This window comes from Nyctereutes procyonoides, unplaced genomic scaffold (genome assembly GCF_905146905.1).
Source record: "Nyctereutes procyonoides isolate TBG_1078 unplaced genomic scaffold, NYPRO_anot_genome, whole genome shotgun sequence".
Taxonomy (NCBI): Eukaryota; Metazoa; Chordata; class Mammalia; order Carnivora; family Canidae; genus Nyctereutes; species Nyctereutes procyonoides.
The window spans coordinates 434,568-495,515 of record NW_026575131.1 but is presented as its reverse complement, the minus strand read 5'-3'; the positions used below and the strand labels follow the sequence as shown (position 1 = coordinate 495,515).

At 43.1% G+C, this 60,948-nt stretch overlaps 1 long non-coding RNA gene across 1 annotated transcript; it reads right to left on the bottom strand.

Annotated features, from left to right (window-relative positions):
- Positions 1 to 2,146: 2,146 nt before the first annotated feature.
- Positions 2,147 to 27,580, bottom strand: LOC129521304 (uncharacterized). The gene is made up of 3 exons (XR_008666794.1): positions 27,443 to 27,580; positions 17,506 to 17,679; positions 2,147 to 2,429 (listed from the first exon to the last, which is right to left on the bottom strand). It is a non-coding gene; the product is annotated as an uncharacterized LOC129521304 (long non-coding RNA).
- Positions 27,581 to 60,948: the final 33,368 nt, after the last annotated feature.

Below are 60,948 nucleotides of genomic sequence, written 5' to 3'. Positions count from 1 at the left end.
GTTAATTAGATCTCAGAGCACAGGGCAGCCCCAGATGACATCTGGTCTACTCACCGTGATATTCATGGCTTATGGTACGTATTGCTTTTGGTGTTTGACTCAATGGTGGCCACACAGTGAAGGTGGTCAGGAGAATGGATGGAACCTAGAGGACCTCCTAGTACTTCCACATCCTATGGTGAAATTTAGTGGAAGACCCTAGGGACTTGGGTTACCCAGGGGTGAGGTCAAGAACCTTCCTCCAAGCTGGCTGAGAGTGCAGGGACTGCAGCAGGGAAGGGAAAGTGGGAATCACAGGCAGCAGCTATGGCTTCATGGTCAGTTGCTGGAATGAGGATAAGGTTGTATTTGCATGTCTTTCCTTGGTTAGGTCACATAAATATTTGTATAGATTTACTCTTCTTTACTTTTGTCTTTTAAAAAAGATTTTGTTTATTTACTCATGAGAGACACACACACAGAGGCAGAGACACAGGCAGGGAGAGAAGTAGGCTCGATCCCAGGACCCTGGGATCGCGATCTGAGCCAAAGGCAGACACTCAACCACTGAGCCATTCAGGGGCCCTAACTTTTCTTTCCTCTTACTTTCTCCAATTGATGTGATTGGGATGATTCATGAGCTTTTGAGATGCTAACTCGTAAACTTTACAATTTCATTATAAGTTCTGTATGTTGAGATGGGACCATAACAAGCAGAAGGGACATGGTCATCACTCAGGAGTTTGAGTTTGGAAATGAGGTCACCAATCAAGTGTGTTGGTCAGTCAAAGGGGTGGACTGTGCTGGGCAACCTGTCTTGGCTGCCCAGCATTGTCCTTCCTTACACAGGTGGAGGACTCAGATTCTGTATGATACTTGCTTACTTTGATCATGGGCAGGTTACAGGCCTATGACATATGCTTGGCCAGGCAGATGCTTCTGCCTTGAGTCTTGGATTTGGAGCCAGTCACAAAAAGAAGAGAGGGCATCTCATGATTCACCATGGTGGCTTTAATGACTTGGCATGTGATGCCTGGGGCAGAGCTCACAGCAGTGCCAGGTTGGTGTCCAGCGCGCAGCAGTGCCAGCCAAGACCAACAAGTGTCTCCCTGTGGTATGATCTTGAAGGCAGTTCTGCCCATGGTTCTTGCCCATTGATCTGATCTTCATTCTCTGATAGATGTGGTGAGCTACTCTGGGGTTTTCTATCAAGTCCCTTTTCTACTTATTTAAGTTAAAGTCAGTTTATCATTTCCAAAAAGGAATCCTGAGCAATGTAGTCTATTTGCCAGTGTGTCCTTCAGGTAGCTTGTTGGTCCCTCTGGGCTCCCCCCAGGTCCTACTCCTTCCTCGGCAGTGGGAGCCAGCATGTGGACCAACCCTGGAGAGGCTTGGTCTGTATGGGGGTGGGCCAGCTAGCCATGAAGGGGACTGTTCAGTTTTGACTGTTCGCCTCCACCACCACCCCCAGGAGCATTTCTACATGCCCCCTCGTCTCTCCCCACCTCTGCCCATGGACCTATTCTTAGACAGCCTTGGCTCTCTGAAGCTCCCAATACCTTTCACCCCTCCATCTGGTCTCCCTGACCTGAATCCTCCTTCAGCTCTGAGCCCAGAGAAACCTCCTACACATTTGGGTGACAACAGGTAATTTCACTGGCTGGGAAGAAATCCAAAGGGAGGAGATAGAGATGTAGGAGAAAGAAACTAATCTACGTGCCAATATTTCCATGAAGGAGGGTGAAGGACACGAGGAGGATTTATTTGCCAACAGTGGGACCTGCCTTAGTCCCAGAGAGCAGAGCAAGAAGGAGGGCACAGGCTATTGTTCACAAGTGGTGGCAGTAGGGAACTGTGTCCTTCCCCTGCTGTGACCTGCTTCCCCTTTCTACCTCAGAATAAAGCCTCAGCTCTTGGGCATTGTATGATAGGGCCCTTCCCAATGACACCCTTGCCACTCAACAGCCTGTGATCTGGTCCAGCCCGGCTGGCTCGCTCCTCTTTCCTCATGCCCACATGCACATGGCCATTCCCACATTCGTGATTCTATTCTGTTTTATCTATTCAGAATGCCTTACACATATTCTTTAGCCTGGGTTTCCTCCAAAGCTGGCCAGAAGACAAGGATTTGGGTAGAAGTCATTTAGTCAGTAATAGATCTGGAGAACATTGGTAGGGGTGGGAAGTGTAGGGTGGGTTAACTCTAGCCCCCCTCCTTTGATGGTGGGGGTCACTGTGGAGGCGTTCAACCAGTGGCACCTCCGCTGGTCCTGCCCGCCTGACAATGTGTGCTGCGTGGCCTCTGACCGCCCCCAGGCCGGGAGGTGCAGGGAGCCGCTGGCAGGCGGGGGCCGGTCTGCAGGTGGCCTCCAGGTCACACAAGACCTCCTGTTCCCCTCTCAAGGTCTAATTTGAGGACAAGAGTATACTGTGCTGGAATCTGATTTTTCCTGTAAAGAGGAAGATAACAAATATTTTAGACTTTGTGAGCCACAGCCACACATGGTCTTTGCTGAAATTCTTTTTCTTTAAAAAAAACCCAATCCTTTAAAAATACAAAAATCATTTTTAGCCTGCACAAACACAGGTACCAGCCAGATTTGGCCCTCAAGGACAGTTTGCCAACCCCTGTTCTAGAATTTCAAAAACCTCTCTCTCTCTTCTGTAGAGTGAGGGGTATCGTGGGTGTGGGGGGCATAGAGGACATGGGAGGATGCTCAAGCTGAGGTGTGTTGGACCCGTAGGTGAAATAAATGGCTTGGGGCCCTGCTAGTGTCACTTTGGGAAATGTACACTTCAGCTCTCAGGTGGCTAGTAGCAGGAGCCTGGGGCTCAGAGGTGCAGGGAGGCAGGAGCACCTATTGAATGGGAGGAAGTAGGGGACAAGTCTGGAGGCGTTGAGCTCTAAGAATGCCACACTGGCTGAAGTGAAGGTCCTGCTGTATGATATTCCACTCCCTCCACCCAGGCAGGAAAGCTCTGTGAAGGACCCTGGGCTGGACGTAACTGAGCTGGGGTGTTCAGGGGAAGACATCTGTGTGATTTTTGTGATTAATGATAGTGGCGTTTCCTTTCACCCTTGGTATGTGGCCTTGGTGAGTGACTGCAGAGTCTCCCACCATGGAATCCTTTCCCCACTCCCAGAATATGGCTGCCATGGGACTGACTTGTGATTTCTGAGCCCGAGCCCACTGCCCTTGGACCTGGCTGACCTTTCCAGAGGTTCATGAAGGTCGAGAAAAAAAGGTTGGAGCCCTGAGGGAGAGAGGCACCAGGGTATAGAGGGTTCTTTCGCTCTACAGGGGAGCCGATGAACGAGTTGTGGTTCCAGAGGAAGACTGAGAAGCACGCATTGTCCAGGTGCATGACTTAGGGCAGGAGAGGGCTTCCCTGTGCCAGCTCAAGGCCAAGGCCCTTTCCTGACCTCTGAATTGTGCTAAGGAGACAGGATAGAGGCCTCAGGAGGGATGTCCAGATTCTACAAGGTGGAGGACACACGTGGGAACATTGGACTGGCTGAGCCCAGGACCCAGATGTAAACATCATCAGCCCCTTCCTAGGGTCTAATGTGAATCTGCTTACCTATCTACTAGGGGAAGACTGGGAGCTTGACTTGGGAAGAGAGTGGAAGAGGAAGAAACACACCAGGAATTCTCTTCCCCCAAAGGCTCTTTGGACTGAGCTCAAACTTCTGGAGTCTGAGGGAAAGGCCCACTTCTGGTTGGGAGGGTGAGACTCTGGAGTAGCTGTGACAATCAGAAGGGATGGACATGCATAGCAGGAGGATTGCAGATGTGGGCGGCAAGCTGCTGGGGGACCCTGTGACGTGGGGTGGCATGGAGACTGGGGGAGACTATCCCCTGCCTCAGCCTCGGACCCGGCACTCCCCTGGTGCCCTGATGTGGATGCACTGGCAGAAACAGGCCTCCTGCAGTGGGCAAAGGTGGCAGTGGGCAGGGAGATCCCTAGGAGGTGCATCAGAGCAGCCCTCACCCCCTGAGGGGCTGCTGGGTGTGTGGAAGCCCCCAGCCTCTGCCTTTTCCTCAATTCCTATGTGGCAGTCCTAATACCCCACACCTCAGATGTAACTGTATTTAGAGACAAGGTCTTTAAAGAGGTAATTGATTTAAAATGAAGTCATTGGGTGAGGGGTGATCCAATATAACTAGTGTTCTTACAGAAGAGTAAATTAGAGCATAGACATTCACAGAGGGGTGACTATGTGAGGGCACGGGAATAGATGGCCATCTACATGCCAAGGACAGGGGCCCCAGGAGAAACCAACCCCACCAACACCTTTATCTTTGAATTCCAGCCTCGAGAACTGTGAGAGAGTAACTATCTGTTGTCTAAGCCACCCCATCTATGGGACTTTGTAGGGCACCTGAGCTACTACACCTCCCTTGAGGACTCCTGGAGCTCAGCAGGAGCTCTCAGGAAGGGCTGTAGTACTGGCACTGCATGCATGGGGCCTCCCAAGCTAGCCTATGTTGTGTTACACTTGTTCAGGAGACAGTGTGAACAGGGTACAGACTGCAGGTCAGGCATGAGGCAACAGAGTTATCTGGAACACGAGTCCCCAGGACTCATGTGTGCATATTTTATATTTTGGGTTATAATATAATACATTACTTGTTCTTCGGCTCCAGTTGTTCTAGCTTTGGCCAGTGGGTGCTCCTTCAGTGGGCCCTTGAAGCCCTCAGTGTTGTGGTTTTGTTTTTTAAGCACATCCTTCCTTTCCTCACTGCAAGATGATCCAGGGTCATCCTGCGTATTCCCTGCCCCAAACCTGGAATCAGCCATCACCCCAGGGAGCCCTGTTCCTTCTTCTGGAGAGTGATATCAGATACCAACATCTCGGTATGGGTTGTCGTTGGGGAGTACCATTTCTTCTAGGCCCATCCAGCAGAGCAAAGAGATTATCTGTGTGTGCACATATCCATGTCCATAAATATTTCCACATGTGGCCATCAGTAACTGAATTAAGCTAATTAAGTTCATATTCATGTCTCCAACTCCAGCTGGGCTCATATTCATGTCTCCAACTCCAGTTCATTAGGCATGGATCATCCCAGCCTTCTGCCCTGGTTTGCCTGTAATGTCCCACTCCAACAGTGAGAAACCTGGCTCTGCCATCTGCCGTCCAGTTCCTTCATCAATTGTACAATTCCAGGATACACGTAGGGACACATTAGAATCGCTAATCCATAGGAAACAACTTTGCCAGGTGGACTGGGTGCTTATGGGCTCTCCTGACACTGTTCTTAGAGACTCTACTCATTTCCAGACTTACTTGAGCCAGCACCATTTCCCCTAGGCCCTTTAGGGAGGGTCTTTCATACATATTCTTTTTTACAAGTTATTGCTTACTTCATGAATTTCTGGTGTCACTATTTACTCATGCATAGTCTGTTAGGTGAGTCAATGGCAATATCTACCCTGTCACTTTGGCTTTTCTGATTTCTGCCCCCACACATCTAAGCATCTTTTCCACTCCAAAGTCAGAGCCCAAGGTTGCCAAGAGACCACAGATCCAGAGGAGCTCACACAGGTCTTTGGACTCCAACAGGGTGTGGAGTAAGATTCAACCAGTCAACATCTGGGTTACACACTTACTTTCATAGAGTAAATATTTTGGGGGTGGGGAGAGAGCTGCCATGATGTGTTTTTTTTTCCCTTAATGTGACTTCTAAGTAACATTCTCCAGGACTTCTACCTGTAAATCCAAGAGGCTTCCAAGAAGGTAAGGATTCCAGAACTGTGGCTATCCCTGAGTAGGGAAGGCAGAGAGAACACCTCTGAGGCTTTGATGCCCAAAATAATCAGCATTCCAGGCCTCTTGACTTCCAAAATACAAACCTGAGAAGAAAGCTTCTAGAGCTGAATCCCTCAGATGCCATGGGCTTGACAGTTTTTTGTTTTTGTTTTTTTTTTTAATCTATGATAGTCACACACACACACACACACACACACAGAGAGAGAGAGAGAGAGAGAGAGAGAGAGAGAGGCAGAGACACAGGCAGAGGGAGAAGCAGGCTCCATGCACCGGAAGCCCGACGTGGGACTCGATCCTGGGTCTCCAGGATCGTGCCCTGGGCCAAAGGCAGGCGCCAAACCGCTGCGCCACCCAGGGTTCCCGGGCTTGACAGTTTAATGAAGAAGGACAAATAGAGCTGCATCTTACGTGGTGGTTAGCATCCAAGTTGGTGATTGTAAAAATTAAAGCATATAGAGTTAGATTTTCTGTTAAAATCTCTTTAGCCACTCATGAAATAAAATACATAAAATATGCCTTGATTTCGCCACATACTTCTGGTCAATAAATTCCATGTACACTAAAGTTTGAGAATCCCAAAGATAGCTTATGAAAGACATTCTCCTTATTTTCTCCTCTCTTCTCTCCTCCTCACAAAAATATGTCTATGTTCAGATGTCTGGGCTTTCAAAACTTTTTGCTTTTAGAATATCTGTAATCTCTATTGTGTGGGGCAGACAATGTTGGGTTACTCAACCCAATAGCTATGCCCAAACACTTTTCCCCCTGCTCACCCCCCAAAACAGAGGCTAGAAAAGCAGACAGTAGGGAACCTGGGTGGCTCAGTTGGTTAAATGTCTGCCTTTGGCTCAGGTCATGATCTCGGGTCCTGGGATTGAGTCCTGCACTGGGCTTCCTGCTCCAAGGGGAGTCTGCTTCCTCCTCTGTCTGTCTGTCTGTCTCTCTCTCTCTATCATGAATAAATAAATAAAATCTTAAAAAAAGAAAGAAAATAAAAGCAGACAGTAACTTTCCTGTCTCCCAAGCAATAGGAGTGGCCACGTAGTCAAGTCTTGAGTAATGAAGTGTGGAAGGAACTTTTGGGGAGGCTTTTTTTTCTTTCTTGATGAAAGAGACAGATGCTAGATGAGAATGGTGAATGGTGGGAGCTGTTCTTTCCCTTTCTTTTTGCTTATACACAAATATGATGCTGGATCTCTGGCAGCCATCTTGCAACCTTGAGGCTCCAAGTATGAGAAGAAAAAGCCAATATGCTAAAGAAGGCAGAGTGTAATCATGGGAAGTGCTGGGTTCTTGATAGCACCTCTGTATCATCGACTAACTCTGAGATTCATCTGTCTCTATAAACTCTTGGTTTTGCTATTTTTTAGAATTAGGTTCAGAGGTGAATGACAGGAAGCTGAAATCAATCATGTTAAATATAATTCATTTTATTTTTATTAAAATAAAAAATATGTATTTATCAAAGTAAGAATACATTGCTCCACAAATTTCAGGGACCAGGTTCAACCTGTGGCTTCCATCTGGTGGCCTAAGCTGGCCGTTCCACCTCCAGCCATCACACCTGGCTCCAGGCAGCAGAGAAAAGGAGAGGAGATGAGCAAGTCTCTCTGCAACAACACTTCCTGGAAGCTGCAAGTGCTACTTTCATTTACAGTAAATTTGCAAGAACTTTACCACATGACCACGCCCAGTGCCTGGGGGACTGAGAAATGTAAATTCTACATGAGGGGACCATGTGCCCGACTAACATTTGAGAATTCTATATGGAGGAGAGAGGGGGAGAACTGGATATTGGGGAAAGACTAGCAGAGGTTACTACATGGGTAAACAGTTTAGGCAGAATCATGTTTTTAGTTACTTGCAGTCAACAGTATTCCAAGCTCACGCTCAATGAGTGGAAAGGCAGCAATTCCAGAAGCATTTCTCAGACTTCCATTTCCAACCAAGATGGGATAACAGGGACCTAACTTATCCTCCTGCATGAAACAATTGCAAACCTAGACTAGAGATAAGAAACAATGATAGTTAAGTTGTGAAGGACAATGATCTCTGAAAGATGAGAAAACAAATGTTTTCAAGCTCAGCTTACTGCCTTGAGAACGTTCTCCTGCACAGGTGCTAGGAGGGGAACTCAAATGGAAGAGGATTTGCATACAGAAGAGGTCTCCAGGGTACTCAGCAGTAGACTGGTCAGTGCGTGCATCTGAGGAAACAACTAAGGCTGAGGGAAGACCATTATGTTACGCGATTTTTTTCTCCGTTGGTGCCCACTGTTCTTGGTCACGCCGCTCTGAAGAATGGAGAGGTGGATCCCACAGAGTGGTGGGCAGCAAAGCAGGGTTTACTGAACCATAGCAAAGGGATAGTACAAGGCTCCCGAGGAGGGAGGGGACCTGGGAGGGTTGCCACCTGAGTTTCTAAGTCTAGGGATTTGTAAGGGCTTGTCAGCCAGCTATTTTAATCTAGTTAACCACACCTGTCATCCAATCAGGTTTTTGTCATATGAGAAACAGTTGAGGGCTGCTTCCAAGGGGGTGTAAAATCCTTTTAAGAGTGGTTTTCCTCTTAGGGCGGGAGTCCCTTGTCCCTGCCTGCCTGCTTTTCAATTATCCTTCATCAATTAGAAAAAATTAGATGAACAGTGCCTGGGTATTCATAAAGGTCTGGGATTCGTAGCTGCTCTCACTAGCCAGACCAGAAAACCTACTAGTTCATGGAGTATTAGATGCCATGCTCAGAATGGTCTTGCTTCACTAGGTTGAATGCTGTTCTGGTTCCACTTAACAAATCTGAAAGGCAATACCTGATATGATCACACTGTTTCCAGAAACTTGACTAAGTACCAGAACAAAGTTCAAGAATATTTATAGGATACAAAGACATCAGTGAACCTAACAGAACATAATATAAATAAATACATATTTATTTATATATATATAAATATAACCTCATTTCTGAAAAATCACTTACACCCTCACTGAGATGGGTGTTTGGCTGGATAGTCAAGAGGTATGTGTATGCCATAAAATGACCACTATCATCTCATCTGTCCTTGCCAGAGAATATCTCTTACAGCCTACCCGAACTGAAAACATACTAGGAAAGGAATTCTAGGGAATATAGTTTAGCCTAGCCAAGTTGGCATATCGAAAGCCAAGCAAGTGGTTTTTATCTCAGGAATGTGAGGTTAGTTTAACACTTGAGAAACATCAATCAGTGCAGTGCACTACATTAATAAATTAAAAAAAAAAAACTACCGTCTTAATAGAAACAGAAAAACCATTTGGAAAAAAACTCCAACATCCATTCTTTTTTTTTTTTCCAACATCCATTCTGTTTGAAAAAAAGTCTTAGAAAACCAGGAAAGAGGGAAGTTCCTCAACCTGACAAAGTATGTATGTGAAAAAGCCTGGAGCTAACATTCACGTAATGGTAGAAGACTGAATGCTTTCTCCTTAAGAACAGCAATGAGCCAGCATGCCCACTCTCATTACATCTATTCCACATTATACTACAGATTCTTTCTAGCGCAATGAAGGGAGAATAAGAAACAAAATGTATTTATATCGGAAAATAAGTGAACCATGTTTACTCGCAGATGACATGATTGCCTATGTGGAAAATCTGATGGAATCAACTAGTAAATAAATGAGTTTAGCAAAATTGCAGGATATAAGCTCTTATGCAGAAATCAATTTCTCTATCCTATAAACAGTCAGAAATTGAAATTTAAAAAATCAACATCATTTATAGTAGAACAAAAATCCACAACCTAGGGATAGGTCTATGAAACCTGTAGGCTGAACACCACAGAACATTTCTGGAAAAAATCAAAGGGGACCTAAATAAATAGAGATGTTCTTTGTTGATTGATTGGAAGATGAAACATTGCCATGATATCAATTGTCCCCAAACTGATCCCTAGATCTGATGCAACCTCAATCAAATTCCCAGTGGGTTTTTTGTAGAACTTGACATCGTGGTCCTAATGTTCATGGAGAAATGCAGAAGAACTAGTACAGTCAAAACAACTCTGAGAAAAAAAAAAAAAACAACAACAGCAACTCCGAGAACCATAGCTACTTCATTTCAAGCATTTTCATGTATTCATTTGCCATCTTTTATCTTCTTTGGTGAAATGTCTGTTCAAATATTTGTTCATTTTTTTTTTTTTTTAGAGATGTTTGGTTTCTTACTAATGAGTTTTGTGCAGTGGACCAGTGGATAGTTGAGGACAACTATCCAAGCCTGCCGTGTGACTGGTGGGAAATATTGAAAGCTCTGGGAATGCCCTGGGGGCACATAGGAGGGCACCAGCCAAGGGGACAGGCCCATCCCTACTGTGAGATGGTGAAGTGTGAGGGCAGAGGCCAGTCCTGCTGAGGGACTGGCCAGAGCTTTGCTGTGGTCAGGTCCAGCTATTAGAGAACTGCAAGCAAGCAAAGGGCAGAGTCCAGGAAAGGGACGGGCCTGGGTGCCAAATGGACTCATTTTTTTCTGTCTACCACAGCTTATTGCTCCTGAAAGTGGAGCCATCCTGCTCTAATCTCTCCCTAGTTGGAGGAGAGAGCATCCCACCTCACTGTGGCTGGGTCCTTGGGTCCCCAGAGGTCTTCTGTCTGATACACGTCAAGATGTCTAGCTCTTCATCAGGCCCCTGGTGCCTCCCGGCAGGACAGCTGGCTTCTGAGACCCCGTGCTACACCAGTGGGTCATCAGAACCAGGGTCCCCCCAAATCATGCCCCCCTCTATTTGTCTGATCAAGTATCACAACAAAGTTCTACACACTGGACTGTTTAGGCAACCCAGATTTATTGTCTCACAGTTCTAGAGGCTGGAAGCCCATGATCAAGGTGTTGGCAGGGCTGGTTCCTTCTGGGGTCCCTGTCCTTGGCTTGCGGATGGCCATCTTCTCCTTGTGCCCTCACATGGTTGTCGCTTTGTATGTGTCTGTGTCCTCTTCTTCTAAGGACACCATACAGGGCACCCCTGTGGCCCTATTTTAACGTAATCATCCCTAGAGAGACCATATCTCCAAACACAGTCACATTCTGAGGTGGTGGGGGTTAGTGCTTCAACATGTGACTTTTGAGGGATACAATTCAGTCTGTAATCCACTCCAAATGCAGTCCCTACAACCCTTTTGGGCACTGACTGGTATTGGCTCATCCCGCTTGATCCTCTCAACAACGTCCCAGGAAATGAAAATGGGGGTTCTCACCCACCTTGCATATCAGGAAAGTGGTGTGGAATGTTTGCTGGGTCCGCAGAGATCACAGGTATTGGCTGCACAGAGGTAGCTCTCCCAGCACTGCTCCTCGACCGGACTCTGGGTGCGAGTGCACACCTGCCACCTCACCACCCCATGGATGGTCCCACAGTAATGAGGTGAGACTTGCCCAGCCAGAAATCATAATATAAAGCCACCTACATCTTTAGTAGATGAGCAAATGGATTGCAAACCCTTGAAAGGATTATAATGTCTGGGAAACTTATCATGTGATGGAAAGTAATCTTTTAAAATGGTGAGGTGAGAATAAATTAATTAGAAAGTGCTGTTAGGTCATCAGACTTATTGTTTGTAAGAGAATTAAAGTTGGATACCTTACATCAAAGTGAATTCCAGGTTCATTATTTAAATGTAAAAATAAATAAGGCTATTAAAATACTGTACTAGGAGAAAAGGTTAGGCAATGTTTAACAAAGATAAAACAGGGCAGGCCTTTGTAAGCATAACACTATAGTCAGAAACTATAAAAGAAAACATCACTACATTTGACTAATCAAATTTTAGAAATGAAGTTCAGGATTAAACACCACAAAGAAAGCAAATAAAAACAAACACCAGAATTAAATGTTTGTATCACAAAGATAAATGCCCTAAGAATGTGAAGAGCTTTTACAAGCAGTAAAAGATGAACATAAAGGGCAGTAATAGCAGCCAGCTCACTATTTGAAGATGCTAGCCTGCCCAATGGATTGGTTTGTGCCTACAGAGTGAGCTTTTGATGTAGGTACTGTGTTTTCTATACGTGGAGATAAGGAATGGGGTGTGGAGCCAGCCCCCCTAGGTCACCCTGAGGACTGGTGGAACCAGGGTATCAGCCATCTGTCGGCAAGGCCTTCATGCAAAGGCAAGAGTGGCTGTCTCTCTTGGGGCACCTGAGGGGCTCAGTTGGTTAAGTGTCTGACTGTTGATTTCTGCTCAAGCCATGATCTCAGGGTCCTGGGATGGAGCCCTGCATTGGGCTCCATGCTCAGTGGGCAGTCTGCTTCTCCCTCTACCCCTCTCCCTACTTGCATGCATACTCCATCTAAAATGAATAAATATATCTTTAAAAAAGGGCAGCTGCCTCAATTGCTGAGAAATATAAGACTTTGATATTCAATGAAAATCAAGTGCAAATTTATACAAGTTTAACACACATTAAAACAACACTGCAATTTTTAAAGTCCCATCAAGCCGACAAACATGAGACATGAATGCACTTGCTGTGCAAACTGGCATCCTCAGTTATCATGGGTCAAGGCATGAAGTGGACCCCCTTTCTGGATGGAGGGAGAGGGTCGGGGGGAAGGAGGCAGGCACTGACTTAGTGTGGGCACTGGAGACACAGAGGCGGACAAGTCCAGGGTTAATCAGCACACAGGGATGGGTTGAGTAGACAGGCTTTGAGTCCATGGGCCCTGACTGGGCACCTACTGTGGTCACTCAATGAGTGCCTGACCTTGGGTGTTGCAGCCCTACAACCTTTGAAAGGTGAATACTAAGAGTAGTGGCCCTTCAAGTCGGATGCAAGTAAGGGCTAACTGGGCTATCCAAAAGCCTAACCTATTATTATTATGTTTTATTGCTTGATTTTTAAAAAACAATGATCTGAGATGTGTAATCAAAACATACAGGTATGTATGTGTGTGCATTGCATGTGTGGGCATGTTTATGTGTGGATATGCATGCATGTGTACACGTGCGTGCACACGTGTGTGCATACATCATGCATGTGTGCATGTGTATCACATGCACATTGTACTGCATGTGTGTGCATATCCGTGTGTGCATATGTATATCCCTGTGTGTTGTGTGTGTGTGTGTGTGCATAGGCCGCTGACAAAATTCTTGGCTGTAAGAGAAAAAGGCTCTGAGAGGATGAAAGAAGGAAGCAGGTCCTGCCCCATGGAGAGGCCCCACTGAAACACAGGCAAGGTCGATGCAGGGGCTGCTGATAACTCAGCAACAGAGACCTGGCACAGCCAGGAAGGGGGATGAGGGTGGGAGAAAGCAGCGAAGGGTCAGACCATGAGCAGAGAGAAGCGCTCAGTTAAAAAGTGACTCGGGCTACCCTTTGTCCTTGCAAGCTCTGCTCTTCCTCCAGTTTCTGGCTCTGTTGTCAGAATCTGGCTTAATTATTGATGTCTACAGTGCATTAACTTCTTCCTTACAGAAAAAATCCCATTAATAAATGTAGATGAACCAGGAGGAAATGAAGATACCACTAGAATACCCCAGCAATACTTGCTGCAGGCAGGACCTGTTGGCGGATATTAAAATTAGTGGGTGAAAGCTGACGCAGACTCAGGGTTTTGCCCCTAAAATATTTAGTGAGTATGAAGAGGACAGTAGTAAGCTTACAGTGGAGAATCTGGACCAGCACCAATAGTCACACGAGCAAGGTTAACATCACAGTTGGAAGACACAGTGACATGAAACACTCTCCAAGAGGATACACCTGAAGGACATCTCGCTTCTGTGCTCTTGACACTGAATTGCTGAAAATACATTACGTCAGTCCCATCATGGCAGAGTGGGACAGACTCACACACAGGGACATTCCAGAGTCAAGGACCAGCCTTCTTCAAATGCATCAGGAAAGGCAAGGAAGGTTGAGGAACTGATACAGACTGCAGGAGACTAAGGAGTTGTGACAACCAAATGCAACCTGGGATCCAGACAGGATCCTGGAACAGGAGAGGGACCCCATAGGGGTGGTGGTCAAATCCAGATAAAGTCCACAGCCCACTCCCTAGGACTTAGGTAAACATGTCGTGACTGTGGGACATGGTCATATGAGGGGAGGCTGGGTGAAGGGTATATGGGAACTATCCACACTGGTTTTGAGACTCTTCTATAAATCTAGCATCATTTCAAAGTGCAACAGCCAGTGAATGTGGGTGTGAGATACCAAATGTGCTCAGTGGTCTTTGCTTGGGTCCCCCTGTGGGGCCCATACAGACTGTGCCAGGCCTTTGTGTTGCAGAGATCAGCATGGAGGTCAGTGCAGCATGTGGTCATGAGGTACGCTCTCTGTGTGATCTTCTGGGGGGCATGGAAGGGTCTTCATGGTCTCCGTAGGTCACCACAGCTCTGAATCAAGGGTGACATTTAAAGTCTGACAGCCAATGGTGCTGATTTAATATCCGGCTTCTCCCGGGATGTCCAGGCTCTGTGGTGGCCAGGTGTGGGGCTCACACAAGGAATGGTAATGCCTTACCCATACGACACACCTAGGCTGAGGAGGCATCTGGAGTGTGAGCAGCTGCCTTAGTCTGCCCGGGCTGCTTAGTCTGCTGGGGGTCTCAGCAGACATTGATTCCTCACAGTGCTGGAGGCTGAAAGTCTGACATGCAGGTGCTAAGAGATGTGGCTCCTGGTGAGGACCCTTATCATGCTTGCAGATGGCCGTCTTCTCAATGTGTCCTCATAGGGAGGACGGAGAGCACCCTAGTCCCTTCTTATAAAGACAACAATCCCATCATGAGGCCCCACACTCATGACCTCGTCTAACCCTGGTTACCTCCCAAAGACCCCGTCCCTAAATACCCTCTCACCGGGTCTTAAGGTTTCAACATGTGAACTTTGGGGGGTCAGTTCATCACAGTCCAAACAGATCTCTGAATCTCTCCCCTACCCCCAAGCCGTTCCTCTCCTGCTCTTCCCATTTCAGAAAGTGGCCCCAACTGAAAAGCTGTTTTTGGATCCCTGTTTGCTTTACTTTCCCCTGTTGGCTCTGCCTCCAGCATCTATCCTCAGTGCATCACTTTTCAACCTCTCCCCACTTGTCTACCTCTGTCCCCCCACGCTGCCCACTCTCCATCCAGCACTGGATTGAACCTATTACACCATGCAGCAGATTAGCCTATTCCTCATTTACAGCCCTCCAGCATCTGTGTGCCCCACTCCTCCTCCCCAGGGTCCACAGGGTCCTGCCAAACTCAACCCCTGTACTCCTCCCCACCATCTGCAAACCTGTCCCTGGGTATCTTCATACCCCTCGGCTGAGCCCTGGGCCCTCTGCACTAGCTGTACCTGCTTTGTCTCCCTGGTTTGTCTCTTCATCACTTAGGGATGAACTGCAGTAGCATCTGTCAGATGTGCCCTCCCCCATTGCCAGGTCAAAGGCACCACTGTCTACTCTTGCTCCCTATGTTTACTGAGCTTGCTTTTCCAGAACTTGGGCTCCATGTGCTCATCTCCTGAGTCTAGAATGGGCTTTACACACAATAGGTGCTCAATACACACCTACTAAATTAACTAGTCAATTAGCTGCTTCTTTTCCTTAATTACAGCCCTTCTGTGGAGAGGAGCAGGAGTCTGTCAGGGCAGGCAATCCCCAGAGGTTTTCTGGAGTGATATTTAGTAGGAATGCACTGCCCTTGTTTTTGATCTACAGGGGGGAACCTCATGCACCTTACATGGGGTGACTTAGGAGCCCACAACCCCTCAGCAGCTGCAGAACTCTTCCCAGCTACTAAGGAATGGCTCAGTGTGGGAGCAGAGACCCCAGCCCAGCATTCCCAGGAGCTGGGCATGGTGAACCATTAATTAACTTTGGACCTGGCTTGGCCATGGTCCTAGGAAATCTAAGGAAGGGGGAACTGACTAAACAGCTGGTGCAAAAGAGCCAGTGGGCAGAGGGCAGGGGCCTTCCCAGGGACAGGACTGGATGCTTCTCCTAGTTTATACTTTCCTGGTCATTTCCACGGTGTGGATAGTCAATTAGGGAAGACTTAGTTTTCTCCCCCAGAAAGCTGAGGGAAGGGGGTTTGCTGAGTGCCTAGTGGGAGACTCACAGACCGAAAAAAACATCAAGCCTCAGAAGGAGTAAGGAGGGGGCAACTCAGACACTCAGCTGGCCAACTGGCTTCAGGCTTTGAAACTTCATTTCTTGGTACTGCCAAGAGTCAGAGCTCTAGGCCCCTGTTCATTCCTAACTCTCCTGTAGAGAGCAGCTGATGGTTCTGCCAGACTAGGGGACTGCATCCCAGAAGTTCTAGGTGCAAACATTGCCCTGGGAAACAGCTGCAAGCCATGAGACAGGAGATGGACATAGGGCTCCATGGAGCATCTGGAGTCAAGAGATACAGCTTGCAGAGACGGTCTCTGGCACAGGCTTCCTTCCCTCCTGTAGGTATTATTTCTACTATAGTTGAGTAACATGCAGGATCCTGCATGTGCAGTTCACTTGTTACCAGCTTCTATCTTGACAATATTTGACAATCTAAAATAATACTTCTTATCTTAAATTCCTATTTCAGGTCGGTTTGATGCTGGAAAACTTCCTTCTGTTCTAGCCTTGGTTGTTCATTCTGTGTGGGCGCTTCTCCTTCCCCCTCACCTTTAATGTCTCTGTCTACTTTGTTCTGGATATTTCTCAAACATCTCTTCCTTTTAATTGACACTCTCTTTGGCAGTGTCAGTTCAATGTTTGCAGCTTCCAAGGATGATTTACACAAATCTTTTGCATGTTTCACATTTTTTGCCCTCATTTTAAGAAACTATGGCCTGGTCTTGTTTCAACACACATTTATTTTGTCAACAGTAAGCAATCTTGCAAAATCACTTTGTGTTCCTAATAGAAGAGCCACTGAAGTGCCTGAAGATATTGCTCCTTTCCTGTGGGAAAGCTTGGCCAGGGCCCAGAAGAAATACCTCTCTCTGGTTACCTAGAACCCTTGAAACTTAGCTGTGGACAAGAGTTTTTGGGTTGTGGAGATAATGTTCCAAACACAGCACTCTCTCATCCTCTCTGAAGTCAGTGGCTTCTGACAAGATGAAATTAGAGAAGGATAGAAGGAAAGTTCTCTTCTTGGTTAAAAAAAAAATTGTACTAGTACAGGATGGAGAATTGTGTGAACAGGGTGTTTAGACTAGGCCAATTTTATATAATAATGTTGAAGCAGTTCCCTCAAATGGCTACATTAAAATGTAAAAACTATTTTTAAATTTAAGTGTTACATGAAAGAGACATTGAGCCCTTCCAGCAGCTCCAGTGCCCCTTCCAGGACCTACCTGGGGAGGTGGGCAGGAAGGGCTGTTTTGAATGAATTTAGTGATTCCTTCTCCAAAGTGGAAAGTACTGTGGCTTTCGAGACACAAAGATACAATTTAGGTGGGTGTTTCCAAAACATTCCAGGTGGAATGAAGAAGCATTTCCTAAGCCTGGCAACAGGCAACATTAAGCAGGAGAAGTTTGATAGATTCAACAACATAAAATGGCAAATGATAAACTATAAAAAGAAATTTTGAAAGTCAGTAAAACATAAGCAAAAAACAAACAAACAAACAAAAAAACCAAAGAGCTGCACCCTACTAGATAAATGGGAACAGTACATACAGATTAGAAATTACATTAGTTTCAGGTGTACCACATAATGATTTGATATTTGCATATTATGATATTGTCAGATAACTAGAAATAGTTTTAAATGAAGAAGAAGACTCTGCTGGGCCAAGAAGTGGCAAACATACCTTCTTGAGTTCCAGAATGAAGGTGGGTGAGTTGGGGGTGAGGGTTCCAATCATGCAGGCCTTTGGGGCCAGGTTTGTCCTTCTGCATCAAAATGTGTTTTTTCTTGGCTTAGCCATCTCCCCCCTGGGAGTCTAGTGTAAGGATGTGATGTATGGAAGCTCATAGCATCAGAGCTAAAAAGAGTGAAATAGAAAATTTAAGTCACAGACGGAAAGAGAAAGTAACTTATACATCCAGAGAAATAAGGTATTAACACGCTATTGACCTGTATTTATTAATGTATACTTATGTTAGGTCAAAGAAAAAAAACAGGCTGTAAACCACAGGTAGCGTGAGGCCACAATGAAACAAATATGTGAGAACTAATGTCTTGTTTTAAATTCATTGTCTTGGTTATAAGTAGGGTTGAATTCCTCTTTTCCTTTTTCTTCTATGAATTACCTGTTTGATCCTTACCCACTTCCTAACTACATTTTCCCTATTGATTTGTAGGAGATGTTTATGTAATATAGGTATTAGCCATTTGCTTGTTGCATCTTTTGTAAATAGTTTTGTCTGGAATTAGTTTTCAAGTTGTTTAAGGCATGATTCATTTAGTTGTTACATACTCAGATATTCCAGTCATTTACTTTCTGTTGCTGGGTTTCATTTCTTGCTTACTAAAGCCTTCTTCACAAAACGATTTTTAAAGTGTTGTTTCCTACTTGGTTCTAAACATTTTGTAAACTTTTTATGTGTAGCTCTTTAAATACATCTGAAATTTATGTTTGCCAATGGTGTGAAAAAGAATCTAAAATTATTGGTTTCAAAAAGGATAGTAAGCTTCCCCAAAGCATGTCTTGACCCTTCATTCTCAGCTCTGGTTTGAAATGCCACCTCTATCACATAAGAAATTTCCACATGAACATAAATCTGTTCCTGGACTCAGCTGAAGTTCGGGGCGGGGGGGGGGGTTGGTGGTGGTGGCTTTTCAAAAACACCTTAAGTATTCATAAGTACTTTCTCATTTAGATGAGCTTTCATGTTAGCTTCTCAAGTTTTAATACCCTGCTGAGATTTTGGCTGAAATTGGATGGAATGCATAGATTTTTGTAGGGGGGGGGCAGAGGAGGAAGAAATCCCCCTAAACCTTATTTTAACTTTGGGGAAAAGAGTTTTAAGTGATTTGTTTCTAGGTGGTATCAAGATCTCCTCATGCCAAGCTGTCAGGCCTGTTGGCCTTGGGGTCAAGCAGAGGGAGTGTTAGCAGCATGAAGGGGCTACTGGCAGTCCAGCATTGACCATGTGTCCAGAATTATGAGTCAGACACTCTGCCCAGTGGTGGTCAAACCACACCCAGAATCGTGACTCCAACTCTCCCCCCAGAAAGAAGGATGTCAGTGATGAGTGGCAGTACGAGGGAAGGGCAGAGAGTGAGGCAGGGGAGGCTGGGTGGTGCTGGGGCTGCAGGCTGCTCAGAGGAAGAGCCACCACTTGGGGCCTCTGGATCCTGGGCATCACTTCCTCCCACCCAGGTTCACTGGTTGCCTTCCCCAGGTGAGGAGTGTGTACTCTTTGCTGGATCTGAGGAACAGGTGAATGCACTGAGATGCTAAGCAGTCAGCCTTGGCACCTGCCCACTGCCAGTACTTGACTTGAGTGGCTCTTCCTTGTCGCAGAGACATTTATTCACATCCACTATATGCATATATATAAAGTCAAACCCACCAACTTGATGGAGTTTGAATTTTTTTGAAGATCATTTGCTCCATGCCCCCTTTCTGCCATTTTCCATGTCTCTAATAGGTTGATTTCTTAATATTTAAGTTTAATCAATTCAGTTTTAGCCCTTCAAATATCCCTTTTAGCCTCATTTTAAGCTGTTGTACCTGTGACAGCATGGAGTTGATATGCTAGATGTATTTCAATGTACATTGAAATAAAACATAACTACTGAAATATGATGTATTTATCCATCTGCCACCTCAGACTACTTTTGCCCACCACTGGTGGTCTCTCTTGGCCAGACACTATTAAAGAGATAGCATGGTGCTGGGAACCATAGGCCTTGGCTTTTGCCTTGGCCTCTTGAATGATCTAGAGAAAGGAATTTCAGTGTTGAGGCCTCATTCTCCTCCTGTAGAATTAAGAAGCTGACTCAGTGCTGAGCTTGCTAGGGCAGTAACTCATTCCATTGTGGCCAGGAACTTACGTGTTTCTTTTGAGCAAATTCCCATGCAAAGATCCTCCTGGTGATGGAGTCCTAAGTGTGGAATCCAGGTTCTGGAGTAAGTTGGAGTTTGCTTTGGCCCTGGACCAATGAAGGTCCTTATTTCTGTAGTACCAGGTAGCCAACACAAAAAGGCTTACCAGGCTGGACGGAGGGTGAGGGGAAGAAAGCACACATAGTAGTTCAGTGGCAAGAACAGATATGTCCCACCAGAATGGGAATCCCTGACAGGTGATGGGAGGTAGTGGGTGTCCCAAGAACGATGAGTCTCTTCCACGCATTACCTCCTGGACCTCTGGGTAGCCTAGGAACTCCAGCACCCCTGCCTGTAGCCTGTGCTCAAAGGGACTCTGTCTTCCTAGGCTTGTCATGGACAGCAAGCCTCAAGATAAAGAAGTGAGTGGTCTGGGTGCTCATTCAGCAACCTTCCTTCAAAGTGAGAAGGAAAAAGAGGGCCTTGGCAAGGAAAGGGGACTGGCCAGCCTCACATAGCCAGAACGAGGCTCAGACCCTCTCAGTCCTCAGACTTCAGGCTTAGAATCCAAGATTCAGGCCACAGTCCTCTGCCACTAGTCCAGGACAACTCCAGGACTCCCAGAGTCACAGTGGTTACTACCATACAGGGAGGACAAAAGCTATTGGAAACATGCCATAGGTATCATGTAAAGTAGGCCAAAAATAAGTTCTTTTTAATGTGGGAAAATATGGTATAAAATGTTAAACTAATGTACTTAAAGATCGTAAAACAATGAATAATTTTCTAAGAAAATATCAAGTAGCAAAAGTAACTCAAGATGTAACCAAAATAGCAAGGAGAAGAAATCACACTTGGATGCAAGTCTCACATAAAATATTAAAAAAGCTTGTAGCATAATATGAAAAGGATCCATCATGACAAAAAAATTATCCAAGGAATGTAGGCATGGATCATCATTATAAACTTCATTAATGCAATTCACTAGACAATTAGGCAAAAATGAGAAATTATAACCTAAAAAATGCCCAAGAAGTATTTCATGTAATTTAATACCATATTTTGTATAAAAAGCTTTGCTGATTAGTAATAAACATGTGAGCATACATCCAACATTTTGGACAGATTTTTCAAGGGGCTTATTGGCTGCCTGGAAGAAATCAATGGGCCCGTTAGACATCCACAGACTCTGGCTTAAGGTCTCTGAGTTACAGGGAGGTGAGCCAAAGTAACACACATGAGTTATACATATAATTCTGGATTCAAATCCAGATTGGAAAGAAAGGAGTAAAACAATCCCTATCTGCAGATTACATGATGCTGTACACAAACATTCCTAAGGAATTCACTAAAAACTATTAGAGCTAATTCACAGTTCAGCAAGGGTTGCAAAATGCAAAAGAAATAATTTATATTATTTTTAATTATTAAAATAATAAACATTAAAATGATTTACAATTAATTTTATAAATCAATTGTATTTCTATATACTTGCAATGAATAATCTAAAATGAAATATGAAATTATGAAAATTCCATTTACAATAACATCAAAAAGGGATAGAATACTCAGGCACAAACTTGACAAAAGAAGTATATAACTTACACTCTGAAAACTGTAAAGGTCATTGAAAGAAATTAAAAACCTAAATAGGTAGGAAGATATCCCATGTTCATGGACTGGAAGACTTACTAGGTTATGACCCACATTGGTGTACAGATTTAACTCATCCTGGATTCTTCATAGGAATTGACAAACTAATCTTAAAATTAATGTGGAAACTCAAGTGATTCAGAATAGGCAAAACAATCTTGAAAAGGAACAAAAGTTAGAGGACTCAGACTTCCTGACTTCAAAATGTAATCAAACCTACAGTAATCAAGGCAGTGTGGTACTGGCATGAGGATAGACATATGATCAATTGTACAGAATCAAGAGTCCAGAAGTAAACCCATGTATCAATGGTCAACTAACTTTTAACAAGTGTTCAAAGTCCATTTAATGGGGGAAGAACAATCTCTTTAACAAATGGTGCTGTAACAACTGGAAAGCCTTATCCAAAAGAATGACACTGAACCCCTTACATTATGCCCTATTAACTAGGAATGAATCAAAGACCTAAATGAAAGCCCTGGGGTTATCAAACACTTAGAAAAAAACATAGGAGTAAATCTTTATGGCCAACGATTTGGCAGTGGGTTTTTAGATATGACACAAAGTATAAAAAGCAAAAGAAAAAAATAAATATGTTGGATTCCAAAATGAAAAACATTTGTGCTTCAACCTCTCAAGAAAGTGAAAAGACAACTTACAGAATGTGACAAAATATTTGCAAATCATATGTATCTGGAAAAAGACTAGAATATATAAAGAATTTAGAATCTATCTAGAATATATAGAAAACACTTATGGGGATCCCTGGGTGGCGCAGCGGTTTGGCGCCTGCCTTTGGCCCAGGGCACGATCCTGGAGACCCGGGATCGAGTCCCACGTCGGGCTCCCGGTGCATGGAGCCTGCTTCTCCCTCTGCCTGTGTCTCTGCCTCTCTCTCTCTCTCTCTGTGACTATCATAAATAAATAAAAATTAAAAAAAAATAAAAAAAGAAAACACTTATGACTCAATAATAAAGGACAAATGACCCAACATGAAAATGGGCAAAGGATATGAATTTCCCCAAGAAAAGATGTACAAATGGCTAAAAAGCCTATGCAAATATGATCAACATCACTAGTCATCAGGGAAATGAATATCAGGACCTCAGTGAGATACCACTTCACAACCACTAGAATAGTTACAATCAAAAACTCAGAAAATAAAAAGTGTTAGCAAGGATATGGAGAAACTGGAACCCTCACACACTGATGGTGAGAATGTGAAATGCTGTAGTCACTTTGGAAAACAGTCTAGCAGTTTCTCAATAAGTTAAATATAAAGTTACCATTTGACTCAGTGATTCCATTTCCAAGAGAATTGAAATATGTCCACATAAAAACCTGTACACAAATATTCATGGCAGCCTTATTCACAGCTGCCAAAAGGTGAAAATGACCCAAACATCCATCAAGTGAAAAATGAGTAAACGAGATGTAGTCTATCCACAGAACGGAATATTATTTGGCCGTGAAAAGGAAAGCAGTACTGACACATGCTACAACATGACCGAAACTTTAAAACTTTAGTTTTATGCTAAGCTAAAGAAGCTAATTACAAAACACTGTGAAATATATGATTCCATTTACATGAAATGCCTAGAATCAGTAAAGACATAAAGTAGATTAGTCACTGTCCAGGGCTGGGATCGGAGCAGTAGATTGGGGGGCTACATGAAGGGTACAGGGTTCTTACTGAGGAGATGAAGATATTCTATAATTAAATGTGGTGTAAATTGCACAACTGTCACAATTTGTGAATACAGTAAAAACCACTGAATTATACCTTACAAATGGCTAAATTGTATGTATATACATGAACTGTATCTCAGTAAATCTCCTACTACACGAAAAATGTAAGAAAGCAAATAGTCATGTGATGAAAATAATACCAATAAAAGTCAACTAAGGACATTAAAAAAAACCCAAAATAAGAAGTGATTTTCCTGATTTCTGGAAAAGGAGACTCAGTATTTTAAAGACAGCAATTTCTTACCACATATCCAGTAATTCCATGGCTGAGTATTTACCCAAAGAAACAGGAAACACTACTTTGAGAAGATACATGTGCCCCCATGTTTATAGCAGCATTTTTTACAACAGCCACAATATGGAAGCAACCGAAGTGTCCGCTGATAGATGGATGGATAAGGAAGATGTGGTGTATGTACATGATGGAATATTACTCAGCCATAAAAATATGAAATCTTGTCATTTCCAACAATACAGAAGGAGCTGGAAGGTGTTGTGCTAAGTGAAATTAGTCAGACAGAGAAAGACAAATACCATATGATCTCACTTATATGTAGAATCTAAAAACCAAATTAAACAAATGAAAAAGGAGAATCAGAATCATAAATACAGAGAACAAGCTGGTGGTCACTGGAGGGGAGGGTGGGGGGCAGGGAAGAAAGGGTGAAGGGGAGTGGGAGATACAGGCTTCCAGGCATGGAGTGAAGAAGGCGTGGGGATGAAAGGCACGGCACAGGGAACACAGTCACTGGTACTGTGACAGCACTGTGTGGGGACAGATGGGCTACGCTGGTGGTGAGCAAAGCATAATGTGTAGAGTTGTACACCTGAAGCTAATGTAACATTATGTGTTGATTATACTTCAACAGAAAAAAATAAAGACAGCAGTTTCTTTCAAATTTATCTATGAGTTCATTTCAGTCTCATTCAAAATTTGAATGGAATATATTTGGAATGTGATAAAGTAATTCTAAATTTCACCAGAAGGAATAAGTGTTTGAGAATAGCATAGACACTTTTGGAATAAAAAAGAGCACTGGGAGTTATTTGTCTTATCAGATATGAAAATCTATTCTAGAGGTCTAGGGATTAAAAGAATCTTGCAGGGTGCAGGAGAAAGCAATAGAAACATGGACCAGCCATGTACAAATATGGGCTTTTAGTAAACAATAAAAGTGGCATTCTAGATCAATGAAATGGATTATTTGGCAAATAATGTTGGCTTAATGGCCAAAATCATAAAAGTCAAATTTCTTCCAAATTAATTAAATATTAAGATGTGAAAAATAAAACCTTAAAAGAATTGGAAGAAAATGCAGGAAGCTAGTTCTCTAAACTTGGCATGGGGAGAGCCCTTCTCCATCAGCCAAGAGGAAAAGCTGGATGGGTCTGTCTACATAGAAACTAAACTTTCCACATGGCAAAAGGCCTTAAAATAAAGTGAAATGATGAAATAAAAAAATAGCTTAATAATTTCAACATTTGAGGGTATTTTAAGATCTCTAGTATATAAAATGCTTTAAAATCCAGCAAGAAAAAGACACCCTTCAAATATCATTCAGCCTAAAATTTAAACATTTTATTTTAAAATTATTTTAATTTAAAATAAAATATTAAAAACCTTTATTTTCATCAGGATTTTTAAAAAAATGAATTTGAAAGATTTTGGCAGGGCATGTACTTTTACTTTGAGACAGAATGTGAAGCTATGGGGCCCATGTGAATGTCTGTGAGGAGGGATCTTGAGCAGAAGAGAATGTTATAGTCTTCTAAGGAGAAGATGGTTCTTTGATATGACTCTATTTTCAGGTACTTTTAAAAACCAACTCATCTGGCTATCACTGAGACCCAAAGAGATTGATTAATGGACCAACCACCACCTAGCTAGCAGGTGGTCAAGTTGGGACTCAGACCCAGGGAGCCTACACCAAGGACCAGCTCCTAACATTTCTACCACAGCTGCCTTTGGGGAGACACTGCTTCCCTCCAGGCTATTTCTCATTCCAGAATCTGATGCTGTTGTGGAGCCTCGCTGCTCAACTGCCTGTGGAAGATGTGCCTGTCCATGTGCAGCTGACACCTGGGGTGCCCGTGTGCCTGTCCAGGGGTCTCAGTGCTCACAGCTCTCCTGGCTGACTGCAGGTTTCTCCAGCTGGCCCCCACATTCCATTTTCTGCACTTAGCACACAGCCACCTGGGTGAGTTCTAAAATGCAAACCAGATCAGGTTACTCCTGGAACTCTACTTCCTTCCTGTCACCTGGTCCTTAAGTCACAGGTTAGTGGCTCTTCTTCAGAGATGCTTCCCTTCAGTTTCTCCTAGGGATAAGCACATGATGTTCTAGGTGGAGTAAGGATGACGGCGAGGACTGGGGACGTAGGAGGCTCCAGGAGGCACTCCTGAAAGCTTTCAAGCAACCCTCTTGCTTCCAACCCCACTTGTGTCCCCCCATAGAAGCTCTGGTCTCTCTCACTGCTGGGCTGCCTGGTTCTGTGGTGCAAACCAGTGCCAGCACCCTTGCTCTCTCCCCGGTGGCTTAGTTTCAGCATTGCAGGGAAGGTTTCTGATGGGCCATTGGGCAACAGTTCTAATTTCCAACACTGTTGAAACTTTGCTGTGTTTCACAAGAACTGCCTCTGCAATGTCTGGATAGGCGAGATTGTGTCATGAGTGGGCAGAGTGTTGCTATCCACACTAGTACTGAACTGTATTTATTTAAGAACAGAAAATGCCCCCTAATGCCCAGAAAAGAAAGAGAAAAGGAAGGAAGAAGAGAAAGAGGAATGGAGAGAGAGAGAGAGAGAGAGAGAAGGAAGGAAAGAAGGAAGAGGAAGGGAGGGAGAGAAGGAGAAAGGGAAGGAGGGAGGCATGCTTGGGAGGAACAGGATGAGACTGCTGGGAACAGAAACATTGGGTGAGAGGGTTATGGATCTTTTTTAAAACACTGTATCTTTAGGGTTGTCCTGACCCTGTGTTGCTCAAACACATCCCATACTTCTCATTGTGACCAGGTTAAGAAGGCATTCAAGGATTTTCCTGGTCTGATTTGCCCCCAGCAGTGAGGCAGATTCCAGCTTAACATGGACAAGATACTTATAGGTCACTGGAGGTTGGCTGATTAAAGGTTGTCTCCCTCTCCCTTGCACAGGGGAGGGTGGGAAGGGAAGCAGGGTGCCTCAAGTCCTGGTGAAGGGGCCATGGGAATCCTGGAGGTGACCTCCTGGGACACCGAGCAGGTCAGAGCAGGTGCACAGATGGGCAAATGCTAATAATCAACACGAGCTGTTTGTGCTCACATGGGGGGGGTGTCAGGAGCCCAAAGAGATGTCTATGGAGAGCTGACTCTGTCAAGTGCTGGGTGTGCTTCACATGATGAATTCATTTGGGCTCACACACTCCCCTGAGTGAGGGCTGTTTATGGTTCTGTTTCACAGGGTAGGAATTTGAGGCATGGGCAATGCCCCACGAGGTGGGCACTGTCACCCTCACTGTTGTCATGCCCGCGCAAACCAAGGCACACAGTATTCAGTGCCTTGCCTGGGAGGATGAGCTGGATTTGAGTCCACAAGTCTGGCATGCTGTGCTCCTAACACCTGCCCCATAACCCCTCCAGGGCCCCAGCGGTGTTATCCGGGGATCCCCTCCAAAGGTTTTGCACTAGCTGAGATCCTCAACTTCCACTGTCTTCACTGCCCTCAGTCCCTCCAGGATGACCCCTTCCTCTCCTGCTCAGCGCCAGCCTCACCATTTTGCTCACCTTTTCACAGGTGTGTCCCCTAATCGGTCAGTGCTTCCCCTTGGTGGTGCCAAACACAGCCTGGGGAGAGCACTCGGTGGCTTTCCCTTGCCTACAGCAGCATCTCCCAACCTGCAGTCATTTCCCTGGTCAAGGTCGTGATTTTTGGCATGAATTGAACCACCTATGTACTTACCTTGTGTTCAAATCAACTCTCTACTTAAACATCTATATGTAAAAGGAAATGTCGTTGTTCTCCCGTAAATGGAAAACTAATGCTTTTCTAATAGAATAAAATAAATAGAAAACTATTAAAATTTAAAAGACTTATCTAAGGACCACCTACAATCGGGGGCTTTTCTTCCTCGCACCATTTGAAATACTACATTTATTTGTCATTGTTTATGTGACCCACTGTGAACACTCAGACTTTCAAGGCTGCATAGAGACTAAAGAAAACAGGATGGAATGATGAAAAAAATACTGAAGAGGGAAAAAGAAACATGCAGGGAAGAAGATCCCTCTGAAAATGATCTGCTGCAGGACCAAAGACGGCAGGAAGCTCACGAGTTACGGCTTCCATAGGCATCCTCGTGTCCATGGCCACCCACTTACCCAATTACCAGCGGCTTCTCCAAAAGCTTGTTAATTTGTATTTTCATCCGAGTTTTCAACGGGCAGTCCTTTTGTTTGTTTTCTTCTTAGTTGTTTCTCGCTCTAGATGCCAAGACCATTAGGGCAGGGGTCTTTTCTTTCTTTTTTTTATTGTTCACAGCTACTAAATGAATATTCACTGTCTGGATGAATGTCGCAGGCTTCATTTTTTCCTGTGTTAGTGAGACTGTGGAAGAAGGGTTCAGTCAAAGCTACTAGACAGAGTCCATTTCTAAAGAGAAGATCTGTTTGTGTTTGTTGACAGAGAGAAGTTAAAATTTGTTTTCTGGTCAAATCCATTTACCTTTCCCTTGGTTGTTTTAATCTTCGGTTTCATGTGTATTAAGTTCTCCTTCACCCCCAAGATTACATAAATATTCACTGAAATATGCTTCTAGTGTTTTTTATGGTTTCATTTTACATTTGATCCATCTAGAACAAGAAACAGGAATCTAACTTTATTTGATTTCAAGGGGTTGGCCACTCGCCCAAACTGTTTATTGAAAAAAATCCAAGCTTTCCCCACTGATTTGAAAGGTCGTCTTTTCACATATTAAATGTTTATATAACTTCAGGCTGACGTGTACATTTTTCTACTCTTTTCCACTCAATTTTGCATCATGAATTCAATGTTAAAAGATTTTATCTTTCATATCTGATAATCCCGTTCCTCCACCAATTTGTTTTCCTTTTCAAATATTTCTTGCTAGGAGATGGATTTTTTAAAAAAAACTATTATGTCTTTCTATCCAGAGACACATCACATCTCTCCATTGACTAAATAACCTGTATTTCTCAGGGAAGAGTTGGAGTCTCCTGTCCTGTGTCTGTCTCCTTGCTTATTTTGTTCTTGAAATATGATTAGGATAAAGAAATATCCTAATTTCTTGTTGAATTGTGAGTGGGATCTTTTTTCAGTATGTTTTGTTATAGTTATTTTGGGGAGTTTGGCAAGCCACAAGGCTTTGTATATTTATTTTGTAACTGGCCACTGAACCGAATTCTCTTTTCAGTTGGAATAGCTTTTGTCCCCCTGTGGCTTCTTTGGCCATTTTGCATCCATCTCCTTGCACGGGCGGGCGGGCGGTGGTAGCACAGGCAATAAAGTGACCCCCCACCACTCTGGGGGGACGGTTGGCCCTCCCACCTGGCCCTCAGCTCCAGCTCAGGGAAGAAGCACTTTCCCCTCCACGAGCATCCAGGGGTCCATCTCCAAGCAAAATATTTTTTTCTGTAAAGGAGCTTCTTTTACGTCAGTTGGTATTTTGGTCAGGAATTACAGAATGTACTTCTCAACAAGTTCAAAACACACTGCTTTTTAAAACCAGGCCTTTTCCAACAAGATCAACAATAAATGTGTTACTTTTCTCACACCTTGGACATGTAGGAAAATGTGTGCTCAGGGAGCTGGCTGGGAGCCCGCCTGGGGAAAGTGCCAGGCTAGATGAATGCTGTGTGGCAGGGGCTTGGCTTTTTCTTGTTTGCTGGACTCTGAATAGCGGCTAAGAGTCCCTCCAAATCCTGTGGGGCACCCTCCTCCTCAGTGTGCAAGCTGGCAGCAGTCCCTGGAGGGTGGGCCTCCGCAGTGCAGAGCTACGTGGGTTCACCGATTGAATGCACTCCTGTGTTTGGCTTCCAGCATCTCCCATCCACCTCGACAACAGGAGAAAAGTGCCACTCTCTTCTTTTCAGGAAGAGGAACTGTGGCTTCACATGTTTGATCCACTCCAGGACTCACAAACATTCAGGGGCAGAATCTGGATTCGAACCCAGTTTAAATCAGCCATTCTCAAATGTTTTAGTCTCAAGACCCCTTAACACCCTTTATTAATTCATTACAATTATTGAGGACCTCGAAGAGCTTTTTTAAAAAGGTGAGTTAGGTCTGTCATTATTTAATATAGCTGAAATATGACCCAAAAGACTTTGAAAGCACAAGGATGTACAGCACACATCTCATGGTCCCAGCAGAGCACGTGCACCTGAAGATGCTGCTGCACCTTTGTGAAAGGACAAGAGAGGGGCAGACCTTAGTGTTGTCATGAACATGCCTGTCATGTGGAAGACCCCCTAGAAGAGGTCCGGAACCCTAGGGCTCTCTGTGCCACACTCTGAGGAGTGCTGTTCTGAACTTGCTGAGAAGGCGGCCTTTGTGCACTCATATCAGGGTGACTGGAATTTTTGCACTGGAAGGATGGGTCTCAAGGAACTCGTTAGAGGAGGAATGGGGAGGAGGATGAAAACGGTGGTGGGGTGCAGAGGAGTTAACACAGTTTTGCGGAGTGATTCCTGTCCCTGGGTCCAGCAACCCCATGACAGAGACACGTGGACCACCGTGGCTCACTGAGGCTGAGCCAATGAAAGGGCTTGGCCACGGTCACACAGCCAACTGATGGATGGGTGTGGGAGCAGTAAGGCTGACCAGATGGAGGGGGCTGCTAGAATGACTTTGGGTGATGTGCCCCGGCCTCGAAGCCCAGGAGAGGCCCTCCCTGGTACTTTGGCCTGATCCTTGGTTGATTGAACACGAGTGGAAGGCTCAGCTGGTTTTAGCATCTTCCTCCACCAATCATCAAACTGTGCTTATGTAGGCCAGTGCCCTGGGCCATAAGAACTGATGACTGAACAAATACAGACCTCTGGACTGGATGAAGGACTGTAGTAGACAAATGGAGAGGTCACTCTTTTCTCTGGCTTTTGAAGGCGTGTCTCCGCAATCCACCACGCATCTGCGGGCCAGGTAACTATGGCCCACTGAGTGGCCGCCTCTCGTACAGATGCCATTCCCTCTGCCAGAGACTTGCCAGTTCCTCCCTCCACTAACCTGGGCACCCCCGACTCCTCGAAGTGTCCTTGGCAAAGCCTGCACCAGGGCCAGCAGTATTTCAAACTAAGTTGTCTTTCCTCTTTGCCACCCCTACTCAGCTCTGGAACATGGTTGTAGCTCTCTTGGCAGCATCTTGGTACTGCTGATCCAAGCCATGTTGGTTGACCCTTTCTCCAGCCTCCCTGCCTCCCTGCTGACCGGAAGCCACACAGATTCTGCTCTTTCTGTTCTGTCCCCATTGCTACTGCCTCAAGGGGGGGGCACGGCTGGGTCAGAATGCCCCCAACTCCCAGTGCCCACTGGCCTGGTACAGGTGCCACTTGGGCCCAGTCCTTAGAGAAGGCACAGCTCAATGTGAGACATGACATCATCTCAAGAGCAGCAATCAGGCCAGCGGGGCAGGGCTCAGAGAGGGGGCAGGGGCACAGGGGGCTTGGGGGGAGGGCAGGACTCAGCTAAGGGAGATGTCTGTGTCCAGGGAGCACATTGCAAATGGGCAGGGCCTTTTGCAAAGGCAATTGCTAAGGTCATAAGAGGGAAGGAGAGCACCCAGATAGGGAATATGAATGGCACAATCTACTAGATCTCTCTGCGCCTCAGTATCCCCATCTGTAAAATGAGTGATGATAAAGTCCTACCTTTTGAGTGATAAGGTCCTACCTTTTGGGGGACCTGAGGAGGGTAGGTGGGGAGTGGTTCTGGTACTTCTGCTGCACATGGGCAGCCGGGCTGTCGCTGACCCTCGCTGGCCCCCCAGGTCTGGTTGCAGAGGCCCCTCTCCAACCCAAGGCTCCTGCGCAGGGAGGAGCCCAGCTGCTTGGTTCGCAGCTCACATGTGCCCGTGCTCAGCCGGTGGCCTGGTGGCCCTCTCAGCCCCCGCAGCAAGGAGCGCCCTTCCTCCTTCCCTTTATTCACCAACCCTCTGCCTTCGTCCTCCCTCCCACTCGCTTGCTTGCGGGAATGTTATGAATGGAATGTACGAATTGGAGCTTGCGCTGGTGCCCAGGAATGCGGTCACCGCGACCTCCCCAGCCCCCACCGGGGCGGCGCTTGGCCTAGCCTCTGGTGCCCCAGCCGTCCTTGGCGGCCCAGCGATTGTGACCCACCCTCAGAGCCCCACAACCTGCTGGCCTGCCCGTCTGTACTTGGAGATTGGAAGGTGGCCTGGGGAGGGGAGGGGAGGGGAGAGGCCCTGGAGCATGCTCACCCCACCGGGTCGCTGTGCAGCCAGCCCCCAGGCACACTCACTTCAGCCTGGAGAATGTGTGCGCTGGCACTCAGCAGAGTGTGGGTCCGTGCACACGTACACATGCGTGCACACACAGAGCAGAGTGTACACACACACCAGACTGTACAGCACAGTGAGGTGTACACCCGGCCTTCAGGCACATGCTCAGAAACACTGCAGTGGGGATACACACACATCTGTACCATGCTCTTCATAGACACACACAATAGGAGGTGTTAGCACATTCAGAGACATGCACTCACATGCCATGTACTGACATACATGTGCACACCCCCTGAACATACACATTGAAGTGGTGCACACACCAGGCTTAGCAGGTGGCATGCATACATCAAAGGGGCACATCTATCCGTAGCATGCTGTGCACACACAGCAGAGCTTGCACACCCAGAGACCCCCAAACACACTTGGAGGAATGACCCTGGATGAATAGTCTCAGTGTCCTTCGTGGATGGCAGAAGGCAGCCCCCAGAGTGGAAGACCCTGATTCCTATCTCTGGCTCAGTAGCCCCTCTATTTGGCTGGGCCTTTTGGGACTGAGGCTTCCTGGGAGGAGGTGGGTGCACCAGGTGGGAATTGAGGGCAAGGGCAGGCACTCCTTGTTCAGGGCATTGCACTAACTCAGGCCCTTGCGTTTGTGCCTTTGTGTTTATGTTAAGCCATGACCTGTGGGCTTAAGGAGTGGAAGCTGTTGCCTGGAAAACTGGATAGCCAGTAGGGGGTCCTAAGTCTGACCGGTGGGGCCAGTCCTTCCCACCCTGCTCCTTGCTGCCATGGCTGCCAGTCAACCCCTGTGTCAGAGCCAGCTCCAGTACCTCAGCAGGCATGTTCTCACAGGACATTGCGTTCTCCCACAGGATATGGGGTAAACAAGCCTCCCGCCCCTGGGAACTGAGCATCCTGCCACACTTATTCATTCATTCATTCATTCATTCATTCATCCATTCAGGAATGATTTGCCCAAGTGCCTAGAACATGTCAGGCCCCATAGGGACACCAGTCAATGAGGCCAAGCTAGTCCCTGTCCCCAGTCCTTTGCAGACTTCCAGCTCATTGATACTCTTGGTTGGGCCTTGCTATGATTTAAAAATTTTTGAATTTCTATTTAAATCCAGATTTCTGTCTTTTTTGGGACAATGGGAGTCTGTGAAGTTAGGCCTGCCCAGCCACCTCCTTCTGAGGCTCTGGGTGTCACAGGCTGCTGCTGCTTCTGCCTGCCCACCTCTGCCTTCTGCTAGGCTGTGATTCATCTGGGGGTACTGCTTGACCAGCCCCAGCAGGCATTAGTGATGGGCACACAGAGTGTTTGTGGCAGGGGTTCAGCCCAGGCAGGGACAGCCCGGAAAGTGTGACTGGAGGGAGCAGATTAACTCCCCTGATTCAGAACTTGGCATGTGTTTTAAGTGTGAAGGAGGCAGGGGATGCAAATGTTTGGAGAAAGGCCAGTTGGAATCAAGAGTGCATAAACCGTGGATTCTTCATAAATGAACTTAGCTTGAAATATCTCAGATGCTGACCTCAAGTGAAGCCAAGGGAAGAGAGTACCCACTTCTATTCATAATGGCACTCCCTGAAGAAGACATTGCAAACTGCTGATGGGCTCCAATATTATGTTTCTGTGTGCGGTTTTTTTTGCGGGGGGGGGGGGCAGTTCCATTCCCAGAGCTCATAGGACAGAAGCCCGAAGCTACTTCCCTGTTTTGGGATACAGTCTTTGATGGCACATCCAGCAGTTCTGACTTGCATTTTCACGGCATCTTTTGCTTTCATACGTGGACAGGTAGTTGCGGGCCAAGCTCTGAGCCCAAAGGAGTGATTGCAGACACTTCCCCCAGCCCTCCAGCCATTTCCAGCCACAAAAGAGCTAGGCTTCTCATCACCAGTATCTACATTCCCATCCCTTTGTGCCACTCTTTATTTCTTTTAATAACAAGAACAAAGTACAACAAAACCTTTGAATAGTTGCACAGCCTTGGTGCCGACAGAGAGGGGATGCTGCTGGCTGGGCTGCTGTGTCACCATATGTCCCATCCTGGGATCCTGTTTTCGAGGGAGGACTGACATTTTCTCTGAGCACTCGGGATCTGGATCCTCACACCCTGAGGTGACAGGGCCCTCAATGGAAGGAAGACCCACCTGTGAAGTATGGCATGTCCTGAATCCCCAACTCTCTATGGGTTTGTTTTCCTCTCCTCATCCCACAAAGTGGCCCAACTCCCTCCCCCCACTCCGAAAGGCGCTGGCACTGGGTAGATGGTAGGAGCCCCAAGCCACTCCCACACATGTCCCAGGCTCCTGGCGTCCTTGACCCTAGAGCAGAGTGGGGGTCAGGATGAACATGGGTGCGACCGGCTGCTGCCAACTCCTAGACACACAGAAATGGACTCACCCCCGGGAGAGAGACAGGGGTCCCTGAATTGACTGAGATTGGGGTTACCTTCCAACAGGAAACAAGAAAGACCAATTGGTGCTGGGAATTCCATTTAAAACAACCCGTGCAACTTTACAGCTTGAAACTCATCCTGACTGCATGGAGTTTAAGGGTTTAGTTTTTAAAGGACATCGAAACTGTGTTAAAGGATCATCTTTTGGCTTACTTTATCTTGCTGATTTTGCTCTGCACTACAATTTCACTTCTCATTTAGGCCTGGGTGGACCTCAGCGACCTATACCCCCCAGGAACTCCTGTGGCTCTGAGGCTGAAGCAGCAGGTCCTGGATTTGGGGGGAGTTCAGCTCAGGGGGCACAGAGCCCGCCCTGCCCTGGAGGGACAGCACAGATGCTGGTCTTGCTGGCCTTTTGTGAGACTAGGGGTTGGGGAGGTGGCCAGAGGAGGCAGTCGAATGATTTTTTTTTCATTTCTACTATTTTATTTTATTTTTTTAAACAATAAATTTATTTTTTATTGGTGTTCAATTTGCCAACATACAGAATAACACCCAGTGCTCATCCCGTCGAGTGCCCCCCTAAGTGCCTGTCACCCGGTCACCCCCACTCCCCGCCCTCCTCCCCTTCCACCACCCCTAGTTCGTTTCCCAGAGTTAGGAGTCTCTCATGTTCTGTCTCCCTTTCTGATATTTCCTACCCATTTCTTCTCCCTTCCCCTGTATTCCCTTTCACTATTATTTATATTCCCAAAATGAATGAGAACATATAATGTTTGTCCTTCTCCGATTGACTTATTTCACTCAGCATAATACCTGTCGAAGCAAATGGTGGGTATTTGTCGTTTCTAATGGCTGAGGAATATTCCATCATATACATAGACCACATCTTCTTTATCCATTCAACTTTTGATGGACACCGAGGCTCCTTCCACAGTTTGGCTATTGTGGACATTGCTGCTATAAACATCGGGGTGCAGGTGTCCTGGCGTTTCATTGCATCTGAATCTTTGGGGTAAATCCCCAGCAGTGCAATTGCTGGGTCGTAGGACAGGTCTATATGCAGAAGAATGAAACTAGACCACTCTCTTGCACCATACACAAAGATAAACTCAAAATGGATGAAAGACCTAAATGTGAGACAAGATTCCATCAAAATCCTAGAGGAGAACACAGGCAACACCCTTTTTGAACTCGGCCACAGTAACTTCTTGCAAGATACATCCACGAAGGCAAAAGAAACAAAAGCAAAAATGAACTATTGGGACTTCATCAAGATAAGAAGCTTTTGCACAGCAAAGGACACAGTCAACAAAACTAGAAGACAACCTACAGAATGGGAGAAGATATTTGCAAATGACGTATCAGATAAAGGGCTAGTTTCCAAGATCTATAAAGAACTTATTAAACTCAACAGCAAAGAAACAAACAATCCAATCATGAAATGGGCAAAAGACATGAACAGAAATCTCACAGAGGAAGACATAGACATGGCCAACACGCACATGAGAAAATGCTCCGCATCACTTGCCATCAGGGAAATACAAATCAAAACCACAGTGAGATACCACCTCACACCAGTGAGAATGGGGAAAATTGACAAGGCAGGAAACAACAAATGTTGGAGAGGATGCAGAGAAAAGGGATCCCTCTTACACTGTTGGTGGGAATATGAACTGGTGCAGCCACTCTGGAAAACTGTGTGGAGGTTCCTCAAAGAGGCAGGCTCATGATTGATGGAGCCTGAAGGGAGCGCTCAGGCATCTTGGGGCCTTGCTCTTGGCAGGAGTGTCTGCACAGATCTCCTCTCCCTTCCCATCAAAGGCTGGTTACTCAAGAGGCAGCGGAAAGCTCTGGATATGCTGAATTGTGTGCTGGCCGGGCCTCTGAGCTGATGTAACCGCACTCTCTGTTGTGAAACAGGTTGAAAGGGCCATCAGGGAAGGGAAGGCACACAGGGGCTTTGCATCATGATGTGTGGAACTGAGTCAAAATCAATTATACACACTTGAAAAAAGAGTCTGGGATGGAGAGCGAAGGAAACAGAAAGGCTGGTTTGTAGTGTAAGTGATGCACATCTGATAACCCAGGAGAGGCCAGGAGTCCTCACTGTGAGGCCCCTACTAAGTGCTGAAGCACCTACTAAGTGCCCTACACTTGTCAGCAGCTCTGTGGCAGGACCAGCCTAGAAACCTGGCACCTTCTGCTCCCATAGTAGGTGTCCAGTCCTAGGACCTCTGTCCGTCCTGGACGCTGACTCTAGTGGGTAAAAATAGGTATGGCTCATACAAGGTCCTGACATCCCTGGCTGAGCTGGATAAACAGTGATCTAATCCGTGGCAGAGGGACACCCAACTGTGTTGACTTGGCCAGGGCAGTTGCTCTCAAGTGCGGCGACTTATTAAGGTATTTTCCATGGGACTTTAGACCAGTCTTGAGTTCAACTCTGCTTGATCTTAGAAGTGACCCGTTGGGGACACCCACCGCCCTCCCCCAGAGAGGTTTCCAGCGTGCCAGGGATTCCACATTCATCTGTTGCACTCGGCTGCCCCCCTCTGGTCAGGCTGTGAGGCCATCCGCAGGTCCTGAGCCTAGGTCTCCGGGCCAGGTCCAGGGGAAGGACATGTCCAACACCCCTGTCCCCAGAGTGCCCTGGGAATGGGCCTTTGTTCTGTCTTGAAAAAAAGCTCTTCGCCTCTCAGGGGCTGATGCTGGGATATGCTGCTTATGGAACCATCTGCTGTAATTTCTATGAGATCCTTCAGGGGCCTCACAGAGGCTTCCCTACATCAGGTCAGAAGGGGAAGCATCCTTCCCAGGCCTGAGTGAGGTGGGCAGGGACGGGCCAACCCCCAGGCAAGCCTTGCACCTGTGGAGCACAAGCGTGGCTCTTGCCCTTGCCTCCTTTCCTTTGTTCCTGTTCTGTCCTTTGCCTTCATGAAAGTTGAAAGATCTGGGTCCTGCTCCCTGCTTTGTCACAGCCTGTGAGACCTCAGCCAGATGTGCACGTGCCCCAGGGCTTCAGTTTCTCCAGCCACGAAATGGAGCTCTTGGCCTGGGAGGTCTCTATGCTCTTGCAGATCTGACATCGTTCTGATGCTGAGGTTCAGGGCAGATAAAAATCTTTCCCAGCTCCGGAGAACAGAGGGCCTTCCCCCCTCTATGTGCAGGCTGGAGCAGGATACGGGGGAGTCAGCAGTGCTCTCGGCCTCTGTTTCTTGTTGATGCTGCGAGATTTCAAAATGTAGATATTTTTGTAGATTTTTCTGTTTCTGAAAGCGAACACATGAAACTATCCCCAATTTCCCCAGTAATCAGGGAAATGCAACTGTAAATTATCATGTCATTTATTGGCAAAAATGCAGAAGTCTGCACATGATCAGAATGGCTGAGGATGCAGGGAAAGAGGCAATTAGACACTGCAGACAGGCCCTGGTCTGGAGCAACTGTACTTCTGTGAATCTGTCCTAGGAGGGGCTTGCCCGTGGAAAGGTGGCCAATGATCCAAAGCCATTAGCTGGCATTCTTTTTAAGAGCAGAATTGCAAGGTGAGCTGGTCCTGGGCAGAGAAAGGGGGGCTGGCTTAGGTGGCAGATGTGGACCAATGAACCACACCAGCTGGATGTGCAGTCCCCTGCGACATGGCCACTGCTCTGCAGCTCCTGAGCTGGGAATTTCTCACATGCCACAGTGTTTAGAGCTGTGTCTTCTGGGGAGGAGGCAGTAGTGAAAGGAAACTGTCAGTGGTCATACTGTAAACAGCTGCACTGTTTGGATCTCTGAGACTCTGTGGACTCATACATGCTTTTGTGATAAGATCCCCATTGGGAGAGGCCAGGGGGACATCCACTCAGTGTAGGTACAGAGTGCAGGTTTGTATCAGGCCTGGATTCAAATACTATCTGCCACCAACTGCTGTGGGACAAGGGGGTGTGCAGCTTCAGTCCCTTCACCTGCAATGGAGCAAAGGATGCCATCTCCATGGGGCTGTTATGAGGTTCTGTCAGCGCAGGGCTGGGGTCGTGCCAGCACCTAGCATACACCCATGCCATGACTGTCATGGATTTTGTCTGCCAACCCCAGTGTCATGGGGTGAGAGCCACTGAATAATGGGTCCATAGTTAGTGACTTTAAGTGTGGCTTGACCCCTGACCACGTGGTAGCTCAGGCCAGCAATTCCTCCTCTGTCCCCTCCCCACATGTGTAGACAGGTGGCGAGGCTGAGTGAGGAGGCTGGGAAGGTGACAGGTGCCAGGAAAGGAAGCTCCATGGAGACCTACTCAATGCCTCATGAAGCCTGTCCCTCCCATCCACAAGTTCCCTGCTAGGAGGGAGACTGGACTTGAATTCATCAGCCTGGGCCTTGAAGGCATCCAGAGCCAGCTGTGCTCTGGATTCACTCCCTCCTTCTTCTCCTCTGGTCCTGGCCTCTCTGTTCATCGGCAATACCCCCTGGGCCCCTGCCTACAGAGGTGTTGCTGTCTTTAGCTACCACTGTCTCTGCTGCCTACCCAGTCTGTTCCCTCAAGAGGTGCAAAGTGCTGCTGTTGCTGCTCTTTTATATGGTGTCATTCTGCTGACTTACAGTTGAAGTCTGCTAAGGCCTGGAGCCAGCATAGGGCTGAGGTGCTAACCTCCCAGCCTGGCGCTCTTGGCATCTGCTGTACTGGCTTCAGTTTGTTCACTGCTTGCAGTGTCCCGGGCACTGCTCTGTCCCTTCCCTGCTGACCGCACCTGCAAGGCCAGCAGAGGCTGGGAAAGTGCCGTGTGTGGCTGTTCCTCGTGGAAATCAGAGACACACTTGGCTGGCCTTCGGGAGGATGAGAGAGAAACCCTCTGTCCCTAGCTGACCACCAGCCAAAGTCAGGAAGCAGAGCCCCTGCTGACCTACAGCTAAGCACAGATGCACAATGGACCCAGGGGAGGCCAGGAGAATGGGCCCTGCTGAGCCAGGTCAGATTGCCTATCAGCAAAATAAAACCACTAAGCGTGGGGCAGTTTGTTATCCGGCAGTAGATAACTGATACAAACCCTTCCATGCAATCTCTCCCTCTAAAGAGAAAGAAAGAATAGGCACAGTATAAAATGTAAACAATGCTGAAATGAAGAAAGGGAAGGCCTCTCCTCAAGGTAATTTAATCAACAAAGATAGTCGTTATCAGTTTTCACATAAATCCTTCAAAATTCTCTTTGTGTAAAACATATTCTCATCTACTATCACCTATTTGTCTTTATCATCGTCATCACCATCATCATCATCCCTCTAAATATTTAAATAGAGCGGGATTCTATTGTACCCCATTGAGTGTCCCCTGCTCCCTGACCTTATTACTAATGCAGTGACTCTACGGGCCCAGTGACAGCTTTAGAGAGAACCAAGGTGGTCTGGCTGGCCGCTTTCATCCTGCCTCCTTGCATGTGAAGGGTTGCACAGATGACGTATCAGCCCAAGCTCGAGCAGGAGACAGATGGCATGCTTACAGAGTCTAAATGAAGAGGGTTAAGTGGAGGGAAGATCTGCTGAGTTAAGGGCAGAGTCAGGGGACCGGTCTGGGGTGGTGTGGCTGACAACAGTTAGTCCTTGTTCTGCTGGAGCAGGGTGGGCATGGGGTTCCTGGACTCATGAGGGCTGGAGCCATGCATAGGGGATTTCTCAGCAGGAACAGTGTCTGTAGAGGAAGTGGCCACTGTCAGAATGACAGCGGAAGTGGGGGTCAGCGAGGGGCTAACCATCCTCTCGAACCACCTGGCCCTAGAAACTAAGGGGTGAGAGGCCTGGATGATGGAATCTATGTTAAGCCATCTGGGACAGGAAAAAAAAAAAAAAAAAACAGGACACAGACGGATGGAGGTCACAGAGAATAAAGTGAATAACCAGAACACAAATCATTGAAATCTCTTTCCAACGTGCTCATTTTTCCAGTATGACTTAGAGAGGACATCCCTTTCCAGGATGTGTCCTGTAGCCCTCACATGAGGGGCCTGGGGTTGGGGTAGAGCAGCACTAGCCCCCCACCCCACTGTTCCACGAGCTCCTCCCCTCTTCCTGTGAGCTAAGAGCCCCAAAAGGACAACTACAACCTTGGCCTGGCCTTGGCCACCTTGTCTTCTCTCTCTTGATTGCCTTCAGCAGTAAGTAGGCAAGTAAGGGAACAGTCAACAGAGAGACCTGTGAACTAAAATGACATTTATGATCTCGCTTGATAAGAAGCTGAGAGCAGGGGCTTCAAGGCTGGCTCAACAGCTCAACCTTGTGCTCTGGGTCGTTTTCCCCCATTTCCCATCCACCGCCCCTGGTGGCTACCACTTGTGTTCTGTCCCTGCGGGTTTTGCGTCATGTAGGTATATCATAGAAAAGGATCCTACAATATGTGACCTGTGTGTCTGGCTTCCTTCACTTAGCATGATGCATTTGAGGCTCATCCATGCTCCAAGCATGTATCAGTGTTTTATTCCTTTGTTCTGGCTGTGGTATAACAAACAATTTGTCTGGCCTTGGTTCCAGGGGATGAGCTTCTAAAGCAACTTGGAATTTCCTGAGTGATAGGAGTGTCTTTGTTATTCTAATGAGGTGACTTATGCTCTTACCTAACTTGGGACAGGGGCTGGTCACTTGAAAGGTCACATATGTGATTAGAGGGTTAAGACTTTCAGCCCAGGGACAGTGAGGGGCTGGATCCGAGTTGGGTCACATGGACAATGATCTACTTAACTACACCTGCGTTTTGAAACTCCAATAAAAACTCAGTGGAGCTTCTGGTTGGTGAGCACATGGATGTGCCAGGATGGTGACACACCCTTATTCTATGAGAAGAGGGCATGGAAGCTCTGTGCTATCTCTCAGTTGCCTATACCTCTTCATGGGGCTGGTGCTCCTGACTTGCATCCTTTATAATAAAACATATTAAATAATCACAAATACAGATAATAATAAGTAATCATAGGGATTTCCTACATGAGTCATTCTAGTGAATTGTGGAAACTGAAGGGGTCAGAGGGAACCCCTGAATCCATAGCCAGTCAATAAGAAATGTGAGGGGCCTGGGGACTGAAACCCAGAGACTAGCTGCTGGCATCTGAAATAGGAGTGGTCTTGCGGACAGTGTTCCTAACCTGCAGAGTCTGATGCTACCTCCAGGTGGATAGTGGTAGAACTAAAATTGTGGGGCGGCCCGCTGTATGTATACCACATATGATTTATCTACCTATCTATTTATTTGCACTATTTGCATGTTTTGGCTATTGTATATAGTGCTGCTATTAACAAGTATATGTTTGAATGGAAGATTCTTTTGGGTTATAACCAGAAGTGGAATTGCTGTGGTTATTCTATGTTTAACTTTCTGGGGAGCTACTAAACATATTTATGCACAGAGGCTGATTATTATTATTATTTTAGTATATATACATGCATTTATAATTTTCCATATATGTGTGATAGCAAGCATATTATACATAATATATGTTTGTTTTTATTTTACATTCCCACCAATGATGTCTGAGAGTTCCAATTTGTCCATACCCTTACCTTAATCTGTTGGGGCTGACACAACAAAATACCACAAAGTGGGTGGCTTATTAACAACAGAAATTTAATCTTCATTGTTCTGGAGGGTGGAAGTCCAAGTTCAGGGTGCCAGCATCATTAGATGAGGGTCCTCTTCCTGATTCGCCGCTGGTGTCTTCTCTCTGTGTCCTCCCACACTGGAAAAGCGAGGGATCTCTGTGGCGTCTCTTTTATAAGGACACTAATGAAGGTTCCACCCTCCTGACCAAGAACCTCTCAAAGGCCACACTTCCTATTACCATCATGTTAGCAGTTAGTTAGATTTGCAAACATGTGAATTCTCAGGGGACATAAGCATTCAGACCATAGCACTCAACAATACTTGCCATTTTCTGGTTTTGTTTTGTTTTGTTATTAAATTATAGCTATTCTATTGGGTGTGAAGTGCTATCTCATTGTGGTTTTGATATATATTTCCCTAATGACTAATGACATTGACTATCTTTTCATGTGCTTATTGGCTATTTGTCTATTTGTGCATCTTCCTTGGAAAAAATGTCTATTCAAGCTCTTTGCCCATTTTTAATTGGTTTGTGCTTTTATTGTTGAGTTACAAAAGTTCTTTATATATTCTGGGTAGTAGACTCTTAACAGATATGTGATTTGCAAATACTTTCTTCTGCTCTGTAGGCTGTCTTTTCACTTTCTTGAGAATGTCCTTTGATGCTGCAAAGTTTTTAGCTTTGATGAAATATAATTTGTCTATATTTTTCTTTCATTGCTTGCATTTTTGGTGTCATATCTAAGAATCCATTGCCCCTGTGTTTTCTTCTAGGAGTTTTGTGGGTTTAACTTTATATTTAGGCTGCTGACAAGATTGTTTTTGATTATTTGGGGACCCTTGCACTTCCATATGAATTTGAGAGTTGGTGTTTCCATTTATGCAAAAAAGATGGGATTTTGACAGATTGCATTGAATCTGTAGATGACTGTGGGCAGTATTGACATCTTAACAATGTCAGGTCTTCTGATCTTTGAACATGGGATGTCATCTTGTTTATTTAGGTCCTCTTCAATTTCTTTCAGCAATGCCTTTTTGTTTTCAGTATACAAGTATTTCATGTCCTTAACTAAATCGATTCCTAGGTATTTTATTCTTATATATGCTATTTTAAAAGGATTTATTTTCTTAATTTCTTTTTCAGGTTGTTCAGTGCTTGTGTTCATTGCTTATGTTCATTGCTTATGCTTGTGTTCTTAATTGTGTTCAATTCTTATTTTGATCTTGTATGTCTTCCAATTTTGGTAAACTTGCTTATTAGCTCTACTAGCCTTTATTTTGTGAATTCTTTGGGATTCTTCATAAGTACATAGGATCTTGTCATATGTGAATAGAGGAATATACTTTTACTTCTTCCTTTCCAATGTGAATTCTTTTCTTTCTTTCTTTCTTTCTTTCTTTCTTTCTTTCTTTCTTTCTTTCTTTTTCTTTTCATTGCTCTAGCTAGAAATTCAGTACAATGTTGAATAGCAGTGGTGAAATCAGGCATCTTTGTGTTGTCAGAGGGAATGTTACCTTTCACCATTGAGTGTAATATTGGCTGTGGTTTTTCATAAATGTTGAAGAAGCTCCCTTATATTTCTAGTTTTGTGAGTGGGTTTTATCATTAAAGTGTTTGATTTTGTTAAATGCTTTTCATGCATCCATTGAGATGGTCATCGATTTTTAAATCTTGATTAAATCTTGGTTTACCCTTTTGTTCCTAAGATATTATAACTCTTAAATATAAGTGAAATCTGTCAATTTTTTAATTTCTGAATTCTAAGTTTGATATCACGCTTAGAAAAATCTTCCCCTATCCTATGTAGCTCAAAATATGCCTTGACCTTACTGATACCTCCTTCTAAATAACTGCAGAGTATATCATTGCATGGGTGGCCTGCACTTTTGTGATCTAATATCCATTTGTTGGGTGTTGGTAGTGGGCAATGTTGGTGCCTTGCAAAGGTCTCCTTTGCCAAGATATTCAAAGAGAACATTGTGCTTTCCAGTAAGAGCTGTCCGTCATCATTTTAATTAAGTGGCCACACTTAGCATCATTCATAGTGGGTCAAATTTATACTGGGTGCCTCCACTAGGATGCAATATAAGAACACATGACTATGAAGTGTTTTTGCTCAAAATCTTTAACCTGAACTCGATAAGCCTTGAGATTTAATTTCTACTTTATAAGAGATTCAGCAGATTAAGTTAAATGATCTCACCAAAGAAACATCAGAACAATGAAAATGTGGGACTTCTTAAAATAAATTGATTTGGAATCTTCAAGAAGTCAATGCCATTAAAATAAATAAATAAATAAACGGGCAGGAGGGCTGTTCTCCTGCATGAATGTAGATTGGATTCTACTTTGAAAAAAAACTATAAAATATATTCCTAGGATAACGGAGAAAAGTTTTAAAATGGGAGTATTAAATGACACGGAATTATTGTTAATTTTTATCAGACATCATAGTGGCATTATGGTTTGTAGGAGATTATCTCTACTCTCAGGAAATGCAGACTGAAGTATTTAGGAGTGAATATGCCCTGCTATTTCAGAGCATAGATAGGCCAATAGAGAACAAATATAGCAGTCTTTTAATAGTTGTTATCTAGGTGGGGTCTAGGCAAAGAAATGTTTAATGTAGAATTCTTTCAACTTTTCTGTATGTTTGAGACTTTTCATTATAAAGAGTTGGAAAAATAAATTTTAAATGGAAATACTCTATTTTTTTAATTAATCTTTTTATTTTATTTATTTATTTATGATAGTCACAGAGAGAGAGAGAGAGAGGCAGAGACACAGGCAGAGCGAGAAGCAGGCTCCATGCACTGGGAGCCCGACGTGGGACTCGATCCCGGGTCTCCAGGATCGCGCCCCGGGCCAAAGGCAGGCGCCAAACCGCTGCGCCACCCAGGGATCCCAATTAATCTTTTTAAATTTATTTATTTATTTATTTTTAATTTTTTTTAATAAATTAATTTTTATTGGTGTTCAATTTACCAACATACAGAATAACACCCAGTGCTCATCCCGTCAAGTGTCCCCCTCAGTGCCCGTCACCCATTCACCCCCACCTTTAAAATTTATTTTTTAAAAAAGATTTTATCTATTTATTCATGAGAGACACGAGGGGCGGGGCAGAGACACAAGCAGAGGGAGAAGCAGGCTCCACGTAGGGAGCCCGACGCTTGCGGACCGACCCCAAGTCTCCAGGATCAAACCCCGGGCTGAAGGCGGCGCTAAACCACTGGGCCACCGGGGTTGCCCTGGAAATACTCTATTTTTTTAAGATTTTATTTATTGATTTGAGAAAGAGAGAGAGGTAGCAAGAGAGCATGAACAAGGGAGAGAGGGAGAAGCAGGCTCCCCGCTAAACAGGGATCCTGATGCGGGACTGGATCCCAGGACCCTGGGACCATGACCCGAGCCAAAGGCAGACACCCACCCAACTGAGCCATGCAGGTGCCCTGGAAATATTCTATTCATGCTGTTATGCAATTTGATTAGAAAAAATTTATCAATATATCATGTAGATCTTTCCTCATCCTCTTTATTTCCATTGTATAAATGTCAACAGAGGGTTTGAGTTTCAAAATTTGTAACGGAGGTTTCTCTCTTTTATATAATAATATATATTACATAATAATTTATAATTTTATATAATTATATATAAATTATATATTATTTATATTATATATTATATATAATAATATATATGAATAATTTATATATTATATATATTTATTTATATATAATATATAAATTATATATAAAATTATATATAAATATATATTTCTCTGTTTAGTATAATTATACATAGAAACATTCGTAATGGAGGTTTCTCTCGTATTTATATATAATTTTTTATTCTCTCATATATATATTCTCTCATTATATATATAATTATATATATATATATATATATATATATATATATATATATATAATTTTTTACTGGAGTTCGATTTGCCGACATATAGTATAACACCATTTGCTTCAATGTAATGGAGGTTTATAATTGTTTCTGGGCAACAAATATCTTGCCCCAAGGTAAGAGAAAAGGGGAATTCCTCAGGTTGTTTCAAAGACTGACTGCTCTTTCACATTTCAAAGAACAAAAGGAAGGAAAGAAGGAAAGGATGAGAAAAGACCTCAATAACATAACAAGTCTGAAGTCCTTCTTGGACTAATGAATAAGGGATAAATTCCGAGTTGAAATGGTCTTTTAAAGGTTTGCCTACCTTGGGAGGGTTTGTGTGAGGCTGTGACTATGATCAGACATAATGTATGATGACATCTTTTCTCCTGCATCACTCTGTAGTCTAGTCTCCTATAGCAAAAATTGGTTTCATTTTGATTTGAAGAAGTATATATACCTGCATTTATAATTTTCCATACATGTGTGATGGCAAGCATATTATACATAATATATTCACCTTTATTTTTAAAAAATATTTTTGCTGGATTTCCTCTGTGCCTTCCTCTCCCATCGCCACTTCACCCATATAGCAATCCTCCAAGAAACCATGATAGCAAATTTCCAGGTGCATTTTCATTTTTTGGCCTATGCTCAAATAAGAATCAACTTACTTAGATATAGTCATATTTGTATATGTCCTTGTGTGCTCTCATAATATGCATATATTCAATATCCATATGGGACCCATTTTTCAAAAATGGAATCATATTTATATATTTCTTGGCATCTTTCTTCTTACTTAACTTGGGGAAACCCTTCTAAGGCAACTGGTCTACCTCTAATTCAGTCTCTTTTAATGAACCTCATAATAGGCCCTAGTGTGGCAATACCATATATTTTCAACTACTCTTCCATTCATAGCCATTCAGGTTTTTTCCAGGTTTGGTTTTTGCCACTATGAATAGTGTTGCAATAAAGTTTGTCTGTATCTATATTCACATCTACACAATCTCTAGTTGTAATAGTTGTGGGTGCGTAGCTCTGTTCTAAAGATTCTGACATGGTGTGTGTCCTCCGCAGTGTCCAAGAGTGTTCTTTTCCCTGCATTCCCATCAGCAACAGGTACTCTGAATCTTTAAAATTTGGCCTGTTTTATGGATGTAAAATGAAATCTCATGATCATTTTCCTTTGCATTTCCTGTCCACTAATGCACTTAGCCATCTTTTTATATGTTTGGTGATCACTTGAATTTGTGTATCTACAAATCATCTCTTCTGCCCTCTACACATTTTCTATTAGATTGTTCATCCTTTTCATCATGTCAGGTAGCTCTTTCCTCATTTTCTTTATTCCAAGGTACAAATGTCAGCAAAGGTTTTTTTAACTTTGTAAAAATGTGTAGTAACTTGCAGATACAGCCTCATCCCCTGTAACATAAATATAAATATATAAATCTGACATCTGTCTCCTGACCTTGATTACACATCTTTCACCCAACAGAAAATGATATTCCACTAACTGATTTTTTTTACATTTCTCATTATCTTTCTTCTTAAAAAAAAAAAACAACTCTTGGTTTCCAACATTGGTTAAAAGGCTTCTCCTGTCATCTAGAGTGTTCATACAATCTTATCAATTTTCTTGCAGGATTTTCATTGTTTTGCTTTTTATACTTAAGTCATTAGCATATTTGGAATTTATTTTTGTATATGATATGAGAGTCCAAAATTATTGTTTTACAGTTGTGCCAGCAGTATTAAATAATTTCATGTTTCCCACCAAATTGAAAAATAATCTCTGTCATGTTTGAATTTTCCATATTAATTTTAGAATAATTGACATTTTAATGCTGTCAAGTTTACCTAGTCAAGAATTTCTGGCTTTATCTCCTTCAATATGATTCATCAGTTCTTTTCTTTTTTCATCAGTTCTTTTTCAGTTCCTGTGCTTCTTTTATTCAATACATTCCTAAATTTAAAAATATTTTCCCAAGAAAAATATTTTTTTCACTTTTAAGGACTTTTAAAATTTTTAAATCAAGTAATTAACAAATGGTGTATTATTAGTTTCAGAGGTAGAATTTAGTGATTCATAATTGCATAGAACACGAAGTGCTCATCACATAACATCACATGCCCTCCTTAATACCCATCATTCAGTTACCCTATCCCCCACCTACTTTCCTTCTGGCTTCTTTCCTGTAGTGAAGAGTCTCTTATGCTTTGTCTCCCTCTATGATTTAATCTTGATTTATTTTTCTCTCCCTTTCCCTATGCTCCTCTGTTTTGTTTCTTAAATTCCACATATGAGTGAAATCATATAATTTATTTCTCTGATTGACTTATTTCACTTAGTATAATACCCTCTAGTTTCATCCACGTTGTTGCAAATGATAAGATTTCAGCTTTTGATGACTGAGTAATATTCCATAGTGTATGTGTGTGCATGTATGTGTGTACACCACATCATCTAAGAAAAATACTTTTAATATTCTTATTTTCAAGTATCTTAAATTTTCACATTCACTTTAGACCTTTTTTAAAAACAGCTTTATTGAGGCATAATTTACAAACCAAAAATTCACTCATTTTAAGTGTATAGTACAGTAATTTTAAGTAAACCTACAGAACTGTGCCAATATCATCTCAATCCAATTTGTGTTTACTTCTATTTCCACCTGAAGCAACCACTAATCTGCCTGAGGCAACCACTAATCTGATTTTTGTATCTATACTTCTGCTTTCTTAATAATCTTGAATTTTCTATGTATAATTATAACATACTAAACAGATCATTTTATCACTTTTCCCAAAAATTTAACTCAATTATCCCATGTTCTTATTATTGCATTTACTACAACCTCCAAGACATCAAATAACATGAGACCGAGTGTTCCTCTCTAGTTAATGATTTTAATTAAAATGATCTTAGTGTTTTGTAGTGTAGGATAATATTTTCCATTACTTGTGGTGGATAGTCCTTATTAAGTAATTTCCCGTGGTTCCTGGAATTTTTACTAAGAACAACTGTTAAACTTGGTTAAGTGTTTTTTCAGTGTGTATTAATAAAACCAGATGGGTTTTGTTCTTTTGGTTTCCTGATATTAAGATACTTTTCTATTCTTGGAATAAACCCTGCTTGATTGTATATCATTCTTTTGGAACATTACTAACTGGTTTGGTTAATATGTTATTTAGAATTCTTACATTATATTCAGAAGTGAAATCAATGTATAGATTACTTATTTTATCCAACTTGAGTGTTCTATTCTGCTGATTGTTTATAATGGAATTTTTGTATAGGCTGAGTTTAAATAACATTACAATTATTAGTTCTTTCAGCTGTCATCCCATCGGGTTCTGGTGTCTTATTCAAGAGGAAATTTCCTATTAAATTCCCAATCTCTTTCTTCTATGGTGATTTTCTGTTCAAGACCCCCACATCCTTTAGGTTTTGTTTATCATTTATATTTCTCTAGCAAATCACTAATTTCATCTTGATTTTGAAATTTGTGCCACAGATATATATGTAGTGTTCTGCTAGAATTCTTTTAATCTCTCTTGTCTTTTCTTCTCATTTCTGTTTTAGTTTTATTCTATATTTTAATAGATTTGATCTTTTGCTTTTATGTATTTACTCTTCCTGATTTCTTTTGTGGTCCAAAGTTAGAAAAGAGTATGTGCTAACATTATTTTAACATTATTTTTGTGCTGTGTTTCCTACGTCCCAGAGTTCTGTTGTAAAGTACTCCTTTTCTGATGGCTTTTACTTAGTCTGCACTCTTCATCTGGACCACCCTGGGATCCATGGTCATCTAGAAGCATGCTCTTAATTTCTAAATATGTATTATTCATGTTCTTCTTCTTATTAGTAGTTTTAAATTTCATTGGATCTCTTTTTTGTACACAACAGATTCCATAATAAATCCTTTTAAATGTTTCATGGATGTATAAAAAAATGTTTTCCTGTCTAGACATGTAAAATTATCTGTGTAATCACACACATAAAATCAAGTTTGATTTCTCTATTTCCTTTTTTTATTGAAGAGCAATTGATACAACATAAAATTCACCATTTTAAGTCTATAATTCAGTGGCATTTATTATGTTTAGTACAAGCTCCAAAATATTTTCATCACCTCAAAATAAAACCCTGTTCCCACTAAGCAGCCAGTCTTACTCCTTCTCCTTCCTCCCAGCCCCCAGTCCCATCCATTTATTATCTATCTCTATGGATTGGCCTATTATGGATATTTCATGTAAATGGAATCATAATATATGACTTTTCTGTCTGGCTTCTTACATTCAGCATAATGTGTTCAAGATTCATCCATGCAGCATGTGTCAGCACTTCATTCCTTTTCTTTTTTTAATTTTTTTTATTTATTTATCATAGTCACAGAGAGAGAGAGAGAGAGGCAGAGACACAGGCAGAGGGAGAAGCAGGCTCCATGCACCGGGAGCCCGACGTGGGACTCGATCCCAGGTCTCCAAGATCGCGTCCTGGGCCAAAGGCAGGCGCTAAACTGCTGCACCACCCAGGGATCCCCTTCATTCCTTTTCATGGCTGAATAATACTCCACTGTATAGATATAACACAATTTGTTTATCCATTCATCCACTGGTGGGCATTTGAGTTGTTGCTACCTTTGACTGTTGTGAATGGTGCTCTCATGAACATCTGTGTACAAGCAGAATTAAAGGAGACTTCTTATAAGAAACCATATGAGCAAGAGAAAGGAATGAAATATTTAAAGATTTGAAATAAAAAACTTACCAAACCTAAAATTTTGTCTCAAGCAAAATCTTCCTTTTCTTTCTTCTTTCTTTCTTTCTTTCTTTCTTTCTTTCTTTCTTTCTTTCTTTCTTTCTTTTTCTTTCTTTCTTTCTTTCTTTTTCTTTCCTTCTTCTTTCTTCTTTCTTTCTTTCTTTCTTTCTTTCTTTCTTTCTTTCTTTCTTTCTCCTTTGTTTTTATTTTCTCTCTTCTTCTTCTTCTTCTTCTTCTTCTTCTTCTTTCTTCTTCTTCTTCTTCTTCTTCTTCTTCTTCTTCTTCTTCTTCTTCTTCTTCTTCTCCTCCTTCCTTCCTTCCTTCCTTCCTTCCTTCCTCCCCTTCTTTTTTTGAGTGAAAGAGAGAGAGAAGGCATGAGTGGGCTGGAGGGAAAGGGAGCAGAGGGGGAGGGAGAAAGAGAGTCTTAAGCAGTTTCTACACCTGGCATGGAGCCTGAAGCGGGGCTCGATCTCATGACCCTGAGATCTTGACCTGAGCCGAAATTAAAAGCTGGAAACTTCACCAACTGAGCCACCCAGGTGCCCCAAGTGAAATTATTTTTCAAACATAGAGAGAAATGCAGACTTTCTCAGAAAAATAAAAATGGAGGAAATTTGTTTCTAGCAGACCTGACCTACAAGAAATGTTAAAAGTTACTTAGGGAGAGGGAAAATTATATAGGTCAGAAACTCTGATCTGCATAAAAGAGCAAAAGCATTAGAAAGCATTGAATGAAGGAAGGTAAATTAAAGCTTGTCATTTTTCATATTCTTCATTGATCTAAAAAGTAAATCTTTGTTCAGAGTAATACTAGTAATCATCTCTTGGATGATGAAAGCATATGGGTAAGGAAAGAAATGGCAGTCATGTTATAAGAAGGCACTGGGAATGCTCTAAGGTATCTGTACTATCCATGAAGCAATATACTGTTATTTGAAAATAATAGACTTAATTTAAAAAAAATAGACTTAAATTAGTTCTTACTGTATATTGCACATTTTAGAGCAATCACTAATATTTACAGCAGCCAGGGGACTGCTTAATTGAGAAAAACCAGATGAATCTCTATAAAAGACCTTTGTGGCATTTTGTCTTGTGTTGGTCCCATTCTGCAGTGGATAGTGGCCCTGAGACAGCAAACTGCATTCATACTACAGGTACCTAGTATTGGATGGGGAATAGACTTTATTCTGAAAGAATCATTAGTTTTGCCCTGTCTGATGACTTCCTAAAGGGTAGATCAAAGAGTTCACCTTTATTTTCCTAACTCAGAACCCTACTATAGCTTTCACTATTCTGTCAAAAGACTTTAAAGGCAAATGTCAAATTCACTTCTGTCTGGGAAAGGACAACAATTAGGACAAACAGTAGCTAACCAATAAGCTAGTGAGGAAAGCCTGGGGAATGAGACACTGTGGGGAACGAAGGCTTTGAAAAGCTGCCACAGGGGATCCCTGGGTGGCTCAGCAGTTTAGTGCCTGCCTTCGGCCCAGGGCTTGATCCTGGGGTCCCAGGTCGAGTCCCATGTTGGGCTCCCTGCGTGAAGCCTGCTTCTCCCTCTGCCTGTCTCTCTCTCTCTCTCTCTCTCTCTCTCTTTCTTTCTCTCCCTCTTTCTCTCTCTCTGTCTCTCATGAATAAATAAATAAAATCTTTAAACAAAAAAAGAAAAGCTGCACATATTCCTGGGAGCCGAGAAGGCCATGTGAAGGCCCAGGGCTAGGTGCAGGCTTAAATGAGACCTGAGAAGACCCCAAGCTCTGCCCTCTGGGTGACCTTCAGACTGTGCAAGCTGGAAGGGAAAGCTAAGGCAGAGTTGTAAACTGCATCCTGAATATTGAAGGCATGGCCCAGCACACACATAAAGCTCATCTGCAGACAGAGAGACTTTGTCCCAGCATTTAAGGAAATCTTTATTGAATCAGTAGCTGACCACTGAGCATGACCTCCATGCCCACACTAGACATAGAATACAGACTTCACAAAATTAGTTCAGAAAAGTCAGTAAGCATACAAACAACAACTATAAGAAGCAGCAACACTGGAAACAGGAGGATCTGACTTCTAGAGCTACCAATTTTCCACAAATTCTTTAAAGTCAGCATCATCCTAATACCAAAACCAGACAAAGACATTACAAGAACAGAAAACTATACACCAATATCTATCATGAGTGAACATGCATAAATCCTCAATAAAATATTAGCAAAACAAATCCAACAAAGTATAAAAAGAGTTGTACACCATGAGCAAGTGGAATTTCTTCCACCTATGTAAGATTCATCCAACATTAGAACATCAGTTGAGGTAATCAATCACATCAACAGGCTAAAGAAGAAAAATCATAACATTGTACCAATAGATGCAGAAAAACACTTGACAAAATTAAATACTTGTTCATGATTTAAAAAAAACACAAAACCTCTCAACAAACTAGGAATACAGGGACTTTCTCAACTTGAGAGTGTCTATAAAACACCTACCACTTAATGATGATTAACTAAATAATTTCCCTGTAACATCAAGAGCAAGGCAAAGATGTTCCCTCTCACCCCTCACATTCACAATCATACTAGAAATCCTAGCTGCTGTAGAAAGTCCCAATGAATCAAATGAAACTCCTGGAATTCATAAGTGATTATAGCAAAGATTCAGGGTACACGGTTCATATAAAAAGTCAATTGCTTTCCAATATACTGGCAATGAGCATTGGAGTTTGAAATTAGAAACACACCATTTATATCAGCACCAAAAGCAATGAAATGTTTAGATATAAATTTTAAAAACTCAGAACAGGGATCTAGGATCTAGAATAAGACTTTAGAGTCTTGTAAGGGATAACTATGAAACTCTGATGAAAAAAATCTAAGATCTAAATAGGTAGAAAGATATTCCATATCTATCAATAGGAACATTCAATGTTGTTAAAAATGTCAGTCTTTGGGCCGCCCGGGTGGCTCAGCGGTTTAGCACCGCCTTCAGCCCAGGGTGTGATCCTGGAAACCCGAGTTCCACATCGGGCTCCCTGCATGGAGCCTGCTTCTCCCTCTGCCTGTGTCTCTGCCTCTCTGTGTCTCTGGTGAATAAATAAATAAAATCTTTTTTAAAAAGTCAGTCTTTCCCAATTGGATCTTATAGATTCAATTCTATCCCAATCAAAATCCCAGTAACTTATTTTGTGGATACAATAAGTAGACTCTAAGCATAGACAAAGCAGCATAGACAAAGCATAGAAAAAGAGATCAATGGAATAGAATAAACAATTCAGAAATAGATTCACATAAACAGGGTCAACTGATCTTTGACAGAATGGTCAGTATCAATAGTGAGAATCTGTGTTGATAGCATGTAATCTTGATGTGATGTGACTAAAGTGATACTCTACCTCTGTGGTCTTCACATAACCCCCATCTAATCATGAGGAAAACATCAGGTAAATATGAGTTCCAATTAAAAAATTCTTAATCTTCAAAATTATTAAGATCATTAAAAATAAGGAAAATATGAGAAACTATCACAACCAAGCCTAAGGAAACATGACAAGTAAATATAATGTGGTCTTTTGGGACAGAAAAAGATGTTAGGTAAATACTAAGGAAACCAGAATAAATTATGGTCTTTAGTTAATAATCGTGTCTCAATAATGGTTCATAATTGTAACAAAGCTTCTATATTAATGTAAGTTGTTAAGTTTAGGGGGAATTTTTTTTATTTCTGCTTCTTTTCTTTTTTTTAATAATAATAAATTTATTTTTTATTGGTGCTCAATTTGCCAACATAGAGAATAACACCCAATGCTCATCCCGTCAAGTGCCCCCCTCAGTGCCCGTCACCCATTCACCCCCACCCCCCACCCTCCTCCCCTTCCACCACCCCTAGTTCGTTTCGTTTAGGGGGATTTGTACGAGGAAGTATATGTGGACACTGTGTAAAATCCTCTCAATCTTTCTGTAAATCTAAACTGTTCTAAGAAACTTTATTTTGTTATTTTTGAAAAATAAACTTTATATTTAAAATGTGGTGAGTACATCTTGGTTGGACAGATGATTTTTTGAGCACTATTATATCCCTAATGTTGGGAATCGCCAGTGCACCATGTTAATAAAAAGTTGACTCTCTCTTTTTTTTTAGATTTGAGTATAGTTGACACACAACATTACATTAGTTTCAGGTGTGCAACAGAGTGATTGGACAGGTTTATACACTATGTTATACTCCATAAGTGTAGCTACCACCTTTATTTTAATTGGTTTTCTAAATTCTTTCCAGACAAGGCAACTGCTATTATCTGTGCAGAGGGTGGGCACCACGGACTGCCCCACTCTTGGGTACACACTGTCCCAGACCTCTTCTATTTGTTTATATTGATTTCTGCCTTACGCAGTGTTTTTCTGTCTTCTTTGCTTATATCTTGTGATCATTTCTCTATTTTTAAATCTTTTTTATTGCAAGTGTGTAAGAACTTTTTTACGTCTAAAAACTATTACTTCTTTGTATTATTTCTTTGGTAACACAGTTCCACAACAGAAGTTTATTGTCTCAAAGTTCTGGAGGCTGGAAGTCCAAGATCAAGGTGCCAGCAGGGCTGTGCTCCCTTTGAAACCTGTAGGGAAATCCTTCCTTGCCTCTTAGCTTCTGGTAGTTTGCCAGCAATCTTTGGCATTCCTTGGCTTGAAGAGGCATCCTTCTGATACTGCATCTTCACATGGCCTTCTTTCCTCTCTGTATGTGTGTCCATTTCTGTGTCCAAATTTCCTCTTTATAAGGACACCAGCTATATTGCTTTGGGGCCCACCCTGAAGACTTCATTTGAAATTGACCACCTCTGTAAAGACCTTATTTCAAAGTAAGGTCATATTCTGAGGTGTTGGGGGTTACGACTTCAAAATACAACTATTTTTTTTGGGAGAGGCACATTATCCTACCCGTAACACTCTCTGATGGTCATTTACCAGTGACTCCCTCCTCTTTTAATATTTGTATGCTTTTTAGCATAAAAGATTTCTTATTTTCACACGTTTAAATCAGTCATGTTTTGTCTTTCTGACTTCTGAGAAATAAAAGACTTTCTACTCCCAAGTTTTTAGAATTACTATTCTCTATCTTATTGAAATGATTTTATTAATGTTTCCTATTTAAAATTTAATCCATCTAGAAATTAATTTGTGCATGATACAGTGTCTCTTGAATTAAGCACAAATATGTACTCCTTAAGTACAAACATTTATTAGTTTTTGCCACAGTGAGAAAGAAAATGTCTCCTGTCTCTTAATTAGCAAAGAACACCCTCCCTTCCATGGACTCAGTAAATCACACTATTATCCAAAGGGGTATTCAGTCTTTTGCTCTTTTCCTCTTTCAGACTTAGCAGGATAAAAAAGCAGCCACAGACCCCCTTCCTTAAAAGCCTGTTCCCCTAGCAACATGATGAGAGCCTTAGAAATGAACAGTCCAGGAAAGACTGGATTAAATTATTAGTCAAGGACTGTTACTATCGTTGGTTTCCATCTGGGAGAAAAGAAAGGTTGTTACACATTCTTTACACACATACACTGCCATACACCCATGTCCACACACATATGTTATATATATGGCAAATGCTCAACTCAAAAACTACAACTCAATAATTCAGCTGTCTTAACTGCACTCTCTTGTTTTGAAATGGGCAGTTAATGCAATGACAACTTTGTCTCTTCTCTTTCCAACATTTTTGCCTTGTTTCTTTGTCTTATTTTATCAACTAGAATTTGGACAATGTTGATTGACAGAATAGGTCTTCAATACCGTATCTGCCTTTTCTAAGTGTGAAAAGTTCTAAAATTTACAAGTCTTTCCATAGGTTTGTGGCAAACTCATTGGAAACAAAACCTGACCCGAACTAATGTAAGCTACTTATACTCTTAATGTGGGCTACTCTTGTGCACAATGTGGGCTGCTGAGATCCTAATGTGCTTGATTATGGAGCACTGCCCCAACCCCTACTGGACTTGTATGCAATGTATAGTTTATAGTCAATATTACCTTGAAAAGTATGACAAACTCGGATTATAAGAGTTTATTTTATGGCTTTTTTTCAATTCCACAGATGTAGTTTGCATTTATCTATTTTCATCATTTCTTGCTGACTAATACAGCATTAAGATCTCGAGCCCTGTGTGACAGCCACAGTTTTGAGGTGGTGCTGCTGTTGTAGAGGTTGGGGCTGGCAAGAATTCTCAATGCCGAGGCACAAGAAAGGAATACAAAAACAAGATATGTAAACCAAAACTTCTGTTTTCCTGGCTCTGGATATTGCTTTGCCACATCTATTATAATGTATGGAAATATTTCATCATAGAGATGTACTACAATGTGTGTACACAATCCCTAGATATTGGACATTTAGGTTCATTCATAGGTAAATTTATTAAATAACTTTGGGCACCTTGTGTGAGGGGCTGGGGCTACAATGATGAACAAAACAGACATATTCTCTCTCATCAGTATTTTACTGATGAGAACAATGCAACAGATAAATCCTGGCAGCATCCATTACTATACCTTTAGGATACATTCCTACATTAGACTGCTGGATCAACAGATGTGCACATTTCCACAGCTTTACGATATTCAATCAGCCAAAAATTACATATTATGTTCATTAGTGTTGAATGCTCGCTACCTCCTGAGTGACCGTTGAGTACTGGAATTTTAAAAATTCATGGTCTGTTTAAGTGATAAATTATATCACAAGATTATTTTTGTTTTCCTACCAGTATTTCTTAACCATTTTATCTCTTTTAAAATTTAAAATCAATTAATTAAGATATAGCATATTATTAGTTTCAGAGGCAGAGTTTAGTGATTTATCAGTTGCTCACAACACCCAGTGCTCATTCCATCACGTGCCCTCCTTAATGCTCATCACCCAGTTACCCCATTCCCCCCACCTCCCCTCCAGTAACCATTAATTTGTTTCCCATATTTAAGAGTCTTTTATGTTTTATCTTGCCCTGTGAATCATCTTATTTTATTTTTCCTTCCCTTCCTCTATTTCATTTGATTCTTAAGGTCCACATGAGTGAAATCATATGGTATTTGCCTTTTTCTGACTGACATATCACTTAGCATAATACCTTCTAGTTTCATCAACATCATTACAAATAGCAAGATTTAATTCTTTTTGATGGCTAAGTAGTATCCCATTGGGTATACAGAAGACATCTTTTTTATCCATTCATCTGTCGATGGACATCTGGGCTCTTTCTTACTTTGGCTATTGTGGACATTGCTGCTATAAACATTGTGGTGCAAGTGCTCCTTCAAATCACTATATTTGTGTCTCTTGGATAAATACCCAGCAGTGCAATTGCTGGGTCATAGGATAGCTCTATTTTTAAGTTCTCGAGGAATCTCCATACTGTTTTCCAGAGTGGCTGCACCAGTTTGCATTCCTATCAACAGTATAAGAAAGTTCCCCTTTCTCCATATCCTCTTCAACATTTATTGTTTTCTGACTTGTTTGTTTTAGCCATTCTGATTGGTGTGAGGCGGTATCTCATTGTAGTTTTGATTTGTATTTCCCTGATGCTGAGTGATGTGGAACACTTTTTCATGCGTCTGTTGGCCATTTGTATGTCTTCTTTGGAGAAATGTCTGTTCATGTCTTCTGCCATTTCTTGAGTGGATTTTTTTCTTTTTTGGATGTTGGGTTTGAGAAATTCTTTATAGATCTTGGATACTAGCCCTTTATCTGATGTTTCATTTTTTTTAAAAGGTTTTATTTATTTATTCATAGAGATGCAGAGAGAGAGAGAGAGGCAGAGACACAGGCAGAGGGAGAAGCAGGCTCCACGCAGAGAGCCTGACGTGGGACTCGACCCAGGGTCTCCAGGATCACACCCTGGGCTGCAGGCGGCGCTAAACCGCTGCACCACCGGGGCTGCCCTATCTGATGTGTCATTTGCAAATATCTTCTCCCATTCTGTAGGTTGCCTTTTAGTTATGTTGACTGTTTCCTTTGCTGTGCAGAAGCTCTTTATCTTGATGAAGTCCCAATATTTCATTTTTGCTTTTGTTTCCCTTGCCTTCATAGATGTGTCTTGCAAGAAGTTGCTGTGGCCAAGGTCAAAAAGTTGCTGCCTGTGTTCTCCTCTAGTATATTGATGGATTCCTTTCTCACACTTAGGTCATTCTTTCATTTTGAGTTTGTGTATGGTGTGGGAAAATGGTCCTGTTTCATTCTATTGTGTGAGATTGTCCAGCTTTCCCAACGCCATTTGTTGAAGAGACTGTCTTTTTTCCATCGGATATTCTTTCCTGCTTTGTGGAAGATTAGTTGACCGTAGAGTTGAGGGTCCATTTCTGGGTCCTCTATTATGTTCCATTGATCTATGTATCTATGTTTGTGCCAGTATCACACTGTCTTGATGATCACAGTTTCGTAATAGAGCTTGAAGTCAAGCATTGTGATGCCTCCAGGCTTTGGTTTTCTTTTCAACGTTCCTCTGGCTATTCAGGGTCTTTTCTGGTTCCATACAAATCTTAGGATTATTTGTTCCAACTCTGAAGAAAGTTCATGGTATTTTGATAGGGATTGCATTGAATGTGTAGATTGCTCTGGGTAGCATACATTTTCACAATATTTATTCTTCCAATCCATAAGCATGGAATGTTTTTCCATCTCTGTCTTCTTCAGTTTCTTAGAAGTGTTCTGTAGTTTTTAGAGTACAGATCCTTTATCTCTTTGGCTAGGTTTATTTATGGGTTTTACTGCAATTGTAAATGGAATCAATTCCTTGATTTCTCTTTCTTCTGTCTCATATTTAGAGTCTAGAAATGCAACTGATTTCTGTGCATTGATTTTTATATCCTGACATGTTGCTGAATTCCTGTATCAGTTCTAGCAATTTTTCGGTGGAGTCTTTTGGGTTTTCTATATACAGTATCATGTCATCTGCAGAGAGTGAAAGTTTGACCTCTCCTTTGCCAATTTGGATGCCTTTTATTTCCTTTTGTTGTCTGATTGCTGAGGTTAGGACTTTCAGTAGTATATTGAACAATGGTGATGAGAGTGGACATCCCTGCCATGTTCTTGACATTAGGGGAAAAGCTCTCATGTTTTCCCTGTTGAGGATGGCAGTGATAGCCTTTTTGATTTTGACCTGATTAGATTTTAGTTCTTTTATTTCTCCAGTAAGGGGTTCTCTAATATCTTCTTTGCTTTTTTCAAGCACAGCTAGTATCTGTATAGTTGTTTTGAATTCTAGTTCTGGCATCTTACTTATATCCATCTTGATGAAGTCTGTGGCAGTCAGTACTACCTCTTGTGCTTTCTTTTGGAGTGAGTTTGTCTGTCTCATCATCATGTCCAGAAAAGAATGGATGAAAGAGAGAGAAAAGACAAAAATAGCAACACCAACTGCTGAAAAATACAAACAAAACAAACCAGAAGAAAACAGAAACAAAACAAAATAAGAAAAATCAATTAAGAGTAAAGCAGAACAAAACAATAAACCAGATTCTTGGCGTATTATATGTATACAACAATAAAATAAAATACAATGAAAAGAAACCAAAAATAAAAATATATTTATAATAATGTATACATAAAAATAAAGAGAATTGATAAGAAAATAGCTGAAGAAAATAAAACTGAAAGACTAAAGAATAATAATAATTTAAAAAATTAATGCTCTATACTGTTTTCCCCAAGAGCTGAAATGTTGCAGTTCTCTATAATGGGTAACCTTGGTGTTAGCCATTGTTCCTGCTGGCCTTCTGGGGAAGGGGCCTCTTGCACTGATTCTCAGGTATCTTTGCCCTGGTGGAATCAGCCTTTCCAGGGGCTGGGCCCAGCGTAGGTGACTCTGGATTGCACTCTGAGGCACTGTTTTGCTTGCTGAAGGATTCCAGCACCAATGGGGGGGGGGGGGGATGAAAATGGTGGCACCCCAATCTTTAGCCCCAGAGCTGAAAGTTCCAGCCTCCCACTCGTCAGTGAGTCCTACAGAAATGCAGTCAATGACTCCTGTCTCCCTGGTTTCCGTTTGAACTCTATGTTCCCCCAGCCTGTGACTACACATTTTTATCTCAGGCATGCAACCCATTTTCCAGTCTCCAAACTTGATGGACTCTTGCAGCACAAACCTGCGCTTTTCCCCTCAAGGAGAAAGAGGGGGATCTCCACATGCTTCTCCCTTTTGCTGGATTCCTGCCCCCAAAGGGTTTAGGCATGATCCTGGAGCAGTTTGCAGTTTATGGCAACGCCAATCAGAAAGCCGGTGCCTAGACTCACTGCTTTAAACTGGCGTCCCTGTTCAGACGCTTGGGATCTCTGCCACACTCAGGCATCCCTGTTCTTTTTGTAATCCTGGGGATCCTGAGACCACACTGTCCATGTTCCAAACTGTAGCAAACTTCTAAATGTTTCACTTTTGCCCTCCTTTCTGATGGCCTGCTTGAGAGTTACCTCTGTGGCTTATCTTCCCACATATTGCCCTGGATTCAAATCTCCTCACCTCCCATCTTACAAAAAGTGGTCACTTTTCCATTTGTAGAATTGCAGCAATTTTTTCCCCAGATCTTCCATTGATTTTGCAGGTGTTCAGAACGATTTGAGAACTATCCAGCTGAAGTCTAGGGACCAGAGGAATTTAGGGCCCCCTAATCTTCCACCATCTTAACTCCTTCCTCTAAGGAGCGTATGTTCTTTTTAATAGATCCCTTTATTTGAGGGTGTGCGAAGACCAGTTAGTGTCCAAAAGAAGAGGATCTCAGTCAGCGCCTAG